The following is a 70,409-nucleotide window of genomic DNA, read 5'->3' as shown; positions in this document are numbered from 1 at the left end:
AAAGCATTCTTAGGCAAATGGCCTGTTGGTCATTTCAGGTTATCTTGACTACATTCTTAAAATTTTAGCTTTGGTCCTATTGCTTCAGGCAATCCATACATGAGACATTATGTCACAGTTAACGTAAAGTCTGACTGGCAGAGTGGCTCAAGTGGCAGAACGCCTGCCTAGCAAGTGTGACGCCATGAGTTCAAACCCCAGCAATGCCAAAAATTAAAGTTAAAAAATATATATATAGCACACGTCTGTAATCCTAGTTACTCAGGAGGCAGAGATCAGGAGGATTACGGTTCGAAGCCAGCCCAGGCAAACAGTTCGGGAGACCCTGTCTTGAAAATACCTAACACAAAAGGGCTGCTGGAGTGGCTCAAGATGCAGGCCTCGAGTTCAAGCCCCAGTACCACAAAAAAAAAAAAAAAAAAGAAAAGAAAAGGAAAATTCTTTGTACTAATTTGATACCCCCAGTGTGTGTGCATGCGTGTTTGGAGGTGGGTCTTGATGTGCTTCTTTCAGTACTGACTCAAAGTTCCTTATTTAATTCATTAATTGCCCGCGGGAGACGTAAGCCCTGATTGGTTCTGCGTGCTCCCGAGGCCCTCTGGGAGATGTAGTTCCGAGTCGCCCACTCAGTGGCGAGGCTGTCAGGGTGGCGCGGTGCTCCCTCCGCCTTTCCCTTCGCGGAAGGGACCCCGGCGGGGGTCGAGCGCGGGTGGCCCCTCGCGGACACTTCCCTCTTCTGTCCCCGGGCTGCTTCCCCTCGAGGCGCTGGCCGCGGAGGGAGACGCCGAAGGCCGACGCCTGGAGCTCTGCCTGCGGTGGCGATAACGCTTTTACGTGACGTCATTCCCTGACTCCCCGAAACAACCCGTTCGACCAGAAACGGAAATTGAGAGCACCCACGTCACGGCGTCTCCGTATCCCGTTATTTCTCACCTTACTGCGTCTTCCGCGTCGAAGACAAAGCTGTTTCAAAACAGGGGGATGCGGGAGAATGACCCACGCCCGGGGCAGGAGGAGCGTTTTAGGGACTGGATTAAGTAAATGGAAACTGGAAAGCAGCAGTTAGCTTCCTCGCACAGAGCATCCTTCACCGCCCTGTAAAACCCTTTGGCTGTCAGAGACTATACGCACAAATCTGGTAGTCGGGTCTCTATAACTATTGGTAGAACAAACTTAAATTTTTTAAATTAATTAATGTATTTATTTTCGAGACAAGGTCTTACTATGTAGGCCAGGCTGGCCTGGAATTATGGATCCTCCTGCCTTTGTCTCCTGAGTGCTGAGATTATGAGGGTGCACCACCATGCCTAGCTTTAAAATTTTTATAATAAGTAAATATTTTTATTATAAAAATTTTAAACACAGTAAGTTCAAAAACTAAAATGAATACTCACTTACCCTCCACCTCGATTTAAGTCATAATAAAACATACAGCACTTTATAAAGCTCCGTGCTTGTTGTTACCATATTGCAAATGAAGCTCTAATTGGTGAGCAGTGTGGGTGGGTACCTATTCCAAGCCCCATTGCTGCAGCCCCTCAGCAAGGTCAAGGCCACCTATGCACCCCATTTCCATCCTTCTCATGAGATTGTAGACAGTTCTGGTATGGAAAGAAGCCTGAGCGTCAGATCTCCCTGATCTGGACTGGGGTAGATAGGAGGGGAGTCCAGAGTCTTACTGCTGCTTCCACACTGATTCAAGGCCCTACAACACCTGCCCTGCACTACGATTTGCTTTCATCTCTCCACTCCAGCTTTTGTCACCTATTCTCTTTTTCCCACAGAAGCCAGAGTTTGTCTTTTAAGCATAAGTCAGATCATGTCACTGGTCAGTCTCCAGTGTTCCCTCATCTCCAAGGAAAAGCCAAGTCCTTACCATGGAAGCCCTGCTTGATTTGACTCTGGCACCCTCTCCTGCTGCATAAGCTGCACTGCTGTACCTCAAATACCAAGCACAGAGTTACCCTCAGGGCCTTTGCACTCACTGTAAGCGGGTGAAGTCTGCTCACCTCCAAAACAAATTCATAGCTCACTCCTCCACCTCCTTTAGTGCTCTGTTGAAGCACAAAAGCCTTCCTCATTTGTCATATTTAAAATACCAAGCCATGGGATGAGAGGGAGAATAATGGAGGGGGTGAGCCAACCTGGTGTACAGTACTTGTACATCTGAAATGTCACAATGAAACCTTCTGTATAACTATCATACTAATAATGTTTAAAAAAATAATAAAATACCAAGCCAGTCCCCTGCACTCACAAACCCTTTTATTCTGCTGTGGGATTGCACAACTTCCTCATTACTAATTAATGCATAATGGGTTTTTTTCTCTTGTCTGTCTAATTACGCATGAGAATGTGAACTCTGTGAGGAGCTTTGTTTCATTCATTCAATGGTCTAAGTACCTAGAATGATATCTGGCATATGGCAGATGCTCAATAAAAAAGAGTTAAATAATGACCTTGGGATGTGCCTGCTTAGGTATGTTTTTAGCATGCACGTTAAGACCTCTAAAGAAGGTGGTCAGCTGTCTCAGTTTTTCCAGGACAGATGGGGTTTCCAGAATAAGGGGTTTCCAGGGCTAAAACTGAGTAAACTATGCTTTGTTCTCAAACATTGGTCATTGTACTTCTAATCCAAGTTTTCCTCGGTTATAAAGAAAAGGGAAGCTGGGCACTGGTGACTCATGTCTATAATCCTAGCTAGTCCGGAGGATCTTTGTTCGGGGCCAGCCCAGGCAAATAGTTCATGAGACCTCATCTCTAAAGTAACCAGAACAAAATGGACTGGAGGTGCAGTTCAAGTGGTAGAGCTCCTGCTTTGCAAGTGCAAAGTCCTGAGTTCAAATCCCAGTCTCATCAAGAAAAAAGAAAAGGGAAGGAAAGAAAAAGGGGAAAGTATCTTCTTCACAGAGTTGAACAAAAATTACACAAGAGCACGTATGCAAAATGGAAGGCATAGTGTCTAACACATCACAGGCTCTTAAGTTTGGGCTATAGCTGTGTTTCAATAGCCTGTCTATCTAGACTTCAGCCACAGTGAACCTGTGTTCCTTCCTGACTTTGGGCTTTAGCCATGCCCCATCACCTAGCCTGGACATTTCAAGGCTTCCATTTTGTTTCAGACATTTTTTTTGTTGTGGTGGTGGTACTAGGGTTTGAACTCAGGGCCTAACCTTGAGCCACTCCATCACAAAAAACACATCCCTTTTTGTGATGGGTTTTTTCAAGATAGGGTCTCATTAAGTATTTTACGCAGGCTGTCTTTGAACCACGATCCTTTTGATCTCTGCCTCCTGAGTAGCTAGGATTACAGGCATAAGCCATAAGCACCTGGCTTTCAGCCATTTTGACATGGATGCTTGAGTGTATCAAAGTTTGTTTTGACTTTTGAAAAATCCTCTTTGGCACAGAAACATTGAGACTTTGACTTTCTAAAAGATGACTGACCTTTTAGGTTCTAAGTTTTTTATTTTTCAAGCACTGTGCAAAGAGCACAACCTCAATACTAAGGTAAGGACTGGGGTTGGGGTTAGGAGCCAGCAGGTGGACAAGCCGTGAATGACTACAGGGCTTTACCCAGCTTGCTCAGCCTGGAGAAGGTCACTGAGTAACTAAGCAAGGTATCTGTTTGTTGCCTGGAAATTCACTTCAAATGTGAATGGTTAGCCTCTCAACATCTCAGATTTCTCCCTTGGGAGAGCTTGGGTCACAGTGGGATCCATTATTCTCAACTCCAAATCAACACAGGAAATCTGCCATGATCTTCCAAACCATTCTTCCTATTCTCTCAGTAACAAATGTGTTATATTTAAATGCTATAAGCTTCCTTTATCATATTTTTGGGAACAGCATAAAAATTCCCTTACAGGGTAAGCTAATTATAAGTGATTTTTTAAAACTATCTCTTTTATTATAAAAGTAATACAATATTCATTTTTTTGTGTGTGATACTGGCGTTTGAACTCAGGGCCTACACCTTGAGCCACTCTACCAGCCTTTTTTTATGAAGGGTTTTTTTAAGAGGGTCTTGAGAACTATTTACCTGGGCTGGCTTTGAACAGCAATCCTCCTGATCTCTGCCTCCTGAGTAGCTAGGATTACAGGCGTGAGCCACCGCCATCTGGCCTATTTTGGGATTTTAAAAAATGAATATTGGCCAGGTGGCAATGGCTCACACCTGTAATCCTAGCTACTCAGAGGCAGAGATCAGGAAGATCAAGTTTTATATCCAGCCCAAGCAAATAGTTTGCAAGACTCTATCTTTAAAAAAAAAAAAAAAAAAAAGCAAAGCAAAACAGAAAACAGGGTTGGCGGAGTGGCTCAAGTGGTAGAGCTCTTGCCTAGCAAGCATGAGGCTCTGAGTTCAAATCCCAGTACCACCAAATAAATAAAATTAAAAATCCCAAAATAGGGCAGGGATGTGGCTCAGAGGTAGGGGGCTTAACCTGGCAGGCCAAAGACCCTGGGTTTGGTCCTCAGCACTGAAAAAACCCTCCCCCAAATGATGTAGAATGAACATCACAGAAAGGGAAACCGCCGGAGACCAGAAACAAGGTAAATGTCAGAGCAACTGAGCTGTGAATTATTTGGTTATTGTTTTGGTTTTTGTGGAGCTGAGGATTGAACCCAGGGCCTTGTGCATGCAAAGCAAGCATTCTACCACCGAGCCATCCCCCCAGCCATGTGCCTTACTTATGAATAAGAGCAGAGGATTGATTCTCTGCAGTAGCTGTGCTCGGTTTACATTTATCATTTTGGCTCCAAATAAGATGATATATTTGGTGGCAGAGAAGCAAGAAAGATTTCATTATCACTCCTTTCAGTATTTAATCAAACACTTAAAATATATAACAAGGTCTATTTTCATATTTCACTTTAAAAAATCACAAAATCTCAAAAAAGTGAAGTTTTTATAGGCTTCTCTTGACATACAAAGGCCCTGGGGGCATCAAAATACGGCCTGCCAGAAGTTTCTGACTCAGAATTGACCCCCTTGCAAAAGATGTCTCTGCAATTGCGACATATCCTGTGTGAGGCTGGAAAGCCCCATTCCCTACCCCATTCTGCTATAGGTGCTCAGAGGAGTTTCCTGAGAAGTCAAGTCAGTGTCAGGGATCCCCAGAAGTCTGCAGCACTCTGCAGTCACTGTGCAACCTCAACAGTTTTCTATCCAGCATCAGGAAGCCTCCTGGGAGGGACTGGGTGTCAGCCTTCTGAAGTCTGGTACAGGTGCTGGTCTCAGAGAGATCCCAGTCAACATCCTCCTGGCGTAATGTCAGAATTTTCACACATCTGCCATCTGCACCAAAACGTGTATTTGGGGTTAACTCAGTTCTTAGGGAAAAGGTTGTGTTTGGTAGTTTTGTTCTCAGAGGAATCAAGTAATCTGAAAGTGTCAAACCAAAAACAAACCCAAAGCACTGAATTTTTTGAAGGGAGGATGGACTGGGGTTTGAACTCAGGACTTTGCACTTTTGGAGCATGTTCTCTACAGGTTGAACCATACCTCCAGTCCATTTTAGTCTGGTTATTTTAGACATAGAGGTCTCACAAACTATTTGCCTGGGTCAGCCTCAAATCACAATCCTCCCAACCTCAGCCTCTCAAGTAGATAGAATTATAGGCATGAACCACTGGCACCCAATGTGAGAATCTGTAAAATGTAAAGCCCGTAGACCAGCCAGGCGCCAGTGGCTCACGCCTGTGATCCTAGCTACTCGGGAGACCGAGATCAGGAGGATCACAGTTCCAGCCTGGGCAAATAGTTCGAGAGACCCTATCTGGAAAAACACTTCACCAAAAAAAGGGCTGGTGGAGTGGCTCCAGGTGTAGACCCTGAGTTCAAATCCCAGTACTGCAAACAAAAGAAAAAAAAAGAATTTCAGGCAAGACCCTGTCTCAAAAAAAAACAAAAACAAAATCATAAAGGCCAATTGGGCAGTGAGGTAAATTTTACCAACCAGAACTTACCAAATCCTCATCACACCCAGCAGTACTCACACACAGGACAGTTATCAGAACGTAGCTGACCTGTGGGAGTGGCCCAGCTGAGCCCAGTGGTCAAGAGAAAAAGTGATATCCATGACTGGTGATGAACAGCAAAACAATGAATTCTCATACAGGAAGACAATGCTGTCAAGTGGGGTTGTGTTGTTTTGTTTTACTTTTTGAGACAGGGATCTCACTGTGATGACCAAACTGAGGCAATTCTGCCTCAGCCTCCACAATATGTGAAGTGGTTAAATAGAGTGAGTTTGTATCTTGATTCTGGGCAAGTCATGAAGCCACTCTCCTGGCTGTACATGGGGATGATAAACCCAGCCCTGCAGATTTGCTGCAGAGATTTTAAGAGAGAGTGCACACAGAGCGAGCTGAATAAGTGCTGTGGTGGGGTTAATTGTATTACCCACAAAACAACCATAAGCCAAATTTTTCACAGGAAGGACATGAAAGTAATGCCAACAAAGTGACAGAAACGTGAGTTTCTCAATTACTGTTGAACAAATTGACTCAGGAAAGGATCACCAATAAATCCTAAAGTGATTGTGTGAAAGGCTATAGGAGAAGAGGACATTATCACGTGTTCAGATCATTTATTAATGTCAAAGAAAAAATGTTCTTTTATACTAGAGATTTTGAGGGCACTTGGGTGTTACCTGCAGCCTAATTGTAAGAAAAACAATCATACAAATCTAAGTTAAGAGACACTCTGCTTGGAATGGACTTTTAAAAGAAATCAATGTCTTGAAATGGTCAAGGAAGTGTGAAAATGTTGAAGACAAAATGAGAATAAAGAGAGTGGACAACTAAGAATACTGCACAGCCTCTGGAACCTGCTTGGGAGTAAAAGCTAGAAAGTCCATGATTTGCTTATGGGCTGATTATTGTAACAATGTTACCTTTCTTGGGTCTGATAATTGCATTGTGATTATTTAAAATAATATTGGTGTATCCTTATTGTTAGTATTTAGGGTATCTAGGTTATTTGAAGTGATATATGAATGAATGATTAAGAAAATAATAGGGAGAATGCCGGGCGCTGGTGGCTCACACCTATAATCCTAGCTACCCAGGAGGCAGAGATCAGGAGGATTGTGGTTCAAAGCCAACCCAGGCAAATAGTTCCATGAGAGCCTGTCTTGAAAAACCCTTCACAAAAATAGGGCTGGTGGAGTGGGTCAAGGTGTAGGCCCTGAGTTCAAGCCCCAGTACTGTGAAAGAAAGGAAGGAAGGGAGGGAGGGAGGAAGGAAGGAAGGAAGGAAGGAGAGAAAGAGAGCGAGAGAGAGAGAGAGCGAGAGAGAGAGAGAGAGAACGAGAGAGAGAGAGAAAGAAAGAAAGAAAGAAAGAAAGAAAGAAAGAAAGAAAGAAAGAAAGAAAGAAAGAAAGAAAGAGAAAGAAAGAAAAGCAGTTGATGGATGTAGGTAAAGGATATATGTGTTCACTGTACTACACACTCCACTTTTCTGTAGTTTGAAAAATTTTAAAACAAAAGATTGAGGATAAAAATCAGGGTGTGCAAAGTGAAGTAGAAGTCAGCTCCCACCATTAGCTTTTTTTTTTTTTGGTAGCACTGGAGTTTGAACTCAGGGCTACACACTTGCCAGGCAGGTGCTCTACAGCTGGAGCGCTCCACCAGCCCTGTTTTGTGATGGGTTTTTTTCTGAGATAGGGTCTTGAGAACTATTTGCCTGGGATGGCTTCCAACTGAAATCCTTCTGATCTCTGCCTTCCAAGTAGCTGGGATTACAGGCGTGAGCCACAGGTGCCCGGCTCCTCCATTAGCTTTGCAGACACCTCCTGGGCACACTCTTGGCTGTAAACTCTGAAGGAGGCTCACCTTTTCACTCTGCATTTCTAGCTTCCTGTTAAGTGCCTAGAACATGTGTTCAGAAAAGGTTGTCTCAGGGAGCAAGGGCTAAGTCAGCTCTGGGAACTGAATGTAGTCTTGGACACCTTGATTCAAGGCCTCTATGTGGCTGGGTGGACCAAACATGGACCAGATAGATTGGATTTGCATCAGTAGGGTGATACCACGGCTTGTCTCCTGGCAGTGCCCTTTTTGGCCTCACTTGCCTTCTTGGGCAAGCCTGGGCAAATCTTGTAGGGCTGTATTTGCTCTCTATCCCTCTCCCTGCCATTGGTCCTCCAGGGTCTATGAGCCCCAGCTCCTAGAGGAGCTGACCCCCAGCATGACTTTCTATCCCCAACTCCTCCTGCAGCCCTGGGTCCTGGGAGCAAGACAGCAGATGGAGGGTTTTGAACTCCAATCCCAGAACCTCCTTTACAGACCTGCCCACCTCTCTGCCACCCAGTGTTGGGTGAGAACTAGGGTTCTAGGGGATTTGTAACTGGGAAGGCAGAGCACTCCCCAGTGGAAAAGCCCCTGAATCTGTGAAGAGAGGATGCGCCATCCTGAACGCCAGAGACAACCTCACCGTTAGTCTCAGTTTCTGCCAAAGTGTACAGCATTTCCTGTGTCTTTTCCGTTATTTCACAAGCTGTCTCTTGCTTACTGTCAGGCTCCAGGTCACAGGGCTTTTACTCCTGCAAGCAGACAGACAACTGCCTCCAGTCCCTCCTGGTCAGCACCATGGCCAAGACCCTTAGTGACCATCTGCTCAACATCCTAGAAGAGCTGGTGCCCTATGACTTTGAGAAGTTCAAGTTCAAGCTGCAGAACACCAGCCTGGAGAAGGATCACTCCCGGATCCCCCGGAGCCATGTCCAGATGGCCAGGCCGGTGAAACTGGCCACTCTGCTGGTCACCCACTACGGAGAGGAATACGCCGTGCGGCTCACCCTGCAGGTCCTGCGGAGCATCAACCAGCGCCTCCTGGCAGAGGAGCTCCACAGAGCCACTGGCCAGGGTAAGTAAGTGGTCAGGCTGGGCAGGGCCGGCTGCTGGCGAAGGAAGGAAGGCGCGCTCAGAGCAGGCTCTGTGGCTTGAGGGTCAGGAGGCCCTGTCCACCACGACCTGAGTGACTTGAGTTAACTATGTCCTGTTTCTCTCTCTGGCCTTTCGTCAAGGTGTTAGTGAAGCTTCCTCAGGCTCCTGGTGGATTTAAAAATAGAGGCCAGGGTTCTGAGTGTGTGTCAAAATCAGGAGAGGGAGAGGCTGAAGTGCCAGATCTTAGAGAATACTTTAATCCATGTGCAGTTAACACTCATGTACACATGCATGTTGGGTTTGCAGAAAGGGTTTGAAACCAATCATCTTACAGGGCTGATAGATAATCTATCTTCTCCTGGTTACCCACCTAATTTCAATTCAGGATTCCTCTTTGACATACTTTACAAGCTCTCAAGAGGAAATCTTACTCCTTCCTTCTGTCTTTTTCTTTCCTTCTTATCCTCCCCTCCCTCTTCCTTTCTTCCTTCTGCTATCTTTTTTGTTGTAACTTTCTAATTTTATTGTGTTGTGATCAGTGAATGTAGCTTTAATTTATGCTTTTAAAGACTTGTTTTGTATTTTCTTGAGGGGCCTATGACATGGTCAGTTTACAATGTACTCTTTGGTGTTTGCATTTTTCTTCTCTTTCTAGACTTTAAGACTACATAAGAGGGCTGGTGGAGTGGCTCAAGCATTAAGAGCACCTGCCTAGCATGTGTGCTGCCATGACTATATCAGAAATGCTTTCCAGGTGTTTCTATGATGTTAAATGGTTTAAATAATGTAAAAATTTCTCTATTCTTTGAAAAAAATCAATAGAACTTAAAACATAATCTGAGTCCGGCAGAATTTTTAAATTGCTTTTTTCTGTTTTAAAATATAATAGATCATTAGAATCTTCAGAATTTTATCATTTCTTGAGCCAGTTTTGGTAACTTACAACTAAAAATCCAATAGCAAAGTGTTTGAAGCAACTTTAAACTTCTGTGGGTCTGTATGTGTGTGTGATGCCAGAGATCAGCCCAGGGCCTCATGCATGCTGAACAAACACTGTACTCCTGACCTATGTCCCCAGCCCCCAAACAACTTTAACTTTAATAAGAGCTTCTTCAAACAAAAAAGTAAATTAAGATTACAGAGTATCTTCATTTCTTTATATAGACCTTGTAATTAAGCCTTTTCTGTCATTTCTAAACAGTATCCTAAAATGTCCAGGAAAGCTGTTTTGTTTATTTATTTATTTATTGTTAGGATATATTCAATGTACAGGGGGATTCATTGTGACCATTCCAAATGGGCTTATATTGTACATTGTTTAGATCACCCCCACCATCTCTCCTCCTCTACCTGCTCCCCACCCCACTTAAACCAATTGCAAGAGGTGTCTTTGCTCTATTTCATGTAAGTATATAAAGTCCATCTGCCATATTCCCTCACCTTCATCTCCTTCGTTCACCCTCCCCCTCTCACAAGTACCCCTACACACTGTACCTATTTTACAGTCCTGTCTTTTGATATTACTATTTAAGTTGATGTTCCAAGGGTTTCTCAATGTGTCCCAGCTGTAAGTCTACTTTACTTGTCCATTCAACCCCTTCCATTGCTCTCCCTTGCCCTTTACCTCCCACCCTCCATTTTCAACAGCTTTCAATACACATCCTTGTGTCCTCCACCTTCACAGATGTGATGTTTTACAACACTGTTGACACTATCACTCTCTTTTCCTTCCCTCCTTCCCCAAGTTCCACACAGCAGTTCCACTGTCACAGACATGTTCTACATCTGAGTTTGTATGTGATCATGTTTGTTTTTGTGTGTATGTTTATCTTTGGATCTATCTTCCACATATGAGAGAAAATATGTGATGTTTGTCTTTCTGAACCTGGCTTACTTCACTTAACATGATGTCCTCCAATTGCATCCATTTACCTTTAAACCACATGTCATTATTCCTTGTGACTGAGTAAAACTCCATTGTGTATATGCTTTTTAAAAAATTTCCATTTACACTTACCTGTGTGAATTAGGATTTTCTCCAATTTATGCAAGTGAGAAAAATACAGCTGCTTTCATATGCCCTGATTTCAATATTCATGCTGATGAAAACTCCTTAATTTTTTTTTATTGATTAATTTTGTAATGGGTGAACTTTATCATCTGTAATCGACATAAAATTATATCAATAAACCGGAGTTTTTATTTTCCTATGTCTTGAAGTTTTGTGTGAGAGCTTATGTAGAACGAATTCTGTTTAAAAGACTTGAAAAGTATTACCTGAGACAAGCATAGCAAATCATAAGTATGTTCTTCTTAGCGGTAACTGCTGTTTTTCTAGAATGCTCTGTGCTTGTATAATTTCTGTGGGGATTCTCTCTTTCTCTCATCTCCCAACCATCAGTCCTGAATGTGGCACAGCTTCATGTCTTTGCATCTGTTTGTCTTTCCAGAATATTCTGCCCAAGAAAGTGGCATCGACACTTCTGCGGTGTCTTCTCGGGAAAGTAAGCCCAAGAACCTGAAAGAACTAGATGGCCAGGAAGGTGATGGGCAGCGACAAAGCAGCAATGGGGCAGTTGATATGCAATCCAGCCAACCTGAGGCAGGGAGAGGGCCCCAGAAGAAGTGTCAGAGCAAACGCAGGGATCAGAAGGTCCCTGAGGACACACAGAGCAAGTTGTGGGCCAGGGGCACAGTGGCCATCTCCAGGAGAGGCCCCCTCACCACCCAGATGCCAGGGGACAAAGACAGCAGGGTGAGTGCCCAGCTCCGCAGGAATGCCAGCTCTGCAGGAAGGCTCCAGGGACTCTGCAACGTTGCCCTGGGGAGGAGAGAATCCAAGAAATTTGAAGTGTATTTACCTTCAGGAAAGAAGCGGCCCAAAAGTCTTGAAATTCCCATTTCTTCAGGAGAGGGAGAGCTGCCAAACCCAGAGACTTTTCTGATTGCAGAGCAAAGCAGAAATGCAAACTCAGACTCAGCAGCCACCCCCAGGGTGGCTCTGGAGAAGGGCTCCAGGAATCCAGAACATTCCGTAGTCCTGCAGGAGTTAGCATTCGGGAGCACACCTTCCAATGCACCATTGCCTGGAGAGAAGAAATGCACGGCATCCTGGGAGGAAAGTGGAACTGGGGAACCAGAGACCCCTGAGGCCCTGGGGAAGGTGGCAGGTGGTATATGCCACAAGCCCTCAAATCCAGAATTACTTTCATCTTCAGGTGAGGAAGGAGCCCAGAATCCAGAAGTCCTGGCATCCTTAGGAATGGTGGCCTGTAAAGGAAGTCCCCCTCCTGAAATTTCCTTTTATACCTATGTATTTATATTACTGGGATACCTGGGTGCCTCCTGGGATCCCTTTCCAAATCTGATACATGTCATGGATCCAGAAAAATGCACGCATGGACATCACACAATGTTGTGTCAAGTTTCAGTTGGTTCCTGGATGGACCATTGGAAGTCTTTCTTTAGTATCCACAAGCATAAGGGCCCCAGGTTCAGAAACTAGAAAGGACTGGATGAAATTATCCCCTTCCCAAAATTATCCTATGACAGTATGTCACAGGGTTGATTTTCCCATCCACCTTTCTCTGGATAAGGAGAGGAGATGCTTACCGAAATCCTAGATCTCTCCTACTGATGAGTTAGTCATCTGGATTGTTTGTTTGTAACGGAAATCCAAAATTGCATAACATGCAGCAGTTCTTCCTCTTTCACATGAATGACATGCACCATGAGCCAGGACCCCCAGACTTCTGCTGTTTTTTTACTCCACCAAGTTTACTCTGAAACTCATGGCCTCTGATGGTGACATCCTCATTCCAGGCAGCAGGGGGGAGAGAAAAACAGGAAGAGTGTCACTTAGGGAAAGTTTCTCCAAGCTGCTCAGAATACCTCATTTATATCTCTCTGACTACCATGTGATCAAATGGTATTCCTAATTGCAATAGGGGCTGTGAATCTAGGTTTTTGGAGTGAGGTGGGGAAGGAGCCATCTGAGCAAGTAATTCTCTTACAAGGGAGGAAGGAAGAATGGTTCTTGGGGGCCTCTAGCAGTCTTGTTTCAAATGTGACATAAATTCCTGGGACAGTGAGGGGAGGAAGAGGGAATGACTCTAATGAATTATGTGTGTTTCTATTTCTTCTTATGTCTCCTGCACAATTCCTGCAGCTGCCCTCATTGCTTCTGGGGATCCTGAGGCCTCAGGCAGTTGTTCATCCAGCTGCCTCCAGTGCTAGGCCTTACGGAGTCACTACCAATAGTCTTAAGGCAGAATTATTCATAAGTGCTATGTCTTCATTGTGAATTGCACCTTAGCCTTATAAAGTTCCCTTCTTGGCACAATGTCTCCATCTGTAATCCTAGCTACTCAGGAGGCAGAGATCAGGAGGATGGCAATTTGAGGCCAGTCTAGACAAAAAGGTCAGAAGACCTCATCTTAACCAATAAATAGCAAGGTGTGGTAATGTATACCTATCATCCCAGTTATGTGGAAAATATAAATAAAAGGACTGTGGTCCAGGATGGCCTGGGCATAAACACAAGACCCTATTTGAAAGATCCCTAAAACAAAAAAGTCTGGGGACATGGCTCAAGTGTCTGGCAAGTGCAAGGCCCTGAGTTCAAACCTTAATACTGATTAAAGATAAATGTCCCCTTCTTTGTTCTCATTTAATGCTTCTTGAACTTGGATGTCAACAGTCATCTGTTGCTCCTTCATTCAACACATGTGTTCCAAATGCTTGCCATATAATCTGCCAGGTAGTGTGTTAGTGGCTGGGAATCAGTCTATGAGTGAGGCACAAAAGTGACCATTCCTTGGAGCTCTCACTGGTGCAATAGCCCGGGGTGATTTTAAGTAGCAAAGCAAACACTGTCAACATGTCTTGCTCTCTTTTATATCACCCACTAGGTCTGTGTCTGTGCAGGAGAAAAGCATAGGCTATGTAGCAAGGGGCCATGGAAGTTTCATAGAAGAAAGGGCCAAGAATCTTCAGTTCTGGGAACCACACAGAGCCTGGCCCTTAGCTGGCAGTTGCAGTACCCTGTTCGCTGCTCTGATAGAAGTCAGGGCAGGGCATTCTAGAAAGTGGCCAGTTCTAATTGAGAACACATGCGTTCTAGGTTCAGGAGCTCTCTTGTAAACATTTTGGGTTTGTCACTCAGAAGATTTTTCCATTGCTATATCCCCAGGAAGGCCACAGGATGAGGCTGCATGTCATCTTTGCCACACCCAGGAAGGATCACCCAGATGCTCCCAGTGCCAGGCCTCACTTGCAAAGAATAGCTCCAGAGGCCTGAGCCCACAGCCAGTACCACACTGCCAGCGCCATCTGAAACAGATGCAGCTGCTCTTCTGTGAAGACCATGGGGAGGCCATCTGCCTTATCTGCAGGCTGAGTCAGGAGCACCGAGGCCACTGGGTGCGTCCCATCCAAGAAGCTGCCATAGAATACAAGGTAGGTGCTCCCTGCCTGGGGACCCTTCCCTGTCACATACTTGGATGTACTGGGCCTTGTGTTATTTCCCCAGCCACTCTGTGATGTGGTTGTATTAGCCAAGACTCTTGAGCTATGAATGGCAAAACACAATAGAAACCAATCAAGCAAAGAGAGAATTGACCAATTCATATTGCTCAGAAGTCCAACAGTGCTGGTTTCAGGTATGGCCGGATCCATAGGCTGCCAGAGGGTCGCTGAGACTCTGCTTAGCTCAGCCTCCCTTAGTGGTAGAAACATAGTTCCTCTTTCCTGAGTACCCGTCTTCATGTCTCAACTGCAGCACCCTCCCCTTGTTCCTGGAAGCAGATTTTCTCCTCTAGACTTGGCACCAGCTAACGGTGGCAGAAGTCAGGGGTAAGCATCTCAAAAGCTGCTCTTTCTCTAGGAGCAAATTCAGAAGCATCTGGAACATCTGAAAGAACTGAGGAAGTCTGGGGAGGAGCAGAGACTGCAGGGGGATAAGAAGACAGAGAACTTCCTGGTAAGGCGAGGGTATACTGTTGGCCAGTCCTTCCCCGTTCACACCTGCAGAAGGGGGGAGGGGGCTGGGAGGAAGCAGGGGTCCCTGAGCTTCTGCTCTGCTTCTCAGAGCAGCAGGAATGGTCACTTGCTCTGGAGCCTGAGGGAACAAGGAGAAAACAGCATCAAAAGGTCAAGCTCATTCCTGTAGAGGAAGACCATGCTGCCAAGGAAGGGTCACCTCCCTGCACACTTGCTCATTCTCACCACGAAGCAGTTTAGAGAAATTAGGGACCATAACAAAGGAAGAGGAGGGAAGATATTTTAATCTCAATTATCTTCTGTATTGTTTATATAATTGTCCTTCTCCACTTTTTATTAAAACCATACTGAATTTTTAAACTCAAGTGGAGAACATTTTCTGTAAAAGTAGTTTTGCAACACCGCAGATTTCAGTCAGTACAACGTATTGGCCTTCTGTGGGTCTGGTGTCCAGTTCTTGAACGTGTAAACAGCTTTCATTTTTCCAGGACGCAGAGGTGCCTGCCCTATGGAGCACTGATTTGTCTAATGCATATCCATTAGTTGTATCCTGTCTCCCTCTCTTTTGATAAGTCCAATTGGTCCCCACCATACCCATACTTCACTGGATCACAGAGAATGGTAACAAAAGGAAGAATGGAGAGTGGGCATTGGCCCAAGTGTCTAGCTTTGGGGAACTACTGAGTTTGTAGAAAGTGAAAACCCCTTCCTTTTATTACATGTGGTTGGGAACTTGCAGATGGAGCAAAGTCATACCTCCTAAAGGAGGTCAAGGCCCAGTGGCTGGGCCAGGGAGACAAATAAGCCCAGCCTTCTCTTAAGACACAGTAATGCAGGGTCCTCTTTCTCCTCACTCTTCTCCGTCTTTCCATGCTCTCAAAAAGTTTTTAATCATTGGACAGATGAAGGGGGAAGAAAACTCTACAGCAGGATGCCAGCTGATTCAAACACTATAAAAGAATGATTACATTAGAAATTCTTCATTACACAGACCCCAGCATGACCATTGATACAGGCAGGGATCAACTAACAGATACAAATGTTGTAGGAAGATTGTTAGAGTACAAGATATTTACACTGTCTCAAATTCTCAAAGTTACTTAACAATTCCAGAAAGGAAATGATGTATATTTGCAGTAGAGAAGTCTGGTAGACCCTTCTTTAGTCAAATAACCAACTCAAGTCTCACGATGATGACAATGGATTGACTGAACATTCTGTGTCCCCCAGATGAGAGGAACTAGGAACATCATGTGGCATAGAACTACTAAATTTTCTTGCCCAAAATATTTACCTTGAATTAAACAAGGAGCAAAATTATCAGATAAGTTTAGAATGTAAGCCATTGAACAAGGCAACTGACCTGTCCTCTTCAAGAAAAAAGAAAAAGTAACATCACCACCACCAATAAAGATGAGGAGGCATTTTTGGCTCAAAAGAACTAATGAGTTCTGTCCTTTTGAACCAAAAATGACAAGACTGTTAAGTCTTTGTGGGTCTGAAGGGCTCCCTCCTCCTTGGAGGAAAGAAAGGTTGTTTTGGGACAAAATCTCTCTGAAGAAGCTTCCTGGTGTCTAAGAGAAAGAGAATGGTAGAAAAGCCAATGATTGATCTCTGCACAATTGTAGTGGAAGCCAAGTTCACCAACATTTAAATGGACTAATGCTGCCATTCAGAACTCTTATAAGATTTTCTTGAGGCAAGGTCTCAATATGGAGTACAGGTTAGCCTTAAACTTGCCATCCTGCCTCAGCCTTCCAAGTCCTGGGATTACAGGTGCACACCAAGCTATAACTACTACTGAGAGCCTCCTGTGCACCTGCCCTAGTGGTAGAGAGAGGCTTCCATTCTGGAGCATGGCATCGTGGTCATAGCCTTGCCCACGTCCTCCAAGACATGTGTCATTATCACACTGGCTTTCAAAGTATGGAGAAGGTGACCCCAGTGACTTAGCTTCCTATAGTTGTCATACACAGAAATTAATTTTCTCACAGTTCTGAAGGCCAGAAATCTGAAACCAATGTCAGTTGTCAGGGCCAATTCCTTCTGAGGGCTGTGAAGAAAGAATCTTCTCCAGGCCTCTCCCATCAGCTTATAGATGTCTTCTGACCTGTTGTTCTGTGTGTGTGTCTGTGTCCACATGTTCTCAGTTTGTAAAGACACCTGTCAGATTAGAGTCTGACCCTATACCCAATATGACCTCATCTTAACTAAGTACATCTGCAAGGACCCCATCTCCAAATAAGATCACATTCTGAGATACTGGGGGCTTTAATATACAAATTTTGGAAGGGAAACTTAAATCTATAACACCAGGTGTATGAGCATTTTCCAAGAGCTAGCCCCTATTACTCTCAGTCTATTCTGGAAGGTTCCATACAATACCACTCCCTGTTCTGGGGTCCGGGCCTTTAAGAGGCTGAGGAAGCCTCCCTCTTATATCTGTAGGAGATGGGTTCTTGGAGCCAGTGGACACACATTTCCACTCCACAGCACAGAGCCTCATACCTGCCTCTCGTCTATTCCCCAGAAACAAACTGAATCCCAGAAGCAGAGGGTCCGGTGCCAGCTGGAGAAGCTGGGCCGTTTTCTGGAGCAGCAGGAGCAGCTCTTTATGGCCTGGCTGGAGGAGCTGGGCCAGACCATTGGCCAGGCCCGAGAGACCTATGGCATTCAGGTGTCCCGAGACATCGCCCGCCTGGACAAGCTGATTGGGGAACTGGAGGCCAAGCAGGGCCAGTCCGAATGGGAGCTCATGCAGGTGAGTGTATCTGGGCCTGGCCTTCCCAGCTCACTGTGCTTAGTGGGATGAATCAGGCTCCCATCACTGCCATCAGATCTGCCCAAGACAGGGAGCATGATGAGGTCTCTCAGGAGCTCAGGGCACCCTGGCATTGCCTAGAGGAGATCATCAGGATTGGGCACAGTTGCACTGCAGGCTACCAACAGGTGTGCAATTAGAACGGAGGAGAGGTGCTCCCATGTACTGACCCCTGGGACAGGGAGTTCTGGTAAGGGCAGGGAGAAGCTTGATGTCCTGGAGCCCAGGAGGAGAGGCCAGGAGACAGGACAGAGCCTCTAAGAGACTGGTAACAGAAATCTCTCTGTTCTCTTCTAGGACATCGGAGTCACCTTGCACAGGTACACAGAAGTCCCGTGGTTTCCCCTTGGGTGTCTTGCAGGAAGCATTTGGGTGAGATAGTCCTAAGGGGGACCTGAGTGTTTGACCAGGGACGCCTCCCATTTTCTGCTGATTTCTGAGGCCTTTCTGGATTTGAGTAGGGAGAATGGGGCGGGAGGGTATGAGTGGAAGCCTGGGAACCATAATTGCAGTTCAATCCTAAGAAACCTGAGTGGACTGTGTTCCACGCCATTCACCTATGAAAACTACTCCTGCAGAGCTACCTGCGGCCTTAAGGAAGAGAACACTTTCCAGGGGTCTCTGGGGAGCTAGTTGCAGCTGGGCTAAGCCTCCAGGCAGGGGAGGAGTGGGGTGAGACAGGAGGAGGCTGCACCTCAAAGTCACCTGGGGAGCTTTTCAAAATCTTGGTGTCCAGGCCATGGCCACAATAATTAAATCCAAATCTCTGACAGAAGACCTGACAGAAGACAGGCATAGCTGGGTTTTTTTTAATGTCAATCTGCCAGTTTAGAAAAATATAACATTTATTGCTGAGATGGTTTGATACAGAACGGTTTTCTTTTCATTTTGAATTTGGAAGTTCTATACAACTAACTACAAAGAGGAAGATAAAGTACCAAAACCAAACTTGTGATTCTCTGTTTCTGTGGCATAAACCAGTTTTGTACAGAACATGTAGCAGCAGTTTTTAAGTTCCCTTTAGAAAAATATTAATTCTACACATTCATTATTATTTCCATAGGGATCTTAAAAAGTCTTTTTTTGGTAGTTGGGCACCCATGGCTCCTGCCTGTACTCCTAGCTACTCAGGAGGCAAATCTCAGGAAGATAAAGGTATGAAGCCAGCTCCAGGCAAATAGTTCACGGGACCCTATCTCAAATATATCCAATTCAAAAAAGGGCTGTGGAGTGGCTCAAGTGGTAGAGCACTGTTTAGCATGCATGAGTACTGAGTTCAAGCCTCAGCACTACAAAACAAAAGTCTTGTGGTAAAATATACATTACATAAAATGTACCATTTTGACCATTTTAAGTGTACAGTTCAGTGTCGCACCGCCATCCACCTCCAGACCTTTCTACCTTCCCACGTGGAAATTCCATACCGTTCAACGCCAGCTCCCCTTCCTTCCTCCCCCATTCCCACCAACCACCATTCTAATTTTTACCTTTATGAATTTGACTATTCTAGGTATCTAAAATAAGTGGAACCATATGTTATTTGTCATTTGCTGTTCAGTTTCTTTCCCTTATCATAAGCTTTCCACAGATCTTCCACATTATAGCATGTGTCAGAATTTCATCCCTTTTAGTGGCCAAATAATATTCCATTGCGTGTGGATACTGTGTCTTTATTCGTTCATCCGTTGATGAACAAATGGGTTGTTTCTACCTTGTAGCTTTTGTGAATCATGTTGCTATGACTACGGGTATACAAGTATCTGCTTGAGACCGTTTTCAATTCTTTGGGGTATACACATGCAAGTGCAATTGCTGGATCACATGAGCACTCTATTTAATTTTTTAAGAACCACCATACTACATATTATTTTAAGGCCAATAGTTAAACTCATTGTAGTTTCTTTTTTCTTTTTTTTGGCAGCACTGGGGTTTGAACTCAGAGCCTCATATTTGTTAGGCAGGTACTCTTACTGCTTGAGCCACTCCACCAGGACTTTTCTTGTGATGGGTTTTTTCAAGATAGGGTCTCACAAACTATTTTCATGGGGCTGGCTTCGAGCCTCCGCAATCCTCCAGATCTTTGCCTCCTGAGTACTTAGGTGCCTGGCTTAATTGTAGTTTTCATATCAGTGATTCTTTTTCCTTTTTTTTGCAATACTGTGGTTTGAACTTAGGACTTCACGCTTGCTAGGCAGGTCCTCTATCACTTGAGCCACCCCACCAGGCCTCATTGTAATTTTTCTATCAGTGATTCTTAAACCTCTCCCGTAGGTACCAATCTGTGGCTGATGTTGAGGACCAGTGTTCAGAACTCTGAGTCCAGGGAGAAGGACTTTTGTTTGCATAATCCAGGAATGGCTGGGTGTGGCCAGTAGAGACTTCACCTCACTTCCAGCTCATGGAGATCAGGCCACCTCCTCACTCTAGCCCTCTCCGACCAACGGTCTCTTTTCTCTAGGGCCAGGATGATAACTATCCCTGAGCCCTGGATCACACCTCCAGATATGAAAGAAAAGATCCACCTGCTCTACCAGAAATCAGAGTTTGTAGAGAAGAGCATGCAGCGCTTCTCAGGTAGGTGGACTTGGGGTAAGATGGGAGGCACCTACTCACTTCCTACCTGCATCCCAGAATCCCCGTGCTTCCCTTCTCCACCTCCCAAGGCCTTTATGACCTGCCTCCAGCTTCTCCCTGATCTCTTCCTAGCTGGAGGACCTAACTCAACTTCTCTCTCCTCCCTTTCCTTTTTAGAAATCATGCGTTCTGAAATGGAAACATTCAGTGGTGAGTATGGTGGAAGTGGTGTGCACTGATCAGGGGTTTTGCTGTTGATTTGAGAGCACTGTTGAGAAAAGACAAAAGGGAACAAAGGCAAGAGAAAGGTCTGACATGTCCTTGGCTCTGCAGTCCTCTTGTACCTACCTTCTCGTCTAACTCACTAGTCTACAGTCTCCAAGGTGGGCATGGGTGTCTGGGAGGCCTTGGGTTATACCCAAACATAGGATTCAGAGCCCTGAGTAGAAGAATCCTATCTTTCCTGGCCTCCTGGTTATGGGGACAGTGTAATTAAGGCATTCTGAGTGGAAATGCTGAGGACTTTTTTTCTTTTTAAATCTTGTCTCTTTTTTTTCTCTGCAGTTCCAGAACTGATTGGTACTCAGGCACATGCTAGTAAGTACCCATATCAATGTAAGTGGCCTTGGCCTGCTGGGTCCCTGTGTGTCCCTACCATAATCTAGAAGAATAGCCCTGTCCCTGTTTTCTGGAGTTGGGAAGAACCTTGGGGCTATGTTGCCCACAGACCCTTCCCTAGCTGAATATTTGAACTCTCTCTGCAGTTAATGCAATCCTGGATCCATGAGTGTGAGACTCGGAAACAAATGAGAACAGCTGCCTGACAGCCTGAGGAGATTCAATAGTTGCATCACCACCATCATCACCAAGCTCTCCCAGCTTCTTCTCTGGCAGCCATTACTGGCAGGTAGAGGCTGGAGACAAGGCAGCGTGGCTCTTGGGAATGTGCAGAGCATTGACTAGCAGGAAGGGGAGCATGACTGTCACAGAGAATGGCTACTGATGGGGACGAAGCGAAATGCATACCAGGCACCCACCATTCCTCCAGCCCACTTGTGAATAAGGAAGACTTCAGGCAGGTTGGAATCTTCCTAGACTACACGGCTAGAGACATTTCCTTTTATAATGTGACAGCCAGATCCCACATCTGGCTTCTCTTCCTCTGGGCCCTGCAATCTGTTCTCAGCCTCGGGACACATGATAGAGGAAAGAATATGGATCTTCTGGCCATCTGTCCAGTGGGCAGCCAGGGGTCTCACTGAATGAATGCTCAACACTGCACCACCATTCTGGCACCTGGCCTTGTATCTTGCATTCATCAACTCAACAGACACTGACTGCACCTATGGGTGCTAGCTTCTATAGGAGATATAATGAATAAGAAAATAATCTTGGTGCATAAACAGCTTACCAAACCATAGTAGAGGAAAGCTAGATATGCAAATATTAGTAATTAAGGGTAAAGATAAAACAGATGTCAATGACATTCAGTGGATTTCAGAGAAGGGGGTACATGGCTATTGATAATAAAGCCTCTATGAATTTAGCACTCTCAGATGCTTCTGAGGTACAAGACTGCTCTCAATTTCCCTCCCATGACAAGGATGTTCCCTCATTCTGTCTTCCCTGTCTTGAGGACACCAGAAAATGTCAGAAAACACAAGTGAACTGGATTGTCACAAAAATATTTGTGTGCTTGGATTAATGATGACTCAATGACTGGGGCTCATGAATAAATCAATTAGAAAATTTGATGATTGCATTTGTCACTCAAATGATCGATGTGGTTGCATTTCTCTACTGAATACCATTAATGAGATGGAGATACTTCAGTGGATAAACATCACTTACTCTAAACATCAGATTATTTTGTCTTGGTTTGTATTTGAAATCCTGTGGGCTTGTGGGTTATAAGGTGTTCTAGTTTATGCGTTCTGCCTGTATCATCCCCCATTAAAGAGATGTGAAGAGCTGGGTGTGGTAACATATGTACATAATCCCAGCACTCAGGAGGCTGAGACAGGAGGATTGCTGAGTGCAGAGTCAGCCAGAGTGAGGGCTATGTAGTGGGTTTGAGGCCAGTCTAGGCTATACAGTGAGACCCTATGAAAAAAGTGGTGGGTGCCTGTAGTAGTAGTCCTGGTACAGACTCTTCACTCCTAGAGTCTAGATGGACTCACCTGAGAAGTCTCCATGGTTGGACCAGAGCGCATGCTCTGCTTTCTTTGTGGAGTTTTATCCCCATGTAAGATCCCCAGGCCAACAGCATGCATGTGCCCTGCTGCTAGGCTGTTTCCCATGGCTGGGCATTTGTTACTCCCCATGCTCCCTAGTGATAAGCGCTCCAAGAACAGCTTTGAGCATATTTTCCTCCACCTCCCCATATACAAGTTTTCCTGTTATTCCTAAAATGTTTCTGAAGTGTGGAATATTAGGTAATACCAGCTACAGTTTCCATGCTGTCCTTTAGAAAATGAAAAAAAGGAATGCATGCCCAAAGCAATATGTCACTTAAAATTTTTACTGATTTAATAGAACTTTAAGGGGAATCTTACCTCTATTTTAATTTCATTACCTATTAGTGAAACTGTGAGTTTTTTTTACATGAATTTCTGCCTTTTTTGCTTCATTCTATAGAAATATTGCAGCTCGTTTGACTACTTCTTATTTGGAATTTAGTGACTAAACTTGGTTTGTGCTACTCCTTCATAAATATTTTAGACAGTAAACATTTGAATATGCCAGATAGCATTTTCTCTGGTTTGTGGTCTTTTAAGTCACATAACATAACTTGCCCCTTTAGAGTGAAAAATTCAGTGATTTTTAGTAGATTCATTACGTGTGTAAATATCAGCACTATCTAGTTCCAGAATATTTTATCTCCTTCAAAAGAAACACCACATCCATTCGTAGTCAGTCTTCATTCACCCCTTTCCCCACCCAGGAAAACACTAAGGCACTTTCTATCCCTCTGGTTTGCCTCTTCTGGATATAGCATGTAAGTAGACTGATCGACTGTGGTTTTTGTGACTGATTTCTTTCACTTGGTATGGTGTTTTCAAGATCCATCCATATTGTAACATGTGTTATCAGTGCTTTACTCCTTTTCTCATGCTAAGTAAGAATCCATTATATGTATATACCACACCTGGGCCATTTCCACTTTTAGACTATTCCAAATTATATTGCTACTTGTGTTCAAGATTTTGTGTGGACACACACTTCATTTGCCAAACTGTTTTCCAAAGTGGCTAGACCATTTTACATCCAGCAATGTATGAGGGTTCTACTCTCACCACATGCCCATATTTATTATTGTCTTTTTGATTATGGTCATTCTAGTCATAGGCCATTGTGATTATGGTCATTCCAGTGATAGGGCATTGTGATTTGATTTGCATTTAATATCCTCTAAATAGGATTTTCTTCTTTCAATTTGTCCTGCTTCTAGATGATCAAATATTAACTCACCCTTCAAATATCTGAGTTTTTCCCAACTACAAAAAACAGTTTGAAAGCTTATTGATACATAAAACATAAAAAATGAAACTTTTCCTCTACTCCTGTTAGAGATAACTGTATATTCTTCCAGTTAAAATTTATTTTTTCAATGACATATTATACTGTCTTGTAACTTTCCTTTTCACTTAATTTGTATTTTAATGGTTGCATTGTATTCTTCCCTATAAACATGATTTAACCAATTTTTGGTATTTCAAATAAAGCTATACTATTGACTGTAGTTTTAAAGTAAGTTCTGAAAGTCAAATATTTTATAAAGTTCATGAACATATAGCTATCCACAAATGCTGACTCTCTTATAAGGGAGAGACCCTCAAGGTAGGTTCATAAACCAACAGTGAAACGAGCTCAAGAGTCAACAGCATGAGCTTTATCCAATGGCCAAAGAATGTAGAAGTGAGAACTTAGCTCACAAATCAATTTCTACACTTTCCGGAGGCTGTGGACTCACAGAACAGGGCAACAGAAATAAGGGGAGGAATATTCATCAGGTTTGAGGTGGAAGGGGCAGTGTTTTTCTAGGAATCCAGGTACCACTATTCCTTTTTCCCTTTTATCATCCCTCCAGGTTCCTACATGGTGACTGTAAACTGTCATGGTGCTGAGGAGTGTGTCATTTAGCATGAAAATGAAGCTTGGTGTCTATTTGGACAGTCACTCTGGACCTGTTGGGTTTGGAGGTCTAAAGGGCAGATGAGTGAGTATCCCATCCCCCATGGAGAGCACTATGATTCCTGCGTCCTGAGAAGGAGTTGTAAATCTGCATTTCTGGATCCTGAAGAGGAGATACAGGGTCTGATAGATCTGCCACAGGGCTGATGAGCAAAATGCTCTCAAGATTGTCCACCCCTCCCAATAAGGGGCAAACAAACCAGTTCATCTAAGAAAGCCCAAGAATCCACAGCCAATGAGAAAAGCCCACCTAATCCTTACTCAAACCCAGAGTTAAAATGTCCATAAAAGCCCCAGCCTTCACCTGAGCAGAAAGCCACTGGTTTCTGGGCTCTGCTGCACTGCTCTAGCTGTAGCCTTTCCTTTCTCTCTAATAAATTCTACTTTGTATACCGGCTTCAGCTCATAAATCAATCAGCTTCCTCATGAGCCAGTTCCCTGGCCTGTGAAGGCAAGGACCCTTGACACCGGCCCACACACTTTGCATCAGCACATAACAGACCTAGCTGGTTTTATCCCATTACCATGACCCTCCAGTCATCCTGTTCTTAAACATAAGCACAGTTAGGGTGGGGGTAGGCAAAACAGGATAGGCAAGGCCAGGCTGTCACAAAGTCATAAAATATAGGACAGTTTGAAGGGGAGGAAATGAAGGTCGTGGCATCAATGAAAATGATACATGCAGTTTCACAAGTCTGAGACAACTATGATATATGGCATAGCCAGATAAATCTTAGAAATGTTGAAAATAATAATTAGAGTTCAGCACAGTGACTTAGGCCAGAATCTACAGTGTTGAAGATGTAGATGACAATGGGTATAGATAGAAGCAAATGACAGCACCCTAGGGAAGGCAGGCCATTTAGCTATTGTACTGGGTACATTATTTTTAAAATAGACAGTGTCAAGTGTGGTGACACATACTTATCATCCCAGAACTTGAGAGGCTGATGCAGGGGGATTGCAAAGTCAAGGCCAGCCTGGGCTACACAGCATGGGCTACCTAGCAAGACCCCATCTCAGAAACAATAAATAAATAAATAAGAGACAGTGCAGCAGGGCACTAGTGGCTCATGCCTGTAATCCTAGCTACTCAGGAAGCAGAGATCAGGAGGATTGCTATTCAAAGCCAGCCTGGCAGATAGTGTGCAAGATCCCCTTGAAAATACCTGACACACAAAGGCACTGTTGTAGTGGCTCAAGTGGTAGAGCGCCTGCTTAGGAAGTATGAATCTCTGAGTTCAAACCCCAGTACCACCGAAATGTAAAATAAAAGACAGCACTACATCAACCTCTTACATAATTGTATGAAGAATACAGTATTTGCTTTTAAAACTGGAGTTTTGGACTCCAGGCCCAAACTCAGGAGTTCAAAACTCCTGGGCTTCCACATCGGGTTTGCCACCCACCTCTATATGCCAAATAAAGAGGTGGAGGGCAGAGAAAAGAGATTATACTGGATGGGACATGTGGTTGAAAGAGGCAGAGTAAGCACTTCAGCCCTTGGTGCTTAAACTGCTTTTGCTGAAAAGCACGGGCTACTTACTTGGGTCCACAAATTAACTAAAAGCCGTAGGAAAGCTTGGCATCCCTGACTCCATTTTGCATCTGTCTTTAAGTCATTCACCTTACAGTCACCTTGGAATTCAGGAAGAACAGGACTCATCCATGTTTTCAAGAAGGAATGGAGGAAACTGCCCCCCAATGGGTCATTTGAGCTTCCACAGGACAAGAGAGATAACTGCTGTGGAACCTCTCCCAAAACAAAGACAGAGATAAAGACCCCTGGAACACACCTATGACTGGGACTGTTTAACTATGCATATGTTTTGTCTCTGCCCTAATTGTTTGTCTATTTAAAGCTGACTAATGGCTAAATATGGATTGAGTGTGTGCTTTGCCTCTCCCCAAGGCATGTTCTGGGCCATTTAATAAATCTTTCTCTGCCCTTCACCATGTCTCTTTATTTGGTTTAGGGAAAGTGGCAGGACCTACATGTGGAAGCCCCGGAGTTTGGACCTGGTGTCCAAAACTCCAGTTTCAGACTCACAGATACGATCAGCTAGGTCAAAGGATGCAAAATGTTGAATATATATTACAAGATGACTTCAAACACTTCACCACTCCCAGAGTGCCTATTTCTTCATCTTCTTGACAGATCGAAAATATTGTTTTTTAAAGTGATAATCTAGTAGTGTCTTTAAGCAATCGTTTCAGATGTTAATGAGAATTTAGTTTTCCTCCCATGTGGAATGCCTGTTCACAGCATTTGCCTTTGTTTTTGTCAGCTGGGAGGAGCTCATATCCTGTTGGGAAAGTCTAATTCTTTGTCTGGCTTATCTCTTATAATAATTTTTCAGTTTACTAACTTTTTTGACTTGGCTAATACCATTTAAAAAAAAGTTTTAACAGTCTGGCAAAGATGGTATAACAGAAGTGCAGTGACAGGAATGGAACCAGAGAAGCAGTAGACAGCTGGCTGCCTAACTGCAGTCCCCTAGGGCACTGAAAACCCAGAAAACAAGACAGTTAACTACCCTGGTTTCTTATGCATCTCAGTGTAAATAGGAGAGTAGATGCCAGATACCACTGGGCTGGAGGAGCAGATGGGAGGACATTAAGGGAGAAGCACACCAGATCAGTTAGTACTATGCAGAGGGACAATTGTACCCAGGGATAAGAAAAAAGACAGGCTTGGCTTACATTTTACTTATATTTCAGTTTTCTGATCTATCTCAACTTTAAACTTATTGTTCTTGTTGGCAATAATGGCACCGATAGGTTTCGGTTCTTACTGCACCCTTAAGCTTCTGCTTTCCAGGGTCAAGGTCCTGCCTCAAGTCTAGCTTGAATCCTCCTTCTGCTCCAACCTCTAATCAGCACAAACCATAAGATCCTAACCAATCAGATCATGCTGAGTCCCACTGAGGGGTATTTAAGCCCCTGACCTTCCTGCTTCTCTCTCTCTTGGGCTCTCTCTCTCTCTCCCACCCAGCAATAAGGAATCTCTTGGCCAGATCACTACTCTCCACGTGGTCATTTTGGGGCCTACATTTCCAACAGTTCTCATCAGTGTTGTTTACTAAATTCCATTTTTTAAGGACAGGGGTCTTACTTTATTCTCAAGAATATACATTTTTTCCTAAAACCACGTTTTTCATTAAGTTGAATTGCTACCCTTTCATAGGTCCACATATATCATCCAGGTCAATGTTTGCATGTACAATTCTTTTTTATGCATTTTTTTTCTTTTTCCACAATCTATCCCATAACACCTTGCACATTTTCTTTCTTTCTTTTTTTTTTTTTTTTTTTTGCGGTACTGGGGCTTGAACTCAGGGCCTTATGCTTGCTAGGCAGGCATTCTACCACTTGAGCCACTCCACCACCCCTTTAGACTTTTCAAGTAAAATTTTATGGTCGTGGAAGCAGGCAGTTTTCAAACTCTTTTTGGTGCCACACAGTTCTTATAATCTTTCTTTTATAACATATTTTAAACCATGGCTATGTGCCAGCTATAATTACCTTAAAGCTTTTTTTTTTTTTAAGCCGTCGTCATCCTACTGGAAGATGGTCTTGAATGGAAGTTAGACCCTGCCCATCGATTGTCCTAACCGCGTTCAGTGCCTCCCTAGCTATGAACTGGACAGAGAAACAATGCAGGAAGAAAAGACGCTGTTCAAGGCTGAGACTGAGCGGAAACGGAGACGGTCTGAGGAGGTCCCACCAGGATTTCATAAAAGACTGCCGTATAGGAGCTAGCAAGCAGGGATGAGAGAACTGTCTCCCGGCTCTGCCCGCCGCGCCGTTCCGCACCAAGGCGCTGTCGCAAGCGCTAAAGGGCGGGAAGCGCAGGGCGACCACACCCAGACTGATTCCACAGACTCATCCCCCTCGCGGATGCACGGGTGGAAACAGCGGCGGTCTCGCGCAGACCTTCCGGTCCAACAGACAGCTCACTTCCGGGAGCGCCTGGAGGCCCCGCCCCAACGCCCTCGCCCAGGGCTCCTCATAGGCTGTTTGGAGCCGAACTATATTTCCCAGCAGGCCCTGGAGTTAGACTGGCCGCGCCTCCAGAGGTACCAGCCCGCCACGGAGGATTACAGCTAGCTTCCCACTTTCCATCTGCGAAGTGGAGCCACGAAGAGAGCGGCTTCCACCGGCTTGGTCACTCTTGGGCCCTTAGAATTCCGCTGGCTGGCTTCGAGCCTCGCCTTCTCAAGCGTAAGGGGCTCGCTCCGAGCGGGGAGACCAGGCTTTCGCACAGGAAGTGAGTCACCGGGAGTGACGTCACGGACGCGGAGGGGCCTCCCAGAAGGCACAGCGGCCCGGCGGTCCTCTCAACTGAAGGCGGCGGATTCTAATAGTTGCCGGCGAGCTGCAAGGACGCTCGGAAGGGCAAGTTTAGTGTCTAGTTTCCAGGTCTCTTTCCGAGCCCCGGTCTCTGGGCCGTCCCCAGTGAGCGGCCAGGGACGGAGAGACTCCTGGCGGGTGAGGGACGAGAAGCAAGCTAAGCCGGCTTCTGGGAAGCGGAGCACTGTGCGGTGCTGGGATAGGCGGGGTGGATGGAGAGCTGGGTGGTTGGGCTTAGCCATCAGGTGTCCCTTGGCGGATGGGAGAAGCATAGTCCCTGACCCGGCGGGCTCTAGTGTGAAGTCCCTTGCCGCTCTCAACGGGGCTTTGACGTTGGGGAGAAGTGAGCAGCCCACGTGACACATCCCCTGCCATCTGGTGTGTGCTCCCTAGGAGCCATCAGCTGCTCCCCGGAGGGCACTCGAAGGGACTGCGGTCCGAGGAGCGCAATATGAACCCCAGGTTTCCCGTCCTCTAGCCCGCTGCAACTTGTACAAGCATGAGTTCAGCCGCTCTTGGTGGATATTGCACTTCATATTTTCTGGGAAGGTGGCTCTTGGCCTCCTACAGGCTGCCTTTGCTCCCTTCTGCTTGGCTCTTAAGCTTTCTCACGTTCTTTTCAGGCCCTCCTTAGAGTATCCTGTTTAAGGTTCTTTGGTCTCAGTTATGAGCTCCCTACCCTAGCTGTCTTTCTTTTCTGGTTTGGATCTCATGTGTCTTCACCACCCAGACTGTATATTGGACTGTAGTCAGGCTTGCCCCATCTTGAGGGTAATCCATGGTTTCTCTTGTCTGCAGCTTGGCTGTTTGGCAGATTTCCATCAGTAAGAAGTGGCTCTAGAAGTCCTCCAAAACGAGGGTGGTCTTTTGTTGCAAGGCAAAATGGCTGCAAAAGTGGTTCCCATATCCCCAAAGCCAAAGCAGTCGTTTATACTGAGAGTTCCTCGAGACTCCAAGCTGGGCCAAGACCTCCGAGATGCCACTAGTGAGCCCAAGACGGTCCACCAGCTGGTGATGGAGCACTTCCTTACCTTTTTGCCCAAGCCAAGTCTGGTCCAGCCCAGTCAAAAAGAGAAAGAGACAGTAGTTATTATGAAGGATATGAGTTCAAGCCTTCAGAACAGAGGTGAGAAGCATGTGTTTGTTTTACTAGAAGAGAAGGGGGTGGTACTGGGGACTGAGATAGACTTTCACACTAGTCATGAATTCAGATTCGGATGGTAGATATTGAAAAATGAATCAATTTAATATGTTGAGGTATTGCTTTCCTATTAAACTGGAGCCTAAGTGATATGCTGGGTGTGTGTAAAGTCACAGAATATGCAGCTGTACATCTTTCTGTATTATCAATTTTACCCAAACATTCTGCAGGGGAATATCTTTTTAAGAATAAAGAAATAAGCTGGGTGCTGGTGGCTCACACAGGGAGGCAGAGATTAGGAGGATCATGGTTCAAAGTCAGCCCAGGCAAATAGTTCATGAGACCCTGTCTCAAAAATACCCAGCACAAAACAGGGCTGGTGGAGTGGCTCAAGGTATAGCCCTGAGTTCAAACCCCAGTACTGCCAAAAAAAAAATAATAATAAATCAGATGAATTAACAAGTGGACTTCATTTTTATATTTTAGAAATTTGTACTTGCTCAGGGCCTCTTTGCACTTTGCCCCTCAAGTTCCTCTATAGTGACTCTTGGAAAATTTGAAAAGTGCTTAGGGGAATCCTTTTCATAATGTGAACCCCACCCCCTAAAATATAGATTCAAGACCCTGGGACTAATGGTTTAAACTCTGTCAGGGCTCATAGGAGCAGAAAGAGCTGTGAGTTGTCTGCCAAAGGACGACAGCTTGGCCTGAAGGTGTAGACAGAGTGTCTCTAGTAATGTCACTGAGTTTTTCACTAACTACAGCTTCCTCTTTCCCCAGTGCAACTTCATCCCTTAGTGAAGCTTCTGCCCAGAGAAGGAGTCCAGCAGAAACAGGAGAGAGTGTCTTTGTGTTTTAAAGCTGACTCTGAGGTGGGTTTGGTTTTTCCACTCATTATCTGAGTGCATCACCTTCTCTCCTCTTGCAGCCCTCCGTTCTGGCCAACTCATATATGACACATTCTTGGGAGTTGATCTCCTTGGATGTTTCTCTTCTGCGTTTCTGGCTCAGCACAGCCTGCCTGTCCTGTTTGTGCTGCTCCTGTGTGGGGGCTCATAGATCCCTCTTGCCATTCTTTCCCCTAATCTTTGTTACCAGCTGGGATGCCAAGGAACCTCCGTTGCTAAGAAGAAGGGTGCCTCTTATATTTTCAGGAGCAAGTGGTCTTTGAGGATTTGAATGTATACCACTCCCAAGAAGAATGTGTGAGTCTGGATCCTGCTCAGCAACCCCCCTCAGAAAAGGAAAATAACAATGATGTTGGAGAGATGATGTTACTAGGTAAGAAGTCTAGTCCTTTGTGTGTTCAGATTGTATGCTGTAGCAAAAGCATGTTCTCCATTCTTTGTCTTTCGAGTTTGTTTGTTTTTATCCCATATGGCTGAGCCTGGTCACAAAGTTGCAGCTGTGGGTGACCATTTTTCCTATACTTGAATACACTGAGTTAAGAGGAGACTTGTTGCTAGGCATGATGGCGAACACTTGTAATCCCAGCCAGCCAGGAAATGGAAGACCAAGGTTTGAGGCTAGCCAAAGCAAAATAGTTACTAAGACCTCATCTCAATCAATAAACTCGGCATGATGGCGAACACCTAGATCCCAGCTTTGTGGGAAGCATAAGGATCGCAGTACAGGCTGGCCTATTCAAAAAAACCTGAAGTGAAAATGGCTAAGGGTAAGGCTCAGACAGAGCTGCTGCCTAGCAAGTACAAGGCCTGAGTTCAAAAGTCCAGTTCCACCACCAAAAAAAAAGAGGGGGCTTGTTTTGGCATGCAAGATCCTAATATTTTTCCACTGGAACTAAACAATCTGACCTGAAATTCTGTTGGAAGAATAAACACAATGGATCAGGAAATGGAAAGGAAGAGCAGTGGAGCAGGAGGAGCTCTCACCCTGTGTCAGTCAGCTTTGTGTCACTGTGACAGAATACTTGAGAGAAACAACTTAAGAGGAGAAATTGTTTATTTTGGCTCACAGTTTCCACCTGCAAATGGATGGGAAATGTAGGCTGATTTCTTCTAAATTCTTTTTCTGGAGTCTTTTCTCACAAAAGGTATATTTTGAATTAGGGTGGGTTTTTTTCTTTTTTTATTGTTTTATTATTCATATGTGCATACAATGCTTGGGTCATTTCTCCCCACTGCCCCCACCCCCTCCCTTACGACCCACTCCGCCCCCTCCCTCTCCCTCCCACCCCCTCAATACCCAGCATAAACTATTTTGCCCTTATCTCTAATTTTGTTGAAGAGAGAGTATAGGCAATAATAAGAAGGAACAAGTGTTCCTGGTTGAGATAAGGATAGCTATACAGGGAGTTGACTCACATTAATTTCCTGTACGTGTGTGTTGCCTTCTAGGTTAATTCTTTTTGATCTAACCTTTTCTCTAGTTCCTGGTCCCCTTCTCCTATTGGCCTCAGTTGCTTTTAAGGTATCTGCTTTAGTTTCTCTGCGTTAAGGGCAACAAATGGTAGCTAATTTTTTAGGTGTTTTACCTATCCTCACCCCTCCCTTGTGTGCTCTCGCTTTTATCATGTGCTCAAAGTCCAATCCCCTTGTTGTGTTTGCCCTTGATCTAATGTCCGCATATGAGGGAGAACATAAGATTTTTGGTCTTTTGGGCCAGGCTAATCTCACTCAGAATGATGTTCTCCAATTCCATCCATTTACCAGCGAATGATAACATTTCGTTCTTCTTCATGGCTGCATAAAATTCCATTGTGTATAGATACCACATTTTCTTAATCCATTCGTCAGTGGTAGGGCATCTTGGCTGTTTCCATAACTTGGCTATTGTGAATAGTGCCGCAATAAACGTGGGTGTGCAGGTGCCTCTGGAGTAACCTGTGTCACAGTCTTCTGGGTATATCCCCAAGAGTGGTATTGCTGGATCAAATGGTAGATTAATGTTTAGTGTTTTAAGTAGCCTCCAAATTTTTTTCCAGAGTGATTGTACTAATTTACATTCCCACCAACAGTGTATGAGGGTTCCTTTTTCCCCCGCATCCTCACCAACACCTGTTGGTGTTGCTCATGATGGCTATTCTGACAGGGGTGAGGTGGAATCTAAGTGTGGTTTTAATTTGCATTTCCTTTATTGCTAGAGATGGTGAGCATTTTTTCATGTGTTTTTTGGCCATTTGAATTTCTTCTTTTGAGAAATTCTGTTTAGTTCACTTGCCCATTTCTTTATTGGTTCATTAGTTTTGGGAGAATTTAGTTTTTTAGGTTCCCTATATATTCTGGTTATCAGTCCTTTGTCTGATGTGTAGCTGGCAAATATTTTCTCTCACTCTGCGGGTGTTCTCTTCAGTTTAGAGACCACTTCTTTTGATGAACAGAAGCTTTTTAGTTTTATGAGGTCCCATTTATCTATACTATCTCTTAGTTGTTGTGCTGCTGGGGTTTCGTTGAGAAAGTTCTTGCCTATACCTACTAACTCCAGAGTATTTCCTACTCTTTCCTGTATCAACTTTAGAGTTTGTGGTCTGATATTAAGATCCTTGATCCATTTTGAGTTAATATTGGTATAGGGTGATATACATGGATCTAGTTTCAGTTTTTGGCAGACTGCTAACCAGTTTTCCCAGCAGTTTTTGTTGAAGAAGCTGCTATTTCTCCATCGTATATTTTTAGTGCCTTTGTCAAAGACAAGTTGGTTATAGTTGTGTGGCTTCATATCTGGGTCCTCTATTCTGTTCCACTGGTCTCCATGTCTGTTTTTGTGCCAGTACCATGCTGTTTTTATCGTTATTGCTTTGTAATATAGTTTGAAGTCAGGTATTGTGATACCTCCAGCATTGTTCTTTTGACTGAGTATTGCCTTGGCTATTCATGGTCTCTTGTGTTTCCATATAAATTTCACGGTAGATTTTTCAATCTCTTTAGTGAATGTCATTGGAATTTTGATGGGAATTGCATTAAACATGTAGATTACTTTTGGGAGTATCGACATTTTTACTATGTTGAGCATGGGAGATCTCTTCACTTTCTATAGTCGTCCTCAATCTCTTTCTTCAGAAGTTTATAGTTTTCCTTGTAGAGGTCATTCACATCTTTTGTGAAGTTTACACCTAGGTATTTGATTTTTTTTTGAGGCTATTGTAAATGGAATTGTTTTCATACATTCTTTTTCCGTTTGCTCATTGTTAGTGTATAGAAATGCTAATGATTTTTCTATGTTGATTTTATATCCTGCTACCTTGCTGTAGCTATTGATGATGTCTAGGAGCTTCTGAGTTGAGTTTTTTTGGGTCTTTAAGGTATAGGATCATGTCGTCTGCAAATAGGGATATTTTGACAGTTTCTTTACCTATTTGTATTCCTTTTATTCCTTCTTCTTGCCTAATTGCTCTGGCTAGGAATTCTAGTACTATGTTGAATAGGAGTGGAGATAGTGGGCATCCTTGTCTGGTTCCTGATTTTAGAGGGAATGGTTTCAGGTTTTCTCCGTTAAGTATAATGCTGGCTGTAGATTTGTCATACATAGTTTTTATAATGTTGAAGTACTTTCCTTCTATTCCTAGTTTTCTTAGAGCTTTTCTCATGAAATGGTGTTGGATCTTATCAGGCTTTTTCTGCATCTATTGAGATGATCAAGTGGTTTTTGTCTTTGCTTCTGTTAATGTGGTATATTATGTTTATTGATTTTCATATGTTGAACCACCCCTGCATCCCTGGGATGAAGCCTACTTGGTCGTGGTAAATAATCTTTTTGATGTGTTGTTGAATTCAATTTGCCATTATTTTGTTGAGGATTTTTGTGTCAGTGTTCATTAAGGAGATTGTCCTATAGTTCTCCTTTTTGGAGGTGTCTTTGCCTGGTTTTGGGATAAGTGTAATACTGGCTTCATAAAATGTGTTTGACAGTTTTCCTTCCCTTTCTATTTTGTGGAACAGTTTAAGGAGGGTTGGTGTCAGTTCTTCTTTAAAGGTCTGATAGAATTCAGCAGAGAGTCCATCAGGTCCTGGACTTTTCTTTTTGGGGAGACTCTTGATAACTGTTTCAATTTCATTTTGTGTTATAGATCTATTCAGGTGATTAATTTCCTCTTGGTTCAGTTTTGGATGATCATATGTATCTAGAAATCTGTCCATTTCTTTAAGACTTTCAAATTTATTTGAATATAGGTTCTTGAAGTAGTCTCTGATGATTTCCTGGACTTCCATGGTGTTTGTTGTTATCTCCCCTTTGGCATTCCTGATTCTACTAATTTGGGTTTTTTCTCTCCTCATTTTAGTCAGGTTTGCCAGGGGTCTATCGATCTTGTTTATTTTTTCAAAGAACCAACTTTTTGTTTCATTAATTCTTTGTATGGTTTTTGGTTTCTATTTCATTGATTTCAGCTCTTATTTTTATTATTTCTCTCCTATTTGTTTTGGGATTTGCTTGTTCTTGTTTTTCTAGGAGTTTGATATGTATCATTAGGTCATTGATTTGGGATCTTTCAGTCTTTTTAATATATGCACTCATGGCTATAAACTTTCCTCTCAGGACTGCCTTAGCTGTGTCCCATAGGTTCTGGTAGGTTGTGTTTTCATTTTCATTGGCCTCCAGGAACTTTTTAATTTCCTCTTTTATTTCATCAATGATCCATTGTTCGTTAAGTAATGAGTTATTTAGTTTCCAGCTGTTTGCATGTTTTTTGTCTTTACTTTTGTTGTTGAATTCTACTTTTACTGCATTGTGTTCAGATAGTATGCACGGTATAATATCTATTTTCTTATATTTGCTGAGACTTGCTTTGTGCCCTAGGATATGTTCTATTTTGGAGAAGGTTTCATGGGCTGCTGAGAAGAATGTATATTGTGTAGAAGTTGGATGAAATGTTCTGTAGACATCAACTAGGTCCATTTGATCTATTGTATATTTTAGATCTAGGATTTCTTTGTTGATTTTTTGCTTGGATGACCTATCTATTGATGATAATGGGGTGTTAAAGTCTCCCACAACCCCTGTGTTGGTGTTAATACATGCTTTTAGGTCTTTCAGGGTATGTTTGATGAAACTGGGTGCATTGACATTGGGTGCATACAGGTTGATGATTATTATTTCCTTTTGGTCTATTTCCCCTTTTATTAGTATGGAATGTCCTTCTTTATCTGGTTTGATCAATGTAGGTTTGACGTCTACTTTGTCAGAGATAAGTATTGCTACTCCTGCCTGTTTTAGGGGCCATTGGCTTGGTAAATCTTCTTCCAGCCTTTCTTCCTAAGCCTATGCTTATTTCTGTCAGTGAGATGGGTCTCCTGTAAGCAACAAATTGTTAGATCTTCCCTTTTAATCCATTTCGTCAACCGGTGCCTTTTGATGGGTGAATTAAGTCCATTAACATTAAGTGTTAGTACTGATAGGTATGTGGTGATTCCTGTCATTTAGTTGTCTTACTTGTTTGAAGGTTTGATTGTGTGTACCTAAGTTGAAGTTACTCTCTACTTTCTTGCTTTTTCTTTTCCTTTGGTTTGGTGCTGCCTATCTTTTCATGATAAGTTGGCTTTCACTTTCTATGTGCAGAATCCCTTGAAGAATCTTTTGTAGTGGTGGCTTTGTGGTCACATATTATTTTAGTTTCTGCTTATCATGGAAGACCTTTATTGCTCCATCTATTTTGAATGATAGTTTTGCTGGGTAGAGTATCCTGGGGTTGAAGTTATTTTCATTCAGTGCCCGGAAGATCTCACCCCACGCTCTTCTTGCTTTTAATGTTTCTGTTGAGAAGTCTGCTGTGATTTTGATGGATTTACTGTTGTATGTTACTTGTTTTTTCTCTCTTACAGCCTTCAATATTCTTTCCCTAGTTTCTGAACTTGTTGTTTTAATGATGATTTGTTGTGGGGTAGTTCTATTTTGATCCGGTCTGTTTGGTGTCTTGGAGGCCTCTTGCATCTGTATGGGAATATCTTTCTCTAGATTTGGGAAATTTTCCGTTATTATTTTGTTGAATATATTACCCATTCCCTTCGCTTGCATCTCTTCTCCTTCTTTGATGCCCATGATTCTCAAGTTTGGTCTTTTGATGGAGTCAGTGAGTTCTTGCATTTTCTTTTCACAGGTCTTGAGTTGTTTAATTAATAGTTCTTCGGTTTTTCCTTTAATTACCATTTCATCTTCAAGTTCTGAGATTCTGTCTTCTGTTTGTTTTATTCTGCTGGATTGGCCTTCCATTTTGTTTTGCAGTTCTGTTTCATTCTTTTTTCTGAGGTTTTCCATATCCTGGGTGGTTTCCTCTTTAATGTTGTCTATTTTTGTCCTGAGTTCATTTATCTGTTTATTGATCGTGTTCTCTGTTTCACTTTGGTGTTTATACAGTGATTCTGTGGTTTCCTTTATTTCTTCTTTTGCTTTTTCAAATTCTCTATTTTTGTTGTCTTGGAATTTCTTGAGTGTCTCCTGTACATTTTGGTTGACCCTATCCAGTATCATCTCTATAAAATTCTCATTGAGTACTTGTAGTATGTCTTCTTTTAAATTATTCTTGTGGGCTTCATTGGATTCTTTGGCATAGTTTATCTTCATTTTGTTGGAGTCTGGATCTGAGTATCTGTTTTCTTCATTCCCCTCTGGTTCCTTTACTAATTTTTTGCTGTGGGGAAACTGGTTTCCCTGTTTTTTCTGTCTTCCCATCATTGTCTTTGGTGTTGTTATTGTCCCTGTACTGTGTGCAATTAAGTATTTTGTAGCTTGTAATAATAACAATGGTGATATTTAGAATGGAAGGGTGAGTGGAGATGGAAGTTAAAGAAAAGGGAAAAACAAAAACAGACAAGAAGGAGAAAACAGAACAAGGAATCAGATAAGAAAGTTTCAAAGGTATAAACAGGGAGCATTAGTGTACTAATCGACAGTAAGCTGAACAGGCATTAGAGAGACAGAGAGAGGATTGAAAATAAATAAAAAAAAATAAAGATAAGAATAAAAATAAAAAATAAGTAAATGAAAGAAATATCTATCTCTATGTATATAATAAAATAAAATGAAAAATAGAAAATTAAAAAAAAAAACCGAAAAACCAAAAAACCTCCAAGTTCAAATGGAATGAAGTTTCAGTCTTAATAATTTGGGTGTCTGTCTCAATCTCCAATCCTGGAGATTGTGCCTCAGATGTTGTTTTGTAGTTGTCTCATCAAAGGGGACACATAAAGTAGAACAAAACTACACACACACACACACAAAAAAACCCCACCAAGTGTCCCAAGTTCAAATGCAATACAGTTTCAGTAAGTTTGTCAGCATGCAGGTGTAACTCGGTTGTTCTCTTATCAAAGGCAGGGAGAAAAAGAGAAAAAAAAAAGTCTGGAGACAGTTCTGTGAATGGTATCTGCAGCTGTGGCTTGCCTGCCTGCTGCTGTCAGCCTGCTGTTGCTGGAGGCGTTATTTATGCAGATCTCAGGGGTGAGCTTAGCACTCACCTGGCTCTGCAGGCTTTGTTTGCTCAGAGTTCTCCTGTGCGCAGCCTCTGCTACAAGCTTTCCCCTTTCCAAGCACACTGGGGGAGGTGACACTGCATCCGCTTTCTCAGGCCTGCGTGTTTATTTATAGTTCACACGGGAAGTGGGTCTTCCCCCATCTCCTGTGCAGTTTTCCTCCCACTGCCACTTTTACAAGCTTTCCTGCTTCTGATTACTGGGCAGTGCTGCTGCTCCTGCCAGCCGCCATGTTTGTTTACAGTTCACGTGGGAAGTGGGTCTTTCCTCTTCTCCTGTGGAGTTTTCCTCCCTCCGCCACTCTCACAAGCTTTCCCGCTCCTGGTTGCTGGGCACACGCCCCCGCTCCCGCCAGAGCCTCTCTGGCCCTTCCGGCTTGTTTATTTACAGTTTATTTACAGTTCTGGGAAGGATTCCCTTCTCCCAATCTTCGGTGCTCAGTGCGCCCCACCCTCTTTCCTGCATGTCTTTATTGTTCTTATTGCTTATTAGTCAGTTTCTCTTTTTTTCCCGGGTGGATGTCAGTCTGTCCAGGGGGCTATGCTGCTCTGGCCCAGGGTTGTCTGTGGGAGTACTGCAGTACCGTGAAGCTCACCTTGTCCGCATCTTCCCAAGCCGTCTGGGTGCGGGCGACTGGCGGCCCGGGGGCCCTCCTTGTTTCTCAGTTTAACATGAAGTGGAGATTCTCTGTGCCGGCTGGAGGTGTGGAGGGGTCAAAGTTTTGCCTGTTCTCAGTGATTTTGCCTGCAAAGTGTGTCTCCAGCGTCTCTCCAAGATTTCACTATAGGAGGCTCGCTTTCTGCTTCCTCCCTCTAGCCGCCATCTTGGAATCTCCCCTGGGTTTTTTTCTTGTTGTTTTATTTGTTTGTTTTGCAGTACTGGGGTTTGAGCTCAGGGCCTTGCACTTGCTCTATCACTTGAGCCATGCTCCAGGTCTTTTGGATTTTAGTTGTTTTTCAGGTAAGGTTTCTCATTTTTTGCCCAGGACAGTCTGGACTGCAATCCTCCTACCTAGGGCCTCCTGTGTAGCTGGGATCACATTCACATGTCACCCTGCCCACCTTACTGATCAAGATGAGATCTTACTAACTTTTTTGCCCCAGTTGGCCTCAGACTGAAATCCTCTCAGTCTCCATTTCCCTGGTAGTTAGGATTGCCAGTGTGAGCCACCACACTCAGCTGAATTAGGTTTTCATTGGACACATAACCTATCTAAGTCTCCCCTTTCTTTTTTTTTTTTCAATAAGTATAAAGCCTGATATTATAAGGGAACAATGTGTATGCCACCTTTGATGAAAATAATATCTAAAACACTAACTGAGCATTTATGTGCTAGTCATCCGCGTATTTTGTGTGTGTTTTATTTTCTCATATGTTTCTTCTGATAGTACATGAGGTCATATAGATGGCAGTCTGAGGCAGGGAGGAGTTAAGAAGTTTGCCAGAGGCTGATCACCTTTAAGTAGTGGAGCAGGGAGCTGGACTCGGCGAGTAGTGTCAGTTGCAGTCATGACCTGGAACCTCAGCCTCTTCACTGCCCCTCTCATGATTGTGTCAGTGAAACCCATTTGTGGCTGGTGAACATGACCTCCTTTCTTTGTCCTGATTTCCCATATGTCCCCAGTGCTGCAGATGACTCAATCTGGTGTCAGCCTCACTATACTCTTCTTAGGCAGGTTTCACCTTTCCTCTAGAAATGCTGCTACCCTAGAAGCAGCTTCCTTCACAAACGTCTCTTCTGAGTGCCTCATACTTTTAACTTTGGGCTGAAGTTGAGCAGAGGGTATGTTTGGGGAGTTGCCTGGAGTGACAGAAATCCATTATGACCATAGAACTCAACTGTTTCATACTGTGTGGTCAGGGGAGGGGTGCATAATGGGAATGGGCCTATTCACCACAGGATATTCGATGATATATTCTCTCTCTTCAACCCACCACCCCTCTCTTAGGCAGTGTTGGAATTTAAACTCTGGGCCTTGTGCTTGCTAGCAGGTGTTCTATCACTTGAGCCATACCCCTTGTACTGAAATATTTTCTTTTTTTTTGTTTTCGATGGTTCTGGAGTTGAACTCAGGCTTCATGCTTGCTAAGCAGGTACTCTACTACTTAAGACACTCTACCAGCCCTTTTTTGTGTTAGATTTTTTCGAGATTGGTCTTGTGAACTTTTGCCCAGGCCAACTTCGAACACGTTCCTCCTGATCTCTGCCTCCTGAGTAGCTAGGATTAGAGGTGTGAGCCACTGGTGCTTAGCCTGAAATATTTTCTTTATTGCAGAGAAGAGCATAAGAAGATCAGATTTATTACACTGGGTCTTTCCTGGGTCTTGGACAAAGCTAGCATTTATTTTGGGAGACTGGTTGGTGGGTATACTACCCACTTTATGCACCTTGGGGACCCTAAGACCCAGTCCTCACCTTCCCTCTTTCTCTGCCTATACTATGAAGCTGTATGTGGTCATTCACTAACACTGCATGAATGGTACTTGTCAGTATGTCTGTGGTAAAAAGGAGAAAAATCCATGGTCATTTTCATAGTACCCAAAAAGTGAACAAAATTCAAACCCCTTCTTCTTAAGGATATTTAACAAAGTAGCAATTAATTCATAAGGAATTTATCCTTTTAACCAGTATTAGAGTGCCTCTTCAATTGGAAGTCTTGGGAGACATTCTCACTGCAGTTGGCACTGTGGTGAAGAAGCGCATTGTCATTACTGCTGTTTAACACTGTGTTCCAGGTGCTCAGTGGTGCAGTTAACTGAGGGAAATTAGATGCATTGGAATTTGAGGGAAAGGGGCTGGTGGAGTGGCTCAGGTGCCTTTCTAGCAAGCACAAGGCCCTGCGTTCAACCCCAGTACTGCGAAAGAAGAAATAATTTGAAAGAAAGATAAAAATAGATAAATAAATAAAACTGCCTGTATCTGTATATGATATAATTGTGTAGCTGAGAAACCTTAGCGAATTTCTGAAAACTGCAACTAGATCAGTAAGGCAATGGAATATAAAATGAGTAAATTAGCTTTCATATGCAAGCATGATTGTTAAAAGGTGCAGTTGAAGACCCTGCTAAAATAGTAACATGACAGATTGAATACTGAGGGGTAAACTTAAGGAATGTGCAGTTTGTGGAAACTTGGAAAGAGCACAAAAGTTGGTTTGAGTGGGAAGAAACAGTATGGTCTTGGCTAAGATGACTTAAACTCATAAAAAGATCATCTCTCCTCAAATTTATTTATGATTTCAGTGTAATCCCTGTAAATAATACCAATGTAATGTTCCACTGGAACTAAACAGTCTGACCTGAAATTCAGTTAGAGAAATCGTACCATTAACCAGGAAAATGGAAAGGAAGAGGAGTGGAACAGCTTCTAGTCTTGTGTGTTCACTGTGTGTCACCATGACAAAATACCTGAGAGAAATGTTTATTTTGGCTCACAGTTTCAGAGGTTTTAATTCATGGTCAGCTGACACCATTGCCTTTGGGCCTATTACAAGACAGCGTGTCATGGCAGAAGGCTCCTGGTGAAGCAAAGCTGCCTCCTTATGGAAGCCAGGAAGGGGTGCGGGGAGGGAGAGAGTGACAGAGAGAAAGGGGTAGAGATAGACTGGTGTTCTAATATTCCCCTCAGAGGACACAGCCCCAATGACCTAACTTCCTTCTACACCCTCCTTTGGGGGGACATTTAGGATCCAGACTATTAACACCTTGTCAGAAATTAAAACAGCCCACAAAGTATCCATGATTTGATCTGTGGTATTGGCATGTAAGTAGATTAATCAATGGAAAGGAATAACAAGTTCAGAAATGGTGCAAACACACATGGGAATTGAGTATATCATGTAGTTGCCATCTTACATCAGCAAAGGAAAGAGATGCTTTTTGATAAAAGGTGTTGGGACAACTGAGTAACCATGTGGTAAATCAGTACTTTAGAGCTCCAAAGAGATCAAAGATTTTAAATATAGTTGAATTTGTTTATGACCATGGGATAGGAAGGCTTTTGTAATTAAGACTCAAAAGTCTAGAAACCCTGGAAGAAAAAGTTAATAAAATATGTAAAAATTGTGAAAATTTGAGCTGGGCATGGTGGGGTACACCTGTAGTCCCAACATTTGGGGGTCGAGGCCGGAGGATGTGAGTTCAAGTCCATCCTGAGTAACATATTGAGACCATGTCTTAAGGAACCAAACCAATCGAAAAACCCTTTAGCATAGCAAAATAAGAAATATATAAGCAAGTAAAATACAATACATTGAGAAAATCTGATTCATAGAAATCAAAAAGTTAACGTGATGTGCAAATAAGGTTATTTGCTCTGGTATTATTTGTGATAAGAGAATGTTGGAAACAATCCAAGTATCTCTGGTTGAATATTGTGTGTGCATCATACCATGATAATCTGTTTACCCTAGGATTTAGTGATTGGAAAAAAAGCAGAAATATACATAGTGTGTTACTTTTTATATGAGAAAAGAGGAGAAAAAGAATTGTCTAAAAAAACAGTTGAAGAATAAAAAGAAAATAGTAAAAACTATTTTCTACTGGGCATGGTGGTGCATGGCTATCTATAATCCCAGCTACCTAGGAAGTGAAAGCAGTAGGATGAAGGTCCAAGGCTGGCTCAGACAGAAGCACCAGATCCTATCTGAAAAACAAACTAAAAGCAAAAGGACTGGGGGTGCAGCTGAGGTGGCAAAGTGGCAGAGCATTTCCCTAGGAAGTACAAGGGCCTGAGTTCAATCCCACTGCTGCAAAGGGAAAGTAAATAAGTAGGACTGGAGGTGTGGCTCAAGTGGTGGAGTGCCTGCTTTGCAGTCATGAGCCCTGTGTTAAACTCCTGTCCTACCATAAATAAATCAATTAGCCAATCACTCAATCAGCAAAGTAGGAAAACCTCCTATCACTATTAATATTACTAAATTGATTTCCTGAGGCAGTAAGTTAAGAAAAGGGATTAAGAGTAATAAATGTCAGAAAGAGAAGAAACTGAAATATGACTTAAAATTAAAAAAATCTAGAAGCCTGGCAGAGTGGCTCAAGTGGTAGAGCATCTGTCTACCAAGTGAGAAGCCCTGAGTTCAAATCCCAGAACTGCAAAAAAAAAATCTAAAAAGGATTCACTAGTACATTATTATATTTGTTTTAAAGAAGGCATATAGAGAATAGAGGATAGATACATAACAGTAACATTCTTAAATAGAAAATAATGACAACTCAGAATGGCCATAAACAGTAGTAAATGAGGATTTTGAAGTAATGAAGAGATAATCCAAAATGGGAAATTTTTCATCTTGTAAAGATGTACATGCCATCCCTCCAAATTCATTTACTATGAATGTAGTCAGAATCAAAAAGTATTTAAAATGGGCCAGGTGTAGTAGAGCATACCTATAATCCCAGCTATTCAGATGGTGGGTGTTGTGAGGATCATGATTTGAGGCCAGCCCAAGCAAAATGTTAGGGAGACCCTATCTCAATGAACAAGCCAGGTGTGGTGGTTCACATCTGTAATCCCAGCAATGCAAGTAGCATATGTAAGAGGATTGCAGTCCCAAGCTGGTACCAGGCAAAAAAGCACAAGACTCCATCTGAAAAATAAAATGGACTGTGCGTGTAAGCTCAAGTGATAGAGCCCTTTTCTAGAAAATGTGAGGTCCTGAGTTCAAACCCCAAAAGAAAAAAATATTTTTTTGGTGAGATTAGCGTTTGGACTCCAGGCTTCAATCTTGTTCTACACCTTGAGCCACACCTCCAGTCCATTTTGCTCTGGTCGTTTCAGAGATGGTGGGTCTTGCAAACTGTTTGCCCAGGCTGGCCTTGAACTGCAACCCTCCTGATCTCAGCCTCCCAAGTAGCTAGGATTATAGGCATGAGCCACCAGTGCCCAGCCAAAACAAAAAAATTTTAAGTGTACTAGAGAATATTCAAACTGGTTTTACTAATATTAGACATACTATAAGACAAGAACTAAAACAATGAAAATAAGCCAAGATATAGCCCAGCTGTGTATGAGAATAATAAAAATGACATTTCAAAATAGGATGAAAATGAGGCTATTAGCAATGGGGCTGGGATACCTGACCCATAATTTAGAAGGAAATTAATTTTAGCTTACTCGATATACTTGATTAAATTCCAGATGTGTTAGAATCAGTAATAAAATAAGTCTCTTGGAAAATGTTCAGAGAACAGAAAACTTTGTCAAATCCTGAAAGAATGTGGAGTTATAGAGGAATGGTTAAAATTTTAAGACATTTATATTGATAATTGATGAGGTTGACAGAGATTAAGATCTTTTATAATAACATCGTATTTAAATTTATAGAATTAAGATAGATAATTACTGTTTTACATAACCAAAATGAAAAGAAAGTAAGAAAACACCATTTTATACCTAATAAACATTATTAAATATTCTGCTGGCAAGATGAAGTAAAATTGATACATGATGGTTGTATGGAAATGATTGCAGGTTTGTATCAAGAGCTGTGATTTTAAAAAATTGGCATATATTTTAACCTGACATTTTCATTATTCTACGGAGGCCATTACAAAGAATAATTAATGCCAGGCACCAGTGGCTCTCACCTATGTAATCCTAGCTACTTGGAGGCTGAGATCAGGAGAGACATGGCTCAAGACCAGCCCGGGCAAATAGTTCACAAGACCCCATCTCCAAAATAATGAGCAAAGTGCACTGGAGGTGTGGCTCAAGTGATAGAGTGCCTGCTTTGCAAATGAGAAGTCCAGAGCTCAAACCCCAATCTCACCAAAAAAATAAATAATTAAAAAGAGAGAAATCTATTGGTGTGAAACTGCTAAATCTAGCAGAGATTCACATTCTCGCTTTTGGTTCATTCCCATCTAAATGGTTGATTTAAACCCTTTACTTTATCCTCCATCAGTTTTCGTTTAGTTTTGGAGTTCCTTGTCATCCTACCTGGTCACAGCAGACTTTTTTCCCTACTTTGTTATGTAGTCTTTATGATATATTATTTTACGTACTTTGTTTTGTAGTATAATGTAAATATAGAAAAGCCTAGATACATTATAAGTATGCAGCTCAAATTTTCACAAAATGTAAATTACTCAAATTACTGTTCTAGCACACCAGGAATCTCCCTAGTACCCCTTCCTGTCACCATTCCCTTCCTTCTGAAAGGTAAATATTGCTGACTTCTAATACCGTAGTTTTATTGTATCACTTGTTGTAATGTCTGTAATAGCCAAATATTAACCTATTGTTTGAATGTGCTCTGCTTTCTTGAATTTTGAGCATTTCACTTGTTTCCAGTTTTTCCTTGAATAGGATATTATGATAATCGATGCTGTAATATTATATTTAATGAAGTGAAAACCTGGAAGAAATTCTTCCCACCATTCATTTACTAGACTCCTAAAGGTGTTCAGGTGGTGTTTTTTCATCTCCTAGTTCTTAGCTGAGGTTAGTATGAACTTGGTTTTTGTTTTGTTTTGTTTTGTTTTTCAGGCAGTACTGGGGTTGAACTCAGGGCCTCATGCTTGCTAGGCAGGTGCTCTACCACTCCAGCCACACCTCCATCATGAACTCATTGAGTAATGGTGCTTATTGAGTAAAAACGTGAGGCCTTTCAGTGTAGTCCCACCCATTTTATTTTTTTAAAAGTTGATGGGCCAAATTTCTGACTCCCAGGGTTCTTGTTTATAAGAAATCTCACTTGTTTTTCCCTGCCTGGTATTGTCATGTCCCTTAAAAGCCTAGCATTCTCTCTCTATTTCAACAGTCAGTGAAAGCAGTCCAATGGGTGAAGATCTTCAGAAAGAAGACTGTAGAGAAAAGTCTTCAAAGGGTGATGCAGTGGACTATCCCTTGGTCTCTGAACAACTTTCAGGTTGCCATGAAGAAAGATTAAATATACCTGTTCCTCAGCAAAGGAAAATGAGAAATCTTTTGGTTACAATTGAAAATGATACTCCACTAGAGGAGCTCTCAAAATATGTGGACACCAGTATTATTGCCCTTACTCGAAGTCAGAGAACAAGGAGGTGGTACACTTGTCCACAGTGTGGGAAACAGTTTAATGAAAGTTCTTACCTTATTTCTCACCAAAGGACTCACACTGGTGAGAAACCCTATGACTGTAGCCACTGTGGGAAAAGCTTCAATCATAAAACAAACCTCAACAAACATGAACGAATCCACACAGGAGAGAAGCCTTATTCCTGTTCTCAGTGTGGAAAAAATTTCCGTCAGAATTCTCATCGGAGTCGCCATGAAGTAATCCATGTAAGGGAAAGGATATTTAAGTGTCCAGAATGTGGGAAAACCTTCCCAAAAAATGAAGAATTTTTGCTTCATCTGCAGAGTCATGAGGCTGAGAGACCATATAGTTGCAAAAATTGTGGGAGAAGATTTGGTCGCCTGTCAAACTGTACCCGACATGAGAGAACCCACTCAGCATGTAAGACCCAAAAACAGTAGAATCAGGGAAAGTCCTGCCTCAGTCTGAGACGTTTTCTAAGGAATTCTGAATTTGAAGGTTGCCTAAAAAGATACACATACGTGAAAACTTCATTGCAGCCAAATTTGGCTGAAAACTCAAATTCTTAGAAAATTCCCAGGAATGGAAGCTTCCTCAGGGGCTGTTGTCCCGTGAGTGGTCAGGCTTTCTGGGCTGAGGAGCTTTCGTTGTGAAGCTGTGTGACAGTGGATCCCCTTCCCGAGCAAGATAATGAGTTTGAATGAGTCTCTGCGCTATTTACCTGCAAGGTGAGCAGAGCGACCTTTATTGAAAGCTTCATTCCCCATACATGAGAACTCACACCTGAGATAAAGACATAATGGAAGATCCTTTTCTGGGACTGTGCTCCCTTGATTGAACCAAACTACCAACTTACTCAGCCAATGGCTTCTAATAGCAATTCATGTAACCCTCTCAGGATACTTGAGTGTTTGTTTACTCTGGAACGTAGGAAAACTGCAGCATTTGAATGTCAAAGACTGACTCTCATTTGTATGGGATCTAAAGTAACTAGGAATTTCAATAACATTTGCAATTTGTAAAAACTGACTATTTCACAGAAATCCTTTTCACAATATAATTTTAAAGTGTCTACTGTTCTTTCTGTATTTTACCAGCTGTTAGTCTCTCAAACAGCTGTCTAGTGCCTCTCCTTTGCCAAAAGGAGCGTGTGTCACTCAGGTCTGCTGTCTGGTCCTCTAGTGGGAAACTTCAGAATCTTGTACTTCTCCTGAGCCAAGATTTCACCTGCCAGGACAGAAACACCATGGGCTTGAAGAAGAGGGAAAGACCTGTAGGTGGGGAGAAGTCAGCTTGGATCCATGGCTAGTAGATAAACTTCTGTATTGATTCAATTACTTTTTACTCAGTCATTAGACTTTACCAATGGGATGGTCACTACCTCAGAAAGCAGCTTTTACAAATGATGTCTCCCGTAGTTAGCTTGTGTTGCTCTTCGACAGACAGAATTCAAGTGTCTGCTGGAGTGGACGTTTGTCTTCGCTCTCCTGTGCTTACTGTCTATGGGCCAGGGTGGCCTTCACTGGACGATCCCATGGTGCAGTTAGGGACTCTTGGTTAGTTTTGCTTGATTTGCATTTTGACTGGAATGGGGGCATCCTATGTGTTATTTGGAAAAATCCATTCACTTCCACAGATTTCGTTTACCATCTAGAAACATGCCTTTGTACTGTATTGCAGTGTTATATTCCTGAGTAAAGTTTTCAAGGTTTTTTCACTTGACACGTTTCATTTTGCATTGTATTTTCTAATTGGTTATTGCTCTTACATAAAAATATTTCTTAAATTACATGTTTGTATAAGTCCACCTCATTGAATGTTCTTAATTTTCAATAATTTTGGGTTTAGTTCTGTTCGTGGTAAGAGTATAACAACTACAAATTGTAGTTTTATTTCTTTCTGCTTATTGTTTTTTTTTGTTTTTTATTTTTTAGTTCTTTAAACAGTTCTAAGGTTTGTTGTTTGGTACAGAGTATTCTGGGAGAAGGAAGTTTTATAATTCACTTCATCCTTGAATCGTAATTTTTAAACAAAAACACATAAAGAAAAGCTGTTGTTTACGACATTGTATTTGAAGTCAACAATGCCCTTTAAACCGGGGGCAAAACAATATTGTTATCAATCTCTGCAAGTCTGGGGCCTCAGGACGGTGTTGCCAGAGTGAACACACCATTGTTATCTGCAGAGGACCCGTATGTGCACTCAGGAAAGGGCCAGGCAGCTATGGGAAGTTAGTGGAGAGGGGAAAGAAAGACCTGTCCCTGCCCAAGGACTCATGTTTGGCTGTCCATGAAGACCCCAAGGTGTGTGCTTTTTTTGTGGTACTGGGATTTGAATTCAGGGCCTACACTTTTAGCCACTCCACCAGCCCTTTTTTGTGATGAGTTTTTTAAAAATAGGGTCTCACAACTATTGGCCCAAGCTGCCTTTGATCCGTGATACTCCTGATTTCTGTCTCTTGAGTAGCTAGGATTACAGGCATGAGCCACTGGCGCCCACCCAAAGTTGTGTGCTTTTGTAGGGGGACGATGTATCTCGAGGCAGTTCCCTCCAGCTTTGGCAAGGACCTGGAAGTCCAGGTTGTGGTTGGTAAACACCTGCTGTCCCTGAGCAGCACAGGCACCCCTTTTCCCCCAGGAACCTGGAGCTGCCAGAAATGTGGGTCTGGGTCAGATTACTACTGGTGCAGGGGTGATGACCTGAAAAAGGGGCAGCCCCCAAATGCTAGACTTCCTGGAAAGCTGTGCTCAGTAAGGAGTCCATCACCAGTTAAGTGAAAAAAGAAAAACAAAACATGAATAGTTTTCCAGTAGAGCAGGAAAAGCAAGTGTTAAGATTAAGTAAAAAAGACCAGCCAAGTGTGGATGGAGGATGCAAGCCTGTAATCCCAGTACTTCACAGGCTGAAGCAGGAGCACCCCAAGTTCAAGGCCAGCCTGGGCTATATAGGGAGAACCTGTCTCAAAAAGGGAACAAAAACCAGAAACAGGTGGCTCATGTTTGTAATCCTTTGCTCTTTGGAGGGCTGAGATAGGATCATGGTTCAAGGACAGTCAGGGCAAATAGTTCTCCAGACCCCATGTCCAAATAACAAGAGCAACATGGACTGGAGGTGTGGCTTAAGCGGTACAGTGCCTGCTTTGCAAGCTCAAAGCCCTGAGTTCAACCCTTTCCCCACACACACACACACAAATCATCACATAACACAAATTAGAAAACTAGTTGAATAAATATGATAGAGTGAAAAATGATGGACCCTTACAAAGCTAAAACCATTATTTTCATGAACAGCTGGCAGGTGGATCTCCTCTGTCCACCTGTTGAGGTTTTACCTTCAACCTCACCATTCCCAGAACATTTTTTGTCAAGGTCACCAGTGATCTCCAATTTCTTCATCAAGTCCAACATCCAACATCATTAGGCCGTTGCTCTGATGGCGATTGACATCCTTTATCACGACCTTCCTGTGCCCATTTGTCTGGAGTGCAGTGGAGACCTGCTGTCAGTGATCTTACCCAATTTCAGGGTTCCATGTACTAGCTATGTAGTGAACATTTACACGGTACTTCACCCAACAGCAATAGGATGCACTTCTTAAGATTACATGGAATACTCACCAAGATAGAACACACTGTGGACCATGAAATACACCTTAGTTAATTTAACAACAGAAATCATACAAAGCATCCTCTCATCAAAAAATGGAATTAAACTGAAAGTCAGTAAGGGTAAAGTAGCTGGAAAACCTCAAAATGTTTGGAAATTAACATTCTTCAGAATAACACGTCAAAGAAAAGGTGTCAAAAAATTTAGTTGTAATGAAAGTACAACTCAGTTTGTGAGATGCAGCAAGAGCAGTGCTGAAGGGAGATTTATGCCATTGAATGACCACACGAGAAGAATGTGGCCAGGGGTGGAGGCTCATGCTTGTAATCCCAGATACTTTGGAGGCAGACATCTGGAGGTTTGCAGTTCAAGGCCGTCCCCAGGAAAAAGTTAGCAAGGCCCCATCCCAACAAATAAGCTAAGCATGATAGCGTATGCCTGTGGTTACAATGACCAACTATGTGGGAGACCAGAGCTAAGAGGATCAAGGTCCAAGGCCAGGCCGGAACAGAAACAGAAGACCCTACCTGAAATAAACAAGCAAAAAAGGTTTGTGGAGTGGCTAAAGTGGTAATGCACTTGCCTAGCAAGTGTGTGGCCCTGAGTTTAAACCCCAATGTCCTTCCCCCAAAAAAAGTAAAGGAATCTAACAGTGTTTTCAAAGAATTATATACCATGACTGCGACAGAATTTACTCCTGATATGCAAGGTTGATTCAACCTTAAAAATCAATCAGCTAATAACGAAAAATCACATGCACAGATGGTGTTACATACCTGTAATCGCAGTGCAGCAGGCCGAGGCGGGAAGATCACAAGTTTGAGGTCAGTCTTGGACTACAAAGCCAGATCCTGTCTCAGGGGAAAAAGGTGTTGGAGGCTGTTGGATAATAGGTCTAAATAGGCAATTCTCAAAAGAGCAAAGGTGCGTGGACAAAATGATCTGTGCCACTAATCAGAGAGATACAAGTCAAAGCCACAGTAAGATGTCACCTCTCCCAGTAAAAAGAAGAGTAAAGATGACAGGCACTGGTGAGGATGTCACCCACTATTGGTGTAAATGTAAATCAGTACAGCCATTATGGAAAATAATATAGCGGTTCCTCAAAAAATAAAAGCAGATCTACCATGTGATACAGCAGTCCTGCTCCTGGGTATACATCCAAAGAAAATGAAAACAGTAGGCCAGACAGGCTTCTGCTCTCCCATGTTCACGGTAGCACTATCCACCATGACGAAGAAATGTAAACAACCTAAGTGACCCTCAATACATGAATGCATAAAGAAAGTGTGGTACATACGTACGTGTACACGGTGGAATAATATTCAGCCATAAAATAGAATGAAGTCCTGTCACTTGAGACTGGATGGAACTGGAGATCATTTAGGTAAGTGAAATAAAGCAGAAAGGCAAGTGCTACATGGTCTCACTCATGAAATCTTAGGAAGTTGATCTTGTAGAGATTGAAAGTAGACTTGTGGTTACTAGAGGCCAGCGAGACTAGGGTTAAAGGGAGGGGAAAGTTTGTCAGTGGACCCTCAGACAGGAGCAAGACACTCTGGGCTGCTCTCGAACAGCATGGTGACTTGCACATACTATACCTTCCAAAAAGCTAGACAAAAGGATTTTGAAAGTTTCCACCACCAAGAAATGGTAAACGTTTGAGGAGATGCGTTTAATCTAATTTAAACATTACACAACGTCTGCTGTGTTAAACATGGTAGCTCATTAAAATGTGAAACTTTCATGTTTTGTGTATGAGCTAAAATTAAATTAAGAAGTCCCGGGCTAGGGATGAGATCAGTGGTAGTGTGGTTGCCTAGAGTGTGCATAGCTGTGGATTTCATTCCATCTATCAATAGATGAAATAATATAAGTTGGAAAATTTAAAGAAAATTAAAATATCTGGACTGATGATACCTAATTTTAGGAATTTACTCCCAGGAAATAATTAAGAATGCCTATAGAAATGTATTTCAAAGTCTGCTGTTCACATATTATTTAGAAAAAAATCAGAATAAATGAGAGATCGACCCTAGTCTGTCAGTGTGAGAATGAAAGTGGTGAAAATTATTTTTGAAAAATCATCCAAAGATTCTGGAAATGGTCCTGAGGGAAAATGGCAGATTAAGAAACATCAATTCAAGAATACTTATGGAAACTTGCAGCTGGTGTAGTGATTCAAGCAGTAAGAGCATGTGCCTAGCAAGCATAAGGTCCTGAGTTCAAACCCCAGTGCTGCCAAAAAAAAAAAAAGTATTTATGAAAACCCAAAGATTATTTATGAAAACCCAGTGGGAGTCTGTGGTATTTGATCCAAGAGCACTCCATCCTCCACCTTCCCAGCTCAGTGAGGCAGAAGCAGCATTCATGGCTGCAGCCAAGAGCAGGGCTACCCCCAATTCTAAGCCAGAGGCTTCATTCCCAGAAAGAGCTGCACTGAAGCTCACATCCTGACTGCAGCTGCCTGTTGCTGAGGCTAAGTCTGAGGTGAGTGCAGTTGAGAGGCATGGGCTCCCTTCTTCCTTCCAATTCCCACTTGGACATGGCATGCTGAGAAGGCATACAGAGGCCCCCAAAGCCGTTCTCTGTCATGTGAGGCTGTGCTTCCATGTAAGGGGAGACAAACTAGGAGGACCTCAGGCGGCTGTGCCCTCCATCCACCCATCAAGCCATCAGTTCCTAAAGGAGTGTAACTCAAAGAAAATGTTATTGTCCCCACACCAAATGGAGAATAAGGAGATAGGAAATATGAAAAGGGGCAATGGAAATTCTGAAGTTGGAAAGGACAGTAACTGTAATAGAAAATTCTTTCCAGGGGACTCATCTGACCCGAGCTGGTAGAAGAAAGGGCTAGCAAGCCTGAAGGTGGATTGGTAAAGATTAGGCAATCTAAAGAATGGGGGACAGAAAGGAAGAAAAGCTAACCAAACCTCAAAGTAATGTGGGTAACATTAAGCACGCCAGCTATATATAATAGGAGTCCAAGGAGAGGAAGCCAGGCACTGGGTCACACCAGCAATCCTAGCTACTTGGGAGACTGAGATTAGGAAATGGTGGTTTGAGGCCAGCCCAGGAAAATGGTTCATGGAGACCCCCATCTCCAAAATAACCAGAGCAAAATAGACTGGAGGCATAACTCAAGCAGTAGAGTGTGTGTTAGGCAAGTACAAAGCCCTGAGTTCAAACCCCGGTTACACACACACACACACACACAAAAACCTATTTGGAGAAATAATGGCTGAAAACTCAAGTTTATTAAAAAACAAAGCATGTTCATCTAGAAAGCTGTCAAGTTCAAATAGCAAAAACCCAAAGGAATCCACATTCAATAGTAAAAATACTAAAAGTCAAAGATAAGATAGTTTCATGTATTTGTCAACCTATAATTTCCTATAAACTTTTTTTTTTTTTGGTGTCACTGGGGCTTGAACTCAGGGCCATACTTAGGCAGGCGCTCTTGAGCCAGTCCTCCAGCCTTTTTGGTTTTGTTGTGTTGTGTGTGTGTGTATTTGAGATGGGGGGGGGTCTCACAAATGATTTGCCTGGGGCTGACTTTGAACTGAGATCCTCCTTGTCTCTGCCTCCTGAGTAGCTAGGATTTGTAGGTGTGAGATACTGGCACCTGACTCTCCTATAATCATTTTTAAAATAAGTTTCAAATCATACTGCTAAATCATAATTCCCTTTATGTTTTGATTCAGAAGCAGAATTACTAGTTAGGGATGCAGCTCAGTGGTCGAGCACTTGTATAACATGTACAAGGCCTTGGATTTGATCACCAGCATTGCAAGAAACAATTACTAGTAAGTGGAAATATGTAAGGGCAGAAAAATTAAATTGTAGCAACTGTGTAGTAATTTGGAAAAACTTTATTTTAAAACATAAGTTGAAAAGCCAGGATATAAACTAGTATCTGAGAGCTGGGTTTTGTGGCTCACACTTGTAATCCTAGTCAAATACTGGGAGGCTAAGGTAGGAGGATCATGAGTTCGGTGCCAGCATGGGCTACATAGCAAATTTGAGGCCAGCCTGGGTTACATATTGAGATCTTGTCTCATAAATAAATAAATAAATTCTAAGTAAAAATATCTGTGTGCTTTGACATAAATAGAACAGAATTGGGGGGGATGATGCAGTTGATTAAAGTGGCTGGTTACTGGGGTTGGATTTTTCTTTGGTATTTAACTTAGCTTATATTCCTGCTCAAACACGGTATGCTACACAAAGCTCAGATAAGATTAAAAAACAAGTAGCTCAGGTGAGTCACAGAATTAGAGCTTCTTGGAGCTCTAAATGAATCTCCCCTTCTTTCCCATGAGCAGTCTCGTCTTCCCATCAGGTATCAAGATCTGTGTTGTGAGGAGAGTGAACAGCCTTGACTGTCAGGCGCTGACTGGAACTCACAGCTAGGTCTTGGTATCTCCCCTTGACATAGAGAATTTCACAGATCATTAGTGTTAGATAAGGCCACTCTGACTGTGATGAACCAAGACAGGACCATTCTGCAAGTTACTTTCCAGCTACTCAAGTGTCTGAGGCAGGAGGATCATGAGTTTGAGGACAGCCTGTGCTACTCGTGAGACCCTATCTCAAAAAAAAAAAAGTTTAGTCTGCCATGAAGAAGCTTTTCTTTTGTTTTTTTTCACGTCAGAAGGGTAGTGTGCCCACATAACAAGATGTGAGGGTGGCACATGTCACCCAAAGGCGTGAACACCGAATCACCATGCTTATGAACCAAAAAAGGATCATGAAGAAGTTTTTCTACCACACACCCCTGCCACCATGTTCTGCCAAAATGTGTGAGACTAAGCAACCATAGACTAAACTCTCTGAAACTGTGAGTCAAAATAAATTTTTCTTCCCTGAAGTTGTTCTCTCAGGTATTTTGGTCACAGCTACACAAAAGTAAATAATACAGAAAAAATTGTTCCTGAGAAGTGAAATCATTCCTGTTGACTATCCTGAAGATGTGGTTCAGAAGCCTCTAGATCTGATTTGCAGGAGGAATTTGGAAGAGTTTGGAGATGCAAGCAAGAGAAAGTCTAGAATCCCATAAGCAGAGCTCAGGGCAGTTCTGATTGGAGCTCAGAACACCAGAATTCGGATGAGTATGCAGACTGAAAATACTGTGCTCATAAGCTTCAGATGTGAACAAGGACTGAGGACCATTCGTAATGGGACTAGAGGCCATTCGTGTTCCATTCTTTTTGTCTGTGTCCTGAGACTTTGAGTGATGCTGAATTTAAAAGTGATGGACTAATTAATTTGATAGAGGAAATTTTATGGCAACATAGTATTCTGACTGTGACATGATTATTGCTGGCCACTTTTACCCAGATTGACAAGGAGAACTGGAGCTAAAAGCAGAAAGATTTTAAAATCTTGCAATTTGGCCAGAAAAGGAGTGCATGGTTCTTAAAGAGATTAGTGCATTGAAAAGAAGTAAGCACTTGCTCCTGGACAATTGGAAAGACGCCTTGAGGCCATCTGAGGAATTGGCCAGACCCCCACCCATACCAGGATCAAGGGTATGAAACCTTTTAATTCATTTGAAAGACTTTTCCTTGGGATAAGAGCACCTCTAGGAAGTAGTTTCCCCATGACTCATGTCACTGTGCTCAGCCATCCAGGCACTCAGAGGTCACTGCATCCATGGTCCAAGGGGACCTGGCTACTGCTTAGCTGGTGGCAGCCACCACCATCATGTGTTCATGCTGGTTTTTCACTTATGTAGAATACAAGCGCTATGGGGTTGTGGAGGCTTCTACCCAGATTTCAAAGGAAGGCCTAAGTGGCCAGGCAACGTGGCAAGGTCAGTGTCCTGAAGACAGTGCCTAAGAGTGTGATGTGTGAAGCTGTGAGGGTGATGACACACCTAAGCCAAGCTGCAGTGGAAACCCCAAGATGTTGGAGCTGCCAGGACTGTGAAACATCTGCCAAGGAGAGCTGCAGGTGAAGAGTGGAGCCAGCACGAGAGAGGCCGTAAGGGTGAGTCTTCCAAGCCCATGAAGTTCACATCATGACACCACCAGCTTCGGATGCTGCACACAGAGCAGCAGGATGAAGTGCGTGTCCTGCTGGATTGCAGACTTGCTTTGGTCCAGGCCTTCCTTGCTGTATTCCCATTCTGCGCTTTTAAATCTTAGAAACATGAAAGTGGCTTTTTGATTTAACAGGGGATGACAGATAACAGTTTGCCTCAGAAGAGACTTTGAATTTGAACTTTTGAACAGTGTCAGAAGTGGTAAGATTTGGAGTCCAATGGAGATGGACAAAATGCATCATAAGACGGCCATGAGCCTTTGGGAGCCAGGGACAGGATGTTATGGTTTGAATATGAAATGTCCCCCACATGGTCATGTTTTGAACATTTAGTCTCCAGCTGGTGGTGCTGTTGTGGGAAGGCCTGGAAACTTCAGGAGTTGGGACCTAGCTGGAGGAAGTAGGTCACTGGGGATGGGTCCTTGGGGACATATCCCTGGCCTCTTCCTGTCTCTCTGCTTCCTGTCCACCAAGAAGAAGCTTCCCAGGGGCTGGCAGAATGGCTCAAGTGTTGGAGCACCTACCTAGCAAGTGTGAGGCCTTGAGTTCAAACCCCATTACCTCCAAAAAAAAAAAAAGAAGCAGCAACAGCTTCTCTGCCACAGGCTCCCACTGCCGTGATGGTCTGCCCAAGTGAATGGGGCCAAGAAGCATGGGATGAACCCCCTGAAGCTGTGAGCCAAAATAAATATTTCCTACATGAAATTGTTCTCTCAGGTATTTTGGTCACAGCTGCACAAAAGTAACATACAGATTCCAAGCACCTGCCCGGCACAAAGCCCTGAGTTCAAACCCAGTATCATATTCCAATTCTTTTTGCACTAGAATGTTAAATTCTGTCTTCAGATGTATCATGCCCAGAAAATACATATGAATCAAAGTAATATTTTTTAATCTCTAGACAATTCAGAAATGTAAGTTTCTCCTGTCTGTTAGCACGTGTCATATATCTTTCTTATCCAGTGCATTTTTGGCTACAAATTGAGGAAGTACAGTGCTAATTCGCAAAACACACATCTAATAGTGCTCCCTGAGGACGTGCTATTAATATAACACAGCACTTTGAATTTTAACAAAGTATCTAAAGACAAAAGAATACTATGTCAGTCTCATAATTGATCCTGTTCCCTACCTTTCATTACACAAAAAACATGCTTGCAAAGTATTTGCTAAAGGCCATTTGATTTTTCTGCGATGTGAAAAAACAGATCTAATTAAAGGGAATATTTAATTTCTTTAAAAGAAAAAGACACTATGAAATCACATCTCAGCACAAAAACATGAATATTGTACTAGCCACAAAAATGACCAAACATTCTTCCAGGTGGCTGATAAGAGTGACCTTTGCTTTTTGGTCAATTATCAACTCAGTCTCAGTCTATTTTCCCTTCCTTCAAGATGAAATATATTGATAACCAATCAGAATTATTCGTTTCTATAATAGCATTCAATTCAGAGCAAGACTTAATTCCTAATTCTCCTCTGACATCACTTGACACAAGCCCAGGTCTTACAATAAGTCTTTCCAGCACTTTCCTATTGAGGCACCTCGTTGTTTTCCAAAGATTCACATCCTCCCTTGTTGTAATGAGTAATAAACTACAGCTGTGATTCTGGTGGGTTTGTGCAGGAGGGTATGAACAATTGAAATAGTGAAGTCATTTGATTAAATGTTCTCTATCCACCTTAAACCTGAAGTGTGTGTGTCAAGACCTTAGTTCTGCAAGGTAGAAGTTTCTCTTACAAAAGACAAATGCTAAGTTTCATACAGTAGAAAAAACTAACAGGATTTTATTTTTTGTAAATCATTCTCATGATTTTCTTAGCTCTTTTCATTATTGAATAGATAAAAAAATTCATGGTAACCACTTTCTCAGAGCCCCTTTCAAGTCCCTGTTCCTCAGGCTGTAGATGAAGGGGTTTAGCATGGGAGTCACCACTGTGTACATCATAGCAACTGTGGTGTCCTTTTCAGCTGAGTGCAAGGATGAAGGGTTGAAATATAAATTTATGATGGTGCCATAGAAGAGAAAAACCACAGCCAGGTGGGAGCCGCAGGTGGAGAAGGCTTTCCACCTTCCCCTGGTGGATGGGACTCTCAGGACAGCACAGGAGATGTGGATGTAGGAAGCCAGGATGCAGACGAATGGGGTGACCATGATGAGGGCACCCTCGGTAAGAATCATCAGCTGGTTGAGCTGTGTGTCTGAGCAGGAGAGTTTCAGGAGGGGAGTCACGTCACAGAAGAAGTTGGGGATGGCGTTGTCTGCACAGAATGAGAGTCGAGCCACCAGAAGGGTGTGTAAGAGAGAATTCAGGTTGGTGACAACCCATGATCCAGTGACCAGCAGGGCACAGAGCTGATGGGTCATCTTTGCTGTGTAATGTAAGGGGTGGCAGATGGCAACAAAGCGGTCATAGGCCATCACAGCCAGCAGGAAGTTGTCCATGTCAGCAAACACACAGAGAAAATACATCTGTGTGAGACACCCAGAGAAGGAGATGGCCTGAGTCCCGAGGACATGATTGGCCAGCACCTTGGGGACAGTGGTGGAGGAGAAGCACATGTCCACAAAGGACAGGTTGCTGAGGAAGAAGTACATGGGGGTGTGCAGGCGGGGGTCCGTGCTGATGGCCAGGACGATGAGCAGGTTTCCCAGGACGGTGGCCAGGTACATGGTGAGGAAGAGCAGGAAGAGGAGCTGCTGCTGCTGGGGCTGCCTGGAGAGACCCAGGAGGAGGAACTCGGAGACGCTCGACTGGTTGGTGCCTGTCATGACCTGAGCCCAGCTGCAGAGAAGAGATCAGAAATGTAGAAGCTGAGAGTTGGGTACAACACTCCAGCCACAGTCATGTTAAGGAAGCATATTAAAGTTGCTCAGTTAGGATCCACCCCTTGTGCCTACACCCCAACTTGCAACTCACTGTCCTGGGTGGTACTTGTCCCACTGGACTCATTATTTTAGCCTTAGAAAATAGTGCATAAAAACCGCATCCAGGGGGGTGTGGCTCAAGTAATAGAGTGCCTGCCTAGTAAAGGCAAAACCCTGATTTCAAACATCAGTACCACCACCACCACCACCAAAGAAAACAAAAAACCACAAAAAAAAATGCAGGAACATACACAGCTCTTCTCTGCAATTATGTAGGTATCTGATAAAATTCATAGGCTTTTCCCACCACTTAATAGCTTATAGGGACAAGAGAAATAGCTGATTATCACCGTGTTGGTCTCAAGGTCAAGCTGATGGATTCACAGCTCTGGCTATTGCTCTCTGGATGTGGAAGAGTTAGTAAAGAGAGTTCCTTGGAGAGCATCACTTGTTAGTAAAAATGTAGAGGCAACTCCTTCATCTCCATGTTTTAGATTAATAAACAGCATCCATCCTACTCATGCAAAAAGTGTCTAAGAATTAGGGTGTATTTCCCCAACTCAGAAAGTATAAAGAAGATAAACAAGTGCCGCCATTTTGAATCTTTATTTTCCAGTATGGGGAACAGGAAATGTTCTCCCTTTTTCCCCTACTTTATCTTGCTACAAAAAACAAATCCTTGCTAAAACTTAAAAACAAAATAAATATTGGCACCTCCACTAATGTAATAGTACCTGGGCAGATCAGTACTGTTACTATCATGTGTTCTTCACCTTGGACTTGCTGGTCAATGGCCTCCTTTATTCTAAGCATTGGAAAGTCTCCAAAATATAGATAGGTTCTGAGCAAATGAAGAGCAGATGTTCTTGGGCCTAGCCCTCCATGTAGGAAGGATGTTTGGGAGGAATCAGGCAGATATTTACAGGAGCACCCGACCACTGGGACTAGACTCCCTGAGAGTCTCATTACAGAAAGCAGAAAGTAATTATCCCACCTATTTTCCTGGTCCCTGTGGACCCAACAATGATGACAAAGTGTATCAACTAACTCCTGGGTCAGAAGAAAATTTCCTGAGACCTCAAACTTCATCATCTTGTTTATTTCAGCTTGTATTTATAGGTCTGGAGAGTCAGTTATTAAAACATTTTTCTCTTTTTTCTGCCCTGGGTTTTGAATTTTAGGGCCTACGCCTTGAGCCACTCCACCAGCCCCTTTTTTGTGACAGATTTGTTTTGAGATAGGGTCTCAATAGCTATTTGCCCAGGCTGGCTTCGAACTGAGATCCTCCTGATCTCTGCCTCCTGAGTAGCTAGGATTACAGGCGTGAGCCATCAATGCCCAGCTATTTTTCTTACTGTCTTAAAACTGAAATAGGTATATTGCAGCATTACTTGAGAATATATCCTTTTAAGTCATACTCGGTCATTTACTGCATAGGGTTTATGACACATTTGCACACAGAGGGCGGAGCGGGGGAGCAGAGGGAAAGAAGTGGCATTGCAGAGCTGGGCTCTATCTCTTAAAGCATTTGTGTAAAGTACAACTTTTTGTCGTTAGGAAGGAGAGGAGAGCATATTGAGGAATGCATAGCATGCTGATCGAGGAACTCCATGCTTCTAGAGTAGACGTCTTTTGGGATGTCTTCCCAGCTCACAGTGGATCACCCTTCTCTGCAAATGACCCCCTAATCTTCTAGACCATCAGTTGTGTGGCATCCAGAAGCCCAATTTATACTCCAAAACCCCCCAATATGAGGGTTCATGTTGGACTAGATGACCTAGAATCTAGACAGAGGGCTGGCAGGACGTTCTCAGTGTGACTTGTCCTGTACATGTAAATCTAGAAGCTTACAACTTTCTCCTAGATGACTGACACATGAAGAAGTCAAACTCTATAGATAAGAGCAAAAAAAAAAAGATGTAAAGATAGAAAATTAGAGGTAATCTGGGAAAAGTGCTGTGGGCTGTCCAGTTCAGGGTTCAAGACATCTTCTAATGATTGACTAGATTCTGGCCTTCCTCACTTTTTTTTTTTTAGTCATACTAGAGTTTGAACTCAGGGCTTTGTACTTGTAAGGCAGGTACTCTACTGCTTGAGCCACACCTCCAGTCTATTTTGGTCTTATTTTTGGAGACAGAGTCTCATGAACCTTTTCCCCAGGCTGGCCTCTAACCTCATGGATTAACTAGGATTACAGGCATGAGCCACCAGCACCAGAGAAGATTTTGTGGAAATGATAATGAATGTACCTGGAGAACCAAACTCAGAAGACCACAGTGGTTACAGTGAACCAGATTATACCTCAGAAATGGTCTGATTAGCATACAAAATGTTGCTATCCCCCACTCATAAATGTTGCCATGCATAACTTTGATACACCTATCACTGAACATGGGGTACAAACAACAGCTCTGTGGCTACTGTGCCCCAAGAATCCATCTTACTATAATGGATGTCACTATCAGAAAAAATTCTTCCTGGTCTCCCTTTCTTTATGGTAAAGTCTGAGTCAGGACAGTATGATAGGCAGTCACATGCCTGCATCTTAGCTGCAAGGGGAGCTGGGAAATAATTATCCTGGGTTTTCTGTTCTATAGGGAGAACAGGTTCTTTTCCAAGAATTATGAGGTAAGATATTACCTATGCTTCTTTGGAAGGGGTTACAACTATTGAGAAGCCAAAAAGAGTGATAAATACCTACTAGAATTTGCCCCTCCTGACCAGGCATGGTGGCATACAGCTATAATCCCAGCCATTCAGGAAGTTTGAAGCCAGCCAAGTTATCGAGATCTCACACAGCAAGACAGGCATGGTGGCATGTGCCTGTAATCCTAACTATGTGTGAGGCATAGGTAGGAGGATCGAGGTGTAAGGCCAGCCCCTATCTGAAAAATAAAGCAAAAAATGGCTGGGACGTGGTTCAAGTGGTAGAGCACCTGCCTGGCAAGCACAAGGTCCTGAGTTCAATCTCCAATATTGTCAAAACAGCATCCACCCTCCCCATTGCACATTAACATCTGCCCCTTCTTACCAACTTACCCTTCAGTACAAAAGAAATTCTTTGGCCTAACATAATGCAACTTTTCTTTTCACAATAGGGGAACAACTCAAGATCCCATCTCGGTCCATACCCAGGACATCCTTTGTTCCAATCAGGATTCCATCATGACATTCTGGAACTTTTAGTCAATCATGGAAAACTGGCCAATAAGTATATAAAGTATGGATAAAGGGAGAAGAAAATAAAGCTGGCTAAGAGAAACAAACACATAAATATAAGAATGAAAGCCTGAGTGGATGCTGTCATCTTTATTTGTGTGGTAGCCACAAACTCTTAGTGGATATGACTAATTTAGCTTGTCCAAAATCTGATTCATGTTCCCTTTGTCTTTTGCCACTATCTCAACAGTTCAGGACTGTTGGGGATTTTGGCTTGATACAGTTACCCAAACCTTTCACATATCAGATACTTGACTTCCTTACAGTCCTGAGAACAATTCAAGATTGTTCTCACATCTCATTAACTGCAGCACTGGGCATGGCAATTCCATAATCCTCTCAAGGAAGTCTTTCTATCCACAAGCAAAACTATCTTCTATTGATTGTCAAAGTCATAAGATACTAAAATCCTAGAATTCCCTCTTTTGGTAAGTTTATCCAGTAACAAACAGAGCCCAAATCAGGCAGCAGGAAGTCTTTTCGGTGCCCTGTGTTGCTGGGGTAAGAAATGAAATTATGTAAGCACTGAACATTTGTCCCCTTGAATCTCTTTGTTTTCCTGCCCAGTAACTTCCTGATTGGAAGAAAGTTTAGCATATGTTGTTCATTGGTATGACTCTTACACTGAATCATGTAAATCAGCACCCCAAACTTACAGGGTAGCTTCAAATGGTACCCAAACTTTAAAAGGCTACTTCACTATTCTACAAAGCCAGCCGCTTCTGGTGATGGTGTATGAGTAGACACCAACGATTCCCATAGACACCAGCCTTACCTCTTATGTTATTTGTTGTTGAGGAACAGATTATTTCTAAAACTTGGCAGCTTCAGACAGTTAACGTTCATGTTATATAGATCCGCGGGTCAGGAACCTGGCAGTGGTTTAGCTGAACGGCTCTGAATCCGAGCTTCTCATGAGATTGAGGTGAAGTTGCCAGCAGGGGCTCAGTCATCTAAAGACTCAGCTGGAGGGTCAGCCTCCAAGAGGGCTCCTTCACATTCCTGTTGACAGGAAGCCTCAGGTCCCCGCGTGGACCTCTCCATACAGCTCACTTGATGTGTCCTCACAAAGGGTAGCAGACGTCCTCCAAAGCAAGTGATGCAAGAAAGCCAGAGAAAGCCACAGTGTCTGTTACAACCTCTCCAGAGGTCACACATTCTTAAACTCACATTTGCTTACACCATTATCCCGGTGTAATGAGGGAAGAGGTGACACAAGGCTGGACTGTTTGGGAGGCATCATAACAATGACCACCATGTCCATCTTATTAGAAAGTGTGTTCCAGGCTGGTGGACTGGCTCAAGTGTAGAGCGCCTACCTAGCAAGCATGAGGCCCTGAGTTCAAACCCCAGTGCCACCAAAATAAAGTTGGTTTCATGGTTAGAGACGATGTTGGTGGGATGTCACACTGATGGATAAATCCATCCATTCCTTGCGCACTCTGTCTCTCCATCTCAGCTTGGTTGAACACCACTTTGTGTACATGGGAGACCCTTTTCTGAGAGTGCACACAGCCCCACTTACCAGTGTACCATCCCACATGATTGCTTTTGTCCTATCATCCTGACTACGAATAAAGAGAAGCCTGGGATGTCATGAGGACCCTGAGACTGACTCACAGGCACAAATCTTAGTATTGCCATTAGGTCTTCAGCATAAGCCACTGTGTACAGAGACTAATGCAGGGGTCAACACTGTCCACTAGACTGGAAATTTTGGTAACTTAAAAGAGCTATTGGGAAACATAAACATGCACAGAAATCACCTGGGAGGGATTTAAAATGAAGACTCCAGGATGTGCGGGACAGAGCCTGGGGCTATGCATTTTTAATAGTAACCCAGGTGATGCCTGACCTTGGACCTTGTCTTGAGTTGTAGGTCATTGTAGTCCATGTTGTGTTGCTATTGCAGAACAGCTGAGACTGGATAATAAATAAAGAGAAGAGGTTTATTTGTATCACAATTCTGGCAGCTGGAATATCCATAAAGCATGGTGTTGCTACCTGGCAAAGGCCCCTGGCTGTGTCACAATATAGTATATGTCATCATGGAGAGAGCGTGTGCAAAAGTGACCTTGAAATGGTTAATACCATTTAATGCCAGAGGGAAGCCATTAATCAGGGTGCCATTTTTGCTTTCAAGCTGAAGGAGGTCCATGAAAAGGTCTGGTCCCAGGAAAACGAGGAAAACAGGAGGAACCAAACGAGGATACTGTTAAACAATTGTGTTGATTGTGTTCACTCCTGCTTATAGCTAACAGCCATTGTCTCTATTCTGTACCTGGGCTAGCTTGCTTCACAAAGATCACCAAACAGGATGTGGTTTTTGCCTTTATAAACCCTGCTAAAGGTTAGAAAGGGGCTGCTCTGAGTCCCGAGGACCTGTTGGTCAGAGCAGTCGCCAGCTGGCTAATAAAGACTCTCCTTTAAAGTCTTTCTTGGGTGGTCGAGCCTCATTCTAACTTGTAACAACCTGCAGCATGTGCAAGAGTTCTTATGACCACAGAGAAAGCAAGAGACAGAGGGGCCAGGCTCACTTATTTATAACAACTTGCTCTCACAAGACCTAATTCAGCCCTTCAAGAACTACATTAATCCTTTGCAAATATGGTCTAATCACCATCCACTAGTCCCCATCTATTAAAGATCCAACACTTCTGAATTCTGTTACATTATGGACCTTTAGTAGGTAAACTATAGCCAAAAGGGGGAAAGGGTTCCTTACTCTGAGAAGGGCCCAGTCCACCTACACCTGTTTACATGCTGAAGACTCCCAGCCAGTTCACCTTTATAGAAGCTGTCCAGAGTGTAAGTCAGCCATTCAGCTCCTGATTCCCCACCTATGGAAGTAGGAGACTAGAACCACCCCCAACATCTCATGACCCATCCTAACTAGAAAGTAGGGGGGAGAGTGGAGAGGCTCATGGGACCCGCCAGCTGCCCAAGTTTAGTGGACACCAACCCTAGTACCTTTCATAGTAAAAGAACCAGAGTCACCAGCTGCACAGCAGACCCCAACTCCACACGGAGATTCCTGCCTGCAGTGCTTCCTGTGAAAGTGGTGTGGGGCGGATACGGTTTGTCTCACAAGGTAGAGACAGACTCTTCTTTCCAGGAGAAAGTCTAGACTCTAAATTTCTCTCTCTAACAGAACATACAACAGGAAATCCGTTACAAAATCCCTGACACTGTGGACAAGACTGACTTTTCAAGTCACACAAATCAGACAACTGACAGGTATGTGCCTGGTAAGCCCAAACCAGAGAAACCCCAGGGAAGACCTCAAGTAGTGAGCAAGTAGAACTCAGCAAAGATGGATTCCAAGGAGAAAGGTACCATATGTATAACCCACAAGTGACTATGTGACATTCATGATCCTAGGTCATAGCTGACCCCACTGGACAGATGAGCGTTGGGTCTCTGCCAACAAGTCCCAGTGTGGAACTCCATGATAATAAATGCCAGTGTGAGTGAGTGGAACTACCTGAGTCAAGAAATGTGCCCCAGTTCCCACCCTGCTGTTGATGTAGCTCACACTGATTCCAGTTCTGTGAGCCTGATATCTGCTGCAGTGTAATTTACACTTATGGGGGATCAAATTGCTCAAAGTTGGGAATTAGCCAAATAAATTATTGTACATCCATATCAAGAAATATTACAGAACCATAAGCATCTCGTTATTAAAGCTGTTTAATTACATAGAAAACGGTTAAGTGAAAAAATCAGGATGCAAAGTTGTACAGACAACTTGAGGTCAACTTTGTTTAAAATTATTCATGTATTTTAACAGTATCAGTTATTTGATTTTCTTATATTTTCTGAAATGCTTTACAGTGTGTAAGTATCATATTGCAGTTCTCGAAATATAATTTTAAAGCGTCTGCCTAAGCAGTTATGTCAGATTGAACAATACTAGTCATTTGTCAGAGCCAAACTTCATGCAGCTCACACAAGGTGCACATTGTAGGCCTGTAATTCCCAAACCTCTCACCTCTGTAGAGGGTGAAGCAATAGCAGGGAGAGGAAGGATCAGTAAGCAGACCAGGCAGTCTCACATGTGTAGTGACTCAAATTGGAACTGTCTGGGGAGCCTAGAAGGGAGAATGACAGTCTCAGCTTACAATAATTAGCAAAGGCTTCAAAAAAAGGAGATTTTGATATGTTCTGAAGGTTCTGGTGGGTTTGCTTCCCAGGGAGAGGAAGACAAGGCATCCTGGACAGGTGGGAAACCAAAGGCACTTCTTATACTAGATATACTCCCACGAGGCAAGGCAGTAAAACTGGCTGATGAGAAACGAAAAATGATGAGAGTTCCTAGGCTTCAGTGTGAAGATCAGGAATGCGATTTATGGCCTAAGGATGGCACAAGGCTTTGGCCCACAGAGAACTGCCAGCGACGCTACTCTTCACCTGTGTTGCCTCCATCCACATTGGACCTCAGCTTTCCCCGAGGGTTTCCAGGCTCACGCTTTCCGGTGAGCCGTCATAAAGGACATCCAAAGCCATGTGATGGTCAACCCAGAAAGGACACAAGGGAAATATCAATACTGAGGCCCCACCCAGACATGGTGACAACTAGTTCAAGTTTGGTCACATGCAGGTGATGGTAACATGCAGCCAGGGTGGAAAGTCACCATGGACTCTCAGAGTACTTCCCGGGGACAGAATAAAAGCATTTGTGATGTGTGGGCTTTGGAAGCAGTCATCACTTAGAAAGGAAAAGCTCGTTCTTGGGAGTGTGGGATCAAACCCAGAAAGGAAAACCTTTTTGGTTTTGGTGATGGTGATCAAACCAAGGTTTTGTACAATCGAGATCAGTTCTCTGCTGTGAGCTACACACCAGCCTGAAAGAAAAAACTTTACTTTTCTGTAAAAGAATTTAAAACCCAATCATTAGAAACAAGTATTGTCACTGTTTTTTTTGAGACAGGGTCTCACTTTGTAGCCAAGATTGGCCTAGAACTCACTCTATAACCAAAGCTGGACTCCAACTTCCAGTCCTCCCCCCTCAATATCAGCACCACCCAGACATGGTGACAACTAGTTCAAGTTTGGTCACATGCAGATGATGGTAACATGCAGCCAGGGTGGAAAGTCACTCTGGATTACAGGCAGCACCACCATGCCTGGCTCTCAATTTATAGGAATAGGGCTGTGCATAAGTGAGAGCTCATGGATAAGTTTCTGATGAATCTATTTACTCTAGTTCATTGAACACTTTGACAAACAGACCACTACATGTCAATGAGATGGCAAAGATTGCCTTGCCTGGGAACAAAAGATCTATGGTGCTGTCATCAGTAAAAGAATATCTTCTTATGCAAAACTTTCTTCAAGGCCTGTTTCAAGTCCCTGTTCCTCAGGCTGTAGATGAAGGGGTTTAGCATGGGGGTCACCACTGTGTACAGCACAGTGGCCATGGTGTCTTTCTCAGCTGAGCGCGAGGATGAAGGGTTGAAATACACAGCGATGATGGTGCCATAGAAGAGGCCGACCACAGCCAGGTGGGAGCCACAGGTGGAGAAGGCGTTCCACCTTCCCCTGGTGGATGGGACTCTCAGGACAGCACAGGAGATGTGGATGTAGGAAGCCAGGATGCAGACGAATGGGGTGACCATGATGAGGGCACCCTCGGTAAGAATCATCAGCTGGTTGAGCTGTGTGTCCGAGCAGGAGAGTTTCAGGAGGGGAGTCACGTCACAGAAGAAGTGAGGGATGGCGTTGTCTGCACAGAATGAGAGTCAAGCCATCAGCAGGGTGTGTAACAGAGAATTTAGGTTGGCCACAATCCATGATCCAGTGACCAGCAGGGCACAGAGCTGATGGGTCATCTTTGCTGTGTAATGTAAGGGGTGGCAGATGGCAACAAAGCGGTCATAGGCCATCACAGCCAGCAGGAAGTTGTCCATGTCAGTAAGCTCAAAAAGAAAATACATCTGTGCGAGACACCCAGAGAAGGAGATGGCCTGAGTCCCGAGGACATGATTGGCCAGCATCTTGGGGACAGTGGTGGAGGAGAAGCACACGTCCACGAAGGACAGGTTGCTGAGGAAGAAGTACATGGGGGTGTGCAGGCGGGGGTCCGTGCTGATGGCCAGGACGATGAGCAGGTTTCCCAGGACGGTGGCCAGGTACATGGTGAGGAAGAGCAGGAAGAGGAGCTGCTGCTGCTGGGGCTGCCTGGAGAGACCCAGGAGGAGGAACTCGGAGACGCTCGACTGGTTGGTGCCTGTCATGACCTGAGCCCAGGAGAAGAGAGGACGGCGAGCTCAAAACCGTGACAGGGTGGTTACAGTGTGCTCAGGCTGTAGTCAGGACCACATCTGCAAATCAGTTCACAGAGTTGCTAGCACTGGATGTTGTCCACCACAGCTCCATGCTATGTACCCAACATTCAGTTTTGAGGCTTTTTGTACTTAAATTCCTCTTGTATATTTAACATTGAAAACCATATAGACTCTAGAACTGCATGTATATCTGCCTGCATTCCTCAATTCTCCCTCCCCACCCCACACCCACCCAACTAGTTAGTAGCTCATGTCAAAGAGATGAGAGAAATGGTTGGTTATTAGGTTTATCTTGAGAGGCAACCAGTGGATTCAGGACTCCTATTATAACTTCCTGTATCTGGAAAATAAAGCAAAGGAGGTTCCTAAAAGAACTTCAGTATTAAGAAACAAATGTTGACATGTCCACTGCTGTAACCTTACCTGGGGACGCTGAGGCTATCACTATGCATTGTTCTGGCCAGTGCTGCTCTTTACCTGAGAGATTGTGACATCCTCAAAACATGGCAGGTCCTGAGCCAGTGAGGAGCAGGTGTTTGTGGTCTTACTCTTCTGTGCAGGAAAGATGTTCGGGGAAGTCGCAGAGCAGGCACTTACAGGACCCTCTTTGGCCATTGGGACCACATTCCCCAAGAGCCTCGTTAGAGCCAAGAAGAGAAAAACTGCCCCCCCCTTTGGCCCCTTTGGACCAAGCACTGATGGCAAAGAATGTCGCTAAACTTTAGATGTAACTCTTGGGTGAAAACTTAAACACATTAGAACTGAATTCACATGGATGGCGACAAATCTCAGATAAAGTCACTTGGGACTGCACCCCTCATTGCCTTGGTGATCTGATCCTTGCCCACAGATGTTGAAATGCAGGTATTATGTCCGTTTTCTTTCTTTGGACCTGAAAGTATTCCTGTGTTTTCTGTATAGTCTGCTTTCTTGTGTCTGTCATCTTGAGGGACAATTACTAATGCCTTATTGTTTCTGATTTACAGATGGGAGTATTAAGAGCACAGTACTAAGATGGGCTTCATTCATGCATGTGTTTGGGTGAAGAGCAGCTGGATTCTAAAGGAAGTTGTCTGTAGAAGAACCCAGCAAGCCTCCCGGGTAAGATGCCTTTGGGGTATCTCTCTAACTCCCATGGTTCACTCTTTTCTTAGAATGGAATCCCTTAATCCACATAGTCTCACTGTGGTCAGGCCCCAGGAACCATGTTTATACCACATCTCCTCTCTCACACAATACTGGGTTGGACCAGAGTATTTGGGACTAGGACTGAGGGACAACCAGTCCATATCACTATATGGATTGGCCAAAATGTGTAAATCTAACACTCTTTCTGCCCGCCCTGTTCTTATGAAGGAGCAGACAAGGCTAAAGAAGCAAACTCAGGAGCTGGCAGATGGCTCAAGTAGAGAGAGAGAGACAGAGAGAGAGAAAAAAAACTGGGATCCCAATATCCCCTTCTTCAAGGGCATGCCCTTGATGACCTAGCATTCTTCCATTAGGTTCCACCTCATAAAGGTTCAACCACCTCCCAACAGTGGCATCAGCTGAGGACCAAGCCTACAGCATATGAACCTGTGGGGGATATTTATGATCCATACCGAAAGAGTAGCACAGTACAGTATGCACTACAGTACCATGGGTTCCATGGGCAACACAAAGCAAGAGGAATCTGTTCCAGTGAGGGCAGGTACAGAAGGGTAAGGAAAGACTTGAGTCTTGAGCATGAATAGGTGATTTACCTATAGGGAAGATGAGTGTTGGGGAGAAAAGTGCAGGATGAAACTCCAGCAAAGGGAAAGAAGCAACCAGTATTTCTGAAATTAGGGTGGGAAGTGGAGAAAAGGGTCAGAAAAGATAGAGTTCAGTGTGCCCCATCACAGGAGCCTTTGGACAGGGCCACCTCATGTTCCTGATTGCCCATGCCAGCCATGGTTTACATCTGTTGTCCAGGTGTATTTTAAT

At 43.3% G+C, this 70,409-nt stretch overlaps 3 protein-coding genes, 1 non-coding gene and 1 pseudogene across 5 annotated transcripts; 2 read left to right on the top strand and 3 right to left on the bottom strand.

Annotated features, from left to right (window-relative positions):
- Positions 1-8,531: 8,531 nt before the first annotated feature.
- Mefv (MEFV innate immunity regulator, pyrin) lies at positions 8,532-22,145 on the top strand. The gene is made up of 10 exons (XM_020185867.2): positions 8,532-8,868; positions 11,339-12,106; positions 14,080-14,345; positions 14,773-14,868; positions 17,419-17,649; positions 18,007-18,029; positions 20,168-20,283; positions 20,461-20,493; positions 20,848-20,880; positions 21,048-22,145. The coding sequence occupies exons 1-10, from the start codon at positions 8,592-8,594 to the stop codon at positions 21,068-21,070; spliced, it is 1,866 nt and encodes a 621-aa protein (XP_020041456.1). The 5' UTR covers positions 8,532-8,591; the 3' UTR covers positions 21,071-22,145.
- Positions 22,146-28,531: 6,386 nt separating this feature from the next.
- Znf200 (zinc finger protein 200) lies at positions 28,532-48,204 on the top strand. Of its 2 annotated transcripts, none has more exons than XM_074059420.1 (5): positions 28,532-28,875; positions 29,629-29,956; positions 30,752-30,843; positions 31,126-31,252; positions 46,158-48,204. In XM_074059420.1, exons 2-5 carry the CDS (start codon positions 29,713-29,715, stop codon positions 46,853-46,855), a joined length of 1,161 nt encoding a protein of 386 aa, XP_073915521.1. In that variant the 5' UTR covers positions 28,532-28,875; positions 29,629-29,712; the 3' UTR covers positions 46,856-48,204. The 2 variants fall into 2 exon arrangements, with proteins under 2 accessions (XP_073915521.1, XP_073915520.1); XM_074059419.1 differs by having other exon boundaries at positions 28,532-28,968.
- A 6,464-nt stretch (positions 48,205-54,668) lies between these two features.
- On the bottom strand, positions 54,669-54,769 carry LOC141418735 (small nucleolar RNA U13). The gene has a single exon (XR_012443381.1). It is a non-coding gene; the product is annotated as a small nucleolar RNA U13 (small nucleolar RNA).
- Positions 54,770-54,899: 130 nt separating this feature from the next.
- LOC109677469 (olfactory receptor 1f45-like) lies at positions 54,900-58,842 on the bottom strand. Its single transcript, XM_074060248.1, has 2 exons — positions 57,935-58,842; positions 54,900-54,984 (listed from the first exon to the last, which is right to left on the bottom strand). Exons 1-2 carry the CDS (start codon positions 58,840-58,842, stop codon positions 54,900-54,902), a joined length of 993 nt encoding a protein of 330 aa, XP_073916349.1.
- A 6,308-nt stretch (positions 58,843-65,150) lies between these two features.
- On the bottom strand, positions 65,151-68,393 carry LOC109677465 (olfactory receptor 1F1-like; annotated as a pseudogene).
- Between the last annotated feature and the right edge of the window lie 2,016 nt (positions 68,394-70,409).

This window comes from Castor canadensis, chromosome 17 (genome assembly GCF_047511655.1).
Source record: "Castor canadensis chromosome 17, mCasCan1.hap1v2, whole genome shotgun sequence".
Taxonomy (NCBI): domain Eukaryota; kingdom Metazoa; phylum Chordata; class Mammalia; order Rodentia; family Castoridae; genus Castor; species Castor canadensis.
Note: the sequence above shows the minus strand (reverse complement) of the source record. Positions and strands in the feature narration are given on the sequence as shown.

What these genes read in the sequence shown, in the direction of transcription:
- Mefv (XM_020185867.2), top strand. Translation starts at nt 8,592, where the DNA reads ATGGCCAAGACCCTTAGTGACCATCTGCTCAACATCCTAGAAGAGCTG. An exon ending in AGAATTACTTTCATCTTCAG is followed by an intron (nt 12,107 to 14,079) that starts GTGAGGAAGGAG and finishes CTATATCCCCAG; the next exon opens with GAAGGCCACAGGATGAGGCT. An exon ending in AAGCTGCCATAGAATACAAG is followed by an intron (nt 14,346 to 14,772) that starts GTAGGTGCTCCC and finishes CTCTTTCTCTAG; the next exon opens with GAGCAAATTCAGAAGCATCT.
- Znf200 (XM_074059420.1), top strand. Translation starts at nt 29,713, where the DNA reads ATGGCTGCAAAAGTGGTTCCCATATCCCCAAAGCCAAAGCAGTCGTTT. An exon ending in TTCAAGCCTTCAGAACAGAG is followed by an intron (nt 29,957 to 30,751) that starts GTGAGAAGCATG and finishes CTCTTTCCCCAG; the next exon opens with TGCAACTTCATCCCTTAGTG. An exon ending in TGGAGAGATGATGTTACTAG is followed by an intron (nt 31,253 to 46,157) that starts GTAAGAAGTCTA and finishes CTATTTCAACAG; the next exon opens with TCAGTGAAAGCAGTCCAATG.
- LOC109677469 (XM_074060248.1), bottom strand. Translation starts at nt 58,842, where the DNA reads ATGACAGGCACCAACCAGTCGAGCGTCTCCGAGTTCCTCCTCCTGGGT. An exon ending in TTGAAAGGGGCTCTGAGAAA is followed by an intron (nt 54,985 to 57,934) that starts GTGGTTACCATG and finishes CCACATCTTCAG; the next exon opens with GATAGTCAACAGGAATGATT.